General features: G+C 37.1%; 3 protein-coding genes and 1 long non-coding RNA gene across 4 annotated transcripts; 3 read left to right on the top strand and 1 right to left on the bottom strand.

Moving 5' to 3' along the window:
* The first annotated feature begins 8,187 nt into the window (after window positions 1–8,187).
* LOC102804985 (peroxisomal carnitine O-octanoyltransferase-like) lies at window positions 8,188–14,991 on the top strand. Its single transcript, XM_006822760.1, has 12 exons — window positions 8,188–8,275; window positions 8,813–8,937; window positions 10,119–10,300; window positions 10,514–10,641; window positions 11,111–11,222; window positions 11,312–11,405; window positions 11,560–11,673; window positions 11,865–11,966; window positions 12,280–12,363; window positions 13,533–13,640; window positions 13,955–14,082; window positions 14,817–14,991. The coding sequence occupies exons 1-12, from the start codon at window positions 8,188–8,190 to the stop codon at window positions 14,989–14,991; spliced, it is 1,440 nt and encodes a 479-aa protein (XP_006822823.1).
* A 659-nt stretch (window positions 14,992–15,650) lies between these two features.
* On the top strand, window positions 15,651–16,307 carry LOC146731613 (uncharacterized). The gene is made up of 2 exons (XR_014927100.1): window positions 15,651–15,761; window positions 15,954–16,307. It is a non-coding gene; the product is annotated as an uncharacterized LOC146731613 (long non-coding RNA).
* A 14,894-nt stretch (window positions 16,308–31,201) lies between these two features.
* Window positions 31,202–52,519, top strand: LOC144361496 (uncharacterized). Its single transcript, XM_085493093.1, has 4 exons — window positions 31,202–31,291; window positions 47,509–47,568; window positions 50,744–51,589; window positions 51,673–52,519. Exons 3-4 carry the CDS (start codon window positions 50,970–50,972, stop codon window positions 52,121–52,123), a joined length of 1,071 nt encoding a protein of 356 aa, XP_085349219.1. The 5' UTR covers window positions 31,202–31,291; window positions 47,509–47,568; window positions 50,744–50,969; the 3' UTR covers window positions 52,124–52,519.
* Window positions 52,520–54,065: 1,546 nt separating this feature from the next.
* On the bottom strand, window positions 54,066–54,509 carry LOC144361498 (uncharacterized). The gene has a single exon (XM_078013472.1). The coding sequence runs from the start codon at window positions 54,507–54,509 to the stop codon at window positions 54,066–54,068; it is 444 nt and encodes a 147-aa protein (XP_077869598.1).
* Between the last annotated feature and the right edge of the window lie 5,272 nt (window positions 54,510–59,781).

Raw genomic sequence — 59,781 nt, 5'->3', positions numbered from 1 at the left:
CACAAAACGGTAAATTTGTTGTTTGGCATTTCACAGTCACAGGCATGTTCTTTGTAGAAATCATGACTATTAGCATAAATATATAATAAGCAATCTATAACATATTCTACAACAAAATATACTGGTTCCAATAATAAAAAACTAAATAGATGCTAGTGCACAGCTAGCTGATCTTGTTGTAACAATCTTCTATGTGACATTCACATATAATACATGGTAGTTATTTTACTTTATATAATCATGCATTTTTGGTACAGGATACTATCACATGAATAGCTATATGAAATGAAATACTATATTGGAACACGCACCGCTCATCAAGTATTAGTAAGACTTGGTAATTTCATCACACATTCAACAGTGAAGTATAATATCTAGTGTCGGTGTACCATACTTAAATACATGTTTCATCACAAGAGCTTGCAAGTGAAAACGTTTTTTTCAGTTGTGGTGGTAGTAGCGTTTTGTGTTGACATGCTATGTTTGCGAACTTTAACTTAACCTAACCTAACCTAACCTAAAGGACCATATATGGGCATCAGTTTTTGTGAATTAAAGATAGGTAATTTATACATATTCCGCAGTAGATTCATCGAAAATTCTTCCAATATTATACACATAACCACAATTTTTTTATTATTAGATGTAGGTACACCCATGAAGAGATAAGTCATGAAGGAGAAGTGATCCAGCATCAGCATATCTCAACTTCTCATGTAAAGAAATATTAAATCATTACGCAACAAGCAGTGATGAATGTAAAACTAAATAGATGTACATGTATAATGTATCGGCAGTTGATACTTATCATCTGTACTATGTATATATCCATCTCATACTTCACTATTGAGAGCCACATCTTAATGTATAAACTGTAATTGACACCGGAAATACACAACATAGCACAATACCTAAGTGCTGTCCATGTATGCTCTTTGACAAATTTTGGCTGTTATTTTATAATTAAAGAAAGTTCGTCATAAAACACATATAATAAGGCTATTTAATGTCACAACATAGAAATGTCCATGTCTTCCAACCTATCATAGCAACATACTAGGCTACGCAAGTTTGTAAACAGAAATATTAACTGCAACAGAATTGCAAGATCGTGTATGCGAACATGAAACACCAACACTAGATTATGTTATGCAATAGCTTTTTCTTTGTTGCAAATACTATACTCGATAGTGTTACCCTTGCTCCAAGTATTCAATGCGATCTTGTATGAACGAGTCATGAAAATACAAAACTACCATGTGTTATTATTTGGATGCCACACAAGTCGTCTGTAAAAATGAGATAACAGCAATATGAGATATATGATGCAGAAAACTATATATATAAATTACAGTGCATGTATCTACTGATTATTAGAAATGTATCAGTAACATGAACATGTACAGGTATGATAGTAAAACAATATATAGGTTTCATCAATGTATTTGTATTACATGCATTATTAGGAAGAGTATTCAATATCTTATATAATGCTGACCATTATTATAATTTAGTAACTACTGGTGCCACACAGGCATTGTAACTTCGAGTAACGGGTGACATAGATTTTTTATTTTGTTTAATGTGTTATGTTTTCCGTAACTGGAAGTTCAGTTAACAGTTAGCTCGAAGTTTATTAGGTGGTTGTCAAAGAAATTTTGGTCAATAAATGCCATGCGAAACTAATTAATTATTAATGTAAGTCAGTAATTTAATTACGTATATTAATAAGCAATTAGTAGTTGCTCTATATGTATCTCAAGAACCACTTAAGAAGCATGAATAAAAGTTGAAACTCTGGAACTATATATATATGGTACAACGATTTTCCTTATTCTGATGTATCGTATCTTTGGTAGAATTATTAACTTCATTACTGTTGATCACATTTCGAATTGTGCATGTCTGACAGTTTAGAACAGTTTAACACAAGATTGAAAACGCATGGGTTTTGGGACTCATATTTACGCGTAGTGAAAAGATGAACGTGTAATTATAATTTATTCAGAATATCTGGGAGTTATACACAGAGTGGTTTTCGTTTATGACAGTTGAAGTTGCTGTCATGATTTATATTTACATGTATTTAGTTTATATGAGTATATAGCTTCATTACCATCAACTTTTAATAATTTAGGAAACAGCGATATATAATTCATTCTACCACATCAACACCAATGTATGCGGTAAAACATGGGGAAATATATTTTGCTTGAATAAGTTCCTGTAGGAAGATGTAGTTAAAGATGCATTCACACGTCAAATCCAATAGCAAGCTAAATACACAAACAATTTGAATATTATATATTAAAAGAAAAGTCTGACAACATAAGAACATACAATTTACAGTTTTTTCATATCACTTTTCATTCTCTAGATACATGTATTTAACTTTTTAATATTTTACGTAGTCCACCATCTTGATTCTTCAGCAAAGTATTATGGGTAAAGTATGACCTCATATTCTCTGTTGTCAGAAATTGACAAATGATTTCATCTATAACTTCGAACTTCAAATTGGCTGAAAGTGTAGAACGTGGTAGCATGTATGTACCGGCGCCAAACAAGCATATAAAATAGTTGTCAGGACGGAAATGTAAATACTAGTATTCATTTGTGTGTTTTTCTACCAAAAATTGAAATGCTCAAATTTCCTTATATTGTATACAATTTATCAATGTGAATAGGTTATACGGGTGATATATAACCTGTTGGCAACAAACATGAACAAAACAATGTCATTCTACTTTTAATGATTAAAATAATAACTTTACCCACAGTTTTTTGCTGGAGAATCAATATGGCGGACTACATAATAGTGATGAAAAGTTGAATATATAGAGAATGAAAAGTGATATAAAAAACTGTAACTTGCTTTCTACAGTTGAAGAGGTCTTTCTTTAGGGAGCATTATATTGTTTGGCATCACTTCAAAGTACATATCATGTACAAATCATATCTACTATATAACTGGCCCTCTAAGTAAATAAAGCCAACTAAGAGTAATTTAAGAGTGCTGCGTAAAATCACTTTTGAAGTAAATTTCCCGCTACCTAACCACTATATAATAACATGCTACATAGTTATCTACTAAATATATCTAAAGAGCCGCCATCTTATAACATTCCAACATTGTAAACTACTCTAACTCATGTTTTTTATCTGATAAATAGGCATGTTTACTTCAAGCATTAACAATGCGTTTACCATATTCAGTTTATACTTATCAATTTAATCGATAGTTTGTGGAATAACTATAGGTAACGGGATGAGCACATAATACGTGAATATGGCTAATTAAATTATTGAAATGTTAGAAACTGTTTGAATACATTGTATTAAATATATTTAATAGATCCAATATCAATTCAGGTAAATATAGCGACGTTAGATAGAGGGTGGTTTTGGTCACACCGTTCTGTAATTGAATGAAGAGCGACTCGTCTGTAATGGAATGACAATATCGCTTGGCCAATTAAATAATTGAAATGTTCAAAACTGTTTGAATATATTGTATTAAATATATTTAATAGCTCCCATATCAATTCAAGTAAATAGAGCGACGTTAGAGGGTGGTTTTGGTCATACCGTCCTGTAATGGAATGAAGAGCGACTCGTCTGTAATGGAATGACAATATCGTTGGAGCGGTGTTAAAAACGAAACAGCATAACATATTCCGTTAACGGTTACAGCATGGAAGATAGTGGGACCCTACAGCAATTCCGATATGTAATCAATGATTACAACAATATTTGAAGAGCACAATTTAAAAAAAAAAATGTGGTTTGTTAAATCACATTTCGTATGTTTTAGTATGAGACGATCATCGAGTGCTTATGCACTAGACAAACGCAAATATATAAATATACACAAAAAGTGTAAACGTATATTGTATTACAGTAACAGTAAGCTTTGATATTGTCGTGTGATTTTTTACTCAATTTTTTGGAAAATAATATATGTTTTTAAAGGCTCTATATAATGACGTCAAACTAATCATACTCATGATAGTGAAAATATATAGTGTACCACGAAGTGAGATTATAGTAGTGCACTCAGACCTGTGTTACTGACCACCTATATACAGACCACCTGCCCATAGCGACCAGTTCCACATGACATACTATGAGCAACTGTCTTTATGAACATTCTTTCAGAAATATTTTTTCTGGTTTTGTTTTTGTTTGGAAACCTAAATAATAATTATTATGTGTACCAAGCATTGCACGAATATTGAAGTGAATAACGCTCTGTTAACTAATCAGTACCCAACACCCAACACATTGCCATGACCAATCACCCAGTCATTTTAATCCAGTGAGAAACTACGTCATAACAACAAGTGATACTCGATAAAGCCTAGCGTTGAATTTCATGAAAAAAGAGTTATTCGCAGGAAGTGCACAACAACATACATCCCCATCTTACTAATTTGTGCGTGTGATGGTAGACATAATTGAAGGGCTGTTGGAAGATCAACCCGCAGTAAAATTAGCGATTGCCATGAAGAACAACCATCAACATCAAAGTACCAGGAGGATTTTGCTGGCGACGTTTCGGCGTTACCTAGTTACAAATAAAGATTACTAACGCCAAATGAGCAACATTTAAACCGGTAATCAGAATTCATTCGATCCACGGCTAACAAGCAATACCACAAGCGAAGTTGTAGCGTGCAGCTCAGCGACGACCTCTGTCGACGAAAGCCATCCCGTCAGTGGAGTACCGCAGTTGAACGTCATGTTCGCTAATGCACAATTCTGTGAAGGAACTTTTAACTTCAACATAAATTTAAACTACGTATGATTGATTCGAAACGTTCCATCGAGATCGGATTGCGGCCAATCTGCACCCCTCACCATTGTATTCAAATGAATCACGTGGTGTGTCGTTCTCCTTCAAACCCGGGATTCAATCAATAGGGGAGTTTCAGTAAAAAAAACACATCGCAAATCATGCAAATTCAACATTTTCAAACCAATATACTAAACAGAAATGCTCAGCGATGTAAAAGAAGGACAGATGATATTACTTTTCAATATACACATCTCTGTTGATACTATCCCTCACATTTTCTACTCCCAATTATTCCTGCGTAAAATGGAATAGCCTCTTTCCATGTTTCCATTTTGAGTAAAATCACGTGATAGTCAGTCTGGAAAAGTGTTAAATCAGCTTCTCATTCAAGCAACAATGCAATTTTCCCAGTGGGAGTGAAACTAGTTCGACTCTGCCATTAACAAATAAGGGTGTTTTCAGCAAAAAACGAATAACCCTGGAGTGCACAAAACACACTGAATTTCGGAACAAATCTTGCATTAGTTACAGCAGAATACCACAGAAATATCAGACAAAACATGAAAACACTATATATTGTATTTCGGCCTGAACCCTCACTATTGTAATTCCAGGAATTACCCCCCCCCATAAGTGCATCCATTTTCCACCTTGATATAACCCACCCCTGTAAACAAACTCTTAATACCATGCTGAAGCGTTTGGTAATAACGAGACAAGCAAGTATCCATCAAAAAAAGAATCTAGGGGGTCGGTTCTAATGGAATTGGTTCGTCTTGTCGGGTTAGCACCCAACTCTGGGTGTGAGCTATATTGTAGATGATGACAACGATGTGTAGTGACTAGTGTAATTATTGTTACGCTGCTAGAATGTCACCTATGCGTTTCTCAGAATGTATTCTCAAAGGCAATCAACATACTCCAAATTCAGTCTAGACAGTGGCACCCATTCCCCAGACGACAATCCAACGAATTCTAAACCCGATAATATATGTACACTCTACCCCATTTCTACCCTCCGATGAAATATGGTAAAAGATGCACGTTTAAGAACACAAGACAAGCACATTTTCGATGCAATTATTTAGCAGTGAATCAGAATCGGTCAACGACCTGGTAGAAAGCTGCGATTTTCTGAATTTATACCTCCGAAAATCATATTTATACACCGGTTATTCTGCATAAATATCACTGAAGCAGAGCTTTTCGTATAGGTGATTGTACGTCGTGTCCGTCGTCCACCCGCCCGTCATTCGTCAACAATTACACGTTTGACTTATTGAAAAATACCAATCTGTTTGCTTTGATATGTTGGGTGAACCTCTCTCAGATTTGTCGATTTCGTGACGATATTAATAATTCTATATGTTTAGCGAATATTTATTTTTGTTATTTTTGTTTTAAAAAAAAATGATATTATTGACTTCTTGAAAACTGCCTGCCTGATTACTTTGTTATGCTATATGTAGGCGTTATATGTATATTGAGTGGGCATCTACCAGATTTGTTCAGTTCTTAAATATATCATTAATTCAAAGTATTTTAAGCGAATATTCTTGTCATTTTAGGTGAAACATGATATGTTCGACTCATTCTTAAAATCTACAAGTCCAATTGCTTATTTCCACAATGTTCTTGTAATACAGTAGATCTAGTTCGTCAGTCAGCTCGTTTGTTTATTTCAAGTTACAGATTAACTGAATCTACCAAATACAAGGTGGCATATATAGATTACCTCATGAGGCACCCTAAAGTTGAATTATAAAATACAACGTCAGTTGTATATTACACACGAATAAATATAATTATATTATGAAGACAGTTTGATAAATTGTTTATTCCATGTATGTAATTCACAGCTTGTAAAGGAAAAAAAAAATTCCGAACGCATGCTCAGGTAATCGTAAAGCGTCCTGACTCTTTGCATAAAAGATTGACGTGGCCTTGGTCGTGACCGTAGCCTTGGCTTCTTTGCAATCCGTAAAAAATCACCATGTTTGTACATTGGTGAAACAATTTTTTGAGTGCAAACAATTTGAGTTTAGAAGAATTTTAAATGACGCCCTGGCTGTATGCACGCATGGTTTTGGCTGGGATATTTATTTTAAATACTGTGTAAAACTACCAACATAGATAGTACATAGTAGCAGTATTTTGGAATAGTTAGCAGTAGAGGTGAGAGTTCCCCCTGCCTGCATGGTCCAATCAGATTATTGGGATTATTATTACATTGTATAAAGAAATACTATATTATTACACTGCTTCAGTAAACTGAACTGCCATAATGTATGGGATAAATGAATTATCATCCGGGAACCAGATAACAGTCACGTATTGCCGAATGTATATGCTTGCTACATACATCTCTCGACCTTGAGAAACTGGTCGACATGTCAGACTGGCGGCCGTTATGTTCTAACGGGCGCTTTGATGAACCATGCTTGTCCTGATCGAATTCACGTCTTGTTTACGCTTATCATTTTATTTATTTTTCCAATACTATTCAATCATGCCATAACTGCCAGTTGACATGGCGTGACCGGTGGATAGACACAACATGACAATCCATCGCTGATCGACGAGTAACTGTACAAGGTCGACGTTTCATCAGTCAAAAGTGTGTAAACCTCGTCTTAAGTTTGGTAACCCCTGGTGCTTGCAAGTGCCCTTTACCCGATGGATTGTTTATTGGTTCAAAGGTTCAGGTCTATTCAGTACAGCTGTAATTAACACGGGATAATCGGTAAGTAACACGTTTGATGTGTCATGATTTTTGTCATTGACACGCAGATTTAAGGTTGATTTAGGGGTTCAAAATTTTGTATTTATCTTCATATTATGTCGATTACTTTATATTTGTAGAAATGGAATTCTGGGCTGGACTCCATTCATTTATAAATCAAACACTGGTAGAATCAATGCCTGCTAGGCAACACGTCCTTTCAGGGTTTATTTGCGATTGAATTGTGTGTCACTTGTCAGTGTGTACAAGGTTACTGTGCGGGTTTGCAGCATTAAAATTGACCCTGTATAAGTTTATTATCGTATATACGTTGATTGATGTGGTAGATTATAGAAATAACATGTCTGTTGTCATCCTTGATGTTTCTTCGTGCAACAAATTAGGTAGTTTTCAAAACCGATAACAATCAAAGAACCGTATGTCATAGAATTATTTCCGTTATTATATAAGTTATTGTGTTATGAACGTTTCTTAACCTAATATATGCAATGAATCAATATTTTTGCACATATAAATACGAAAGCCTAACAAAATTAAATGACGATTGGCGTGAAATAAGCTTGATTTTGTTGCTGATCTTAATTGCTGGTTAGGTGAAATTTAAACGCATTATCGATCAAGAACCAGCGTGACGACTACATCCGAAATGCAACGCACATTCCAATTTGAAGAAGACCTGCCATCATTACCTGTCCCAACATTACAACATACGCTCACTAGATACCTAGAATCTGGTATGTATTCAAACATCAATATTATATATGAGGTGATACCGAAGGCAGTATCGAATTCGCGTCGACCGACGTGTAGCGTCAGGTATAAACCGAAGGTTCAGGTTACTAGTGATTCAGTATAATCATCCTATGCAATAAAATGAAATTACATTTGATTACAGAAAAGTTACTTGTGATATTGGCGATATATTGGTGATATTGCGTTATATATTAACATTCGTTTAAAAACCGTTACCGCGATACCAATGTAAATTGCCATTTTTAAATGCTAGATAATAAATTCAAAAAGTAACCTGAACCTATAATCAACGGAGGCTTAGCGATGGTCGATGTAACGCCTCACTTTACACTTTGTAGCGTTCTCGTAATTGTCTTATTATTGTATTCGTTGCCTGCTTATAGTTGATAATTTGAAGAGAGACTATAGACTTAAATGGTATCTACACACGTTATGTTGCACTGCCGTATGACACGTCGTAGGATTGGTGGGTACAGTAATGAACTAATCATATTTCTTGTATAATCATATCTTACCAGTTAAGCCTCATGTTTCATTGGCTGAGTTTGAAAGAACTACAAACATTGTCAAAGAATTTGGTAATGGTATTGGAAAAACCCTTCATGAAAATTTACTGAAAAAGGCCTCCACGGAAAAAAACTGGGTAACATTGCTATTAATGTGTAAACATTAAATATACTTTGCTTTATTTTTAAAGTGTACGCTTGGACTGACAACGTCTTAGACACTTCAATGTAAAAGAGCTCAGCACATTTTCAAATTTTAATCATTTTATGTGATCCGTCATATTGACTCTCAAGAAATTGATTACGAGTAAAGTATGAAATCATGGCATCTTTTTTGAAAATTGAGAAAATTACTTTTTCTATGACTTCCTACGTGCGTCTTCAAACTGGTTAGTTTAAAACATGGAACATATAAACTGGTTATCAAGTCGATAGAACGAAATATTCATATTTGCATTTGTATTTTTACATTTGTCTACCAATGATCAATTATTTGAATATTTAACAACATTTATTGATAGAAGTAGCTTAGACAGGTTAATATATAACCCGTTGACCGCAAACAGAGTTCAAAAAGTGTTATTATAAAATGTTAAAATAATGATTTTTATTTCATTTCAACTTTGTTTCTTTTTGTTTCTTTGTAACATTCTAATTTCCATTATCATACATACACGAGTTATATCTACAGTGAGAATTTGCATGTTATTATTTGTTGTTATGAATTTATTTTTTGCAACAACTGTTGTGTTGTCATATTTTACCCATAATTCCTTGCTTTTAAAATCACAACGTTAGATAACGTATAATAATAAACAGATAGACGTTTGTATAAAATGAAACGCTGTAAATTGCATTGCTAGCATTTATGGAACTCGTTCACATGGGAGTACAATGGTGTTAGACAGAGTCAGTTGGTGTAAAAGTGAGAATGAAATAAATGCGATTAATCTATTGACATTTACTATATGGGGCAGTCATTGTGAATACGGATTTAAACTAAATTGACATGTAATGTCAAGCTGAGAACATTTGTTTTGTCAGTTTGCTGAAAATCAATTCACAGCTAATCGATCGTTGCCTTAACCAACCGACAACCAGTAAAACCGCCGCTGATTGGTCATGTTGTCAACATTCAATTAAGTTTAATAGATCAATCACAAAACTCGATCTTTTTTATATATTGCGGACATAGTGAAAATGATTTCACTGTATCATCAAACAGAACAGCAATAATACTCGTGATACCACAACCGATTCTGTCTAACTACCGTATCTTATATTGTAAGTAAACGTTAATCTATGCACTTTTTCATAGCTTGAAAACTGGTGGGAGAATACTGCTTATTTGTCAGCGAGAGGTTCGAAACCTTTTGGTGGCGCAAATGTTGCATATGCGATTCTAGATATGAACGTTTGGCCACCTAAGAAAGGTACACAAGTGGAAAGATGTGCGCTGATATTGTGGAATGTGTTGAAATACTGGCAATCCATCCACGAGTAAGTATAACAATACTCAAATATGTATTTGTTATTTTTTTTGTTAATGTTGGGGCGATATGTATAAGTTATGCATAGTCTTAACAGTCCGTTGAAGGATTTTTTTTAAATTTCAAAGAAAACAAACTGCTAATATAATTCATCCGTCGCATGTAAATTTTCCAATCATTTTTTTTGTTTTTTTTAATTTGCTGAATTCCTTTCACATATTAGGGAGACGCTTCCAGTGGAATCTAGTCGGGATAAATCTAATATTTCCATGCATCAATACCGAAGTATATTCAGTTCCAGCGTAGTTCCCGGCATTGAGAAGGATACCATCACGAGACATTTAAAAACTGGTAGGAAGATATAATGTTCAGTGTATTTAAATTATACCAATTATGAGTTTATTACGATGATGTCACAATGTATGTTTTCGAGCAGTACATGGTCACAGACCTATGCATCATAATCATAATCTCGCTGTACTGTTTTCGTGAATACTTTGTTTTATTTATATAATAACCACCTATTTTGTACATGCAAGGGGTGTGCCCACTAAGTGTGAATGAAAGAAGAAAACATTATTTAAGATATATAAATAAATACATTACTTTAATGCAGTATTTAATGAAGTTATTTCCTGGAATTTAAGAATAAATGTACAAAACATACTATTCATGCAATGTTCTCAAACAGTAACCGCAATTAAAGCTTCATGTAAACATATAGAATTCGGTTTCGTAATAGATGGCACCAAAATAAACACAATACTGTGATGTAATATATTTAAAACAATAGATCAATACTCACAATTTTGTACTTCAGAGAAAGAAGGAAACTGTCCAGACCATATTATTGTTTTGCGTAAAGGTCACTTTTATAGATTCACGGCCACCGACGATGACGGGAATATACTTTCTGCTCCAGAATTACAAAGGTAGTAGCTTTAATCATAGACTCGACATATTAGGGACAGGAAACACACAACAGTGTTAAAACAAAGATTGATTACATTTCTTCATTTAGACAATTACAATATATAAAGAATACATGTGAAAATACACCTACTATACCAAGTGTGGGAATTTTGACAGCATTGGACAGGACACTATGGGCACAGGTAATATTACTTTTTCACAGATGAAATTTTATCATATATCTATTATAAGAAATTCGAATATCGTAATGCATGTTTCCGTGAATATATCGCAATGTGTGAGATAAAGATGAGCGCACATAAGTTATAATTTTAATGTTTTTGATCTTTTCTGAAGGCAAGAACACATTTGTGTAAGCTTAACCCACATAATATATCTATCCTTAATGATATCGAGTCCAGTTTACTAATCATAAGCCTTGAAGAAATTTCAGCAGATACACGACAGGCGGTAAGATAAATTATTCACAGCGTAATGTTGACGCTTCAAAATAACTTGCTTTAGTCAGTTTGTTTTACGTGCGTTACCTATTACATGGTTATTTGGGTGCAGCGAATATACTTATGTGTCTATAGTGTAATCCAGCAGATGCAAGATTAAGGGAATCTGTAAATGATATGTTATTATAAATTGTTGATTAGGTTTGTGAGCAATCTTTATTTGGTAATGGCCATGGTCGATGGTTTGATAAATGCTATACACTTATCAGTTTTGAAAATGGAAGCTTTGGTGCTAACTTTGACGTAGGTATAAGTTTACGCATTCACATCTGACATTGAAAATGAATATTTATTGACGAACTCATTTTTATATGTTGTATAATGCACGAATACACTTATGATATTATTGTGTATTACGAACGACAGCAACTATCAACATAAAGGTTCTGATGATCGGCCAGCTGTACGCCATGTGCTTGAGTATCTATTTCTCGCATTATATCACGTTTCTCAAAGAAGATGTACATTTAATTGTTTATCTAATCGCAATTTTTGTTTTCCTGTGTGAATTTATTTATTGGTGAGCATTACATTTTTATCACCATTTCTATTTCAGCACTCCGTGATGGATGGAATTTGTGTGGTCAATCATGTATCCCATACAACTGAGCAAATTATCTCACAAGATGGCATCTGGAAGGTACATAACTTAAATATTGTTTTCATAGTTACAGCAAAACTGCATAATCGCAGCAAATGTATTATTGTTTTTCTTTTATCTGCATGAAATCTTTAAATATGTCACACGAACACAGGAGCAAAAGTTTCTGTACGAGACAAGTATAGAACCAATGTACAGTATTTTATTATATATTTACCCATTTTAGTAAACAACCCTGAACTTGCCTCGTACCCATGTCCATCGCTATGATACAAAGTGTCTAGTTCATGTTATTTGTCACCCCAAAATCTGGTTATATTTGTGACAGCATTAGTTTGACATACAGCAATTTGCCATTCCATTTTTCAAAGTCCGTTGAAATATGTTTGTGATTGTCAGAACATAATTTTATCTCTTTTTCTTCATTTTAATCATAGATTTTACATGTTTTACAAGTTGTAATGTTCTATTTGCCATAATTTGATTATCAGCAATGTATGTATCCAATGTAAATCTAGAAAATGCCCATAGACGGAATGCGACACTGGTGCAGTAGTAACTACATAAGGTAGTCACTACTTCTGGTATAGTCAGACAATACTGAGCAACTCATAAAAGGTCAAAAGCAAGATATGTCTTTAGAGAACTTATGAAAAGTAGTTAGTGAGAAGCAAATTGTTGCATCAAAAAGGAACTTTAAATATTGTATATTAAGGTATATAATTATTATACAAGTATACGTGACCATGGTTAGTTACATGGATAGAGACCAGTAATCATACAAACCTAATTTTGTAAGCAAATTATGATGTTAGCACATGATTATTCTCAAAGGTCTTATGGGCGCAAAAAAGACTGGACGAATTCCATTTTTGTCTTATGCACAATTTGATCATGCAACATTTCACATTGAGGTATGGCATGTGAGGTATCTGATTTTTTCGGGACATTGTCCTGTTGAGGATTATTGCGTGGTGCATTGAATAACACAGTAAGACTAAAAAAAGAAACAGAATATTATTCTGTTTCGAAACAATTGTATTTCTGGCAGGGAAATATTTTATGTTACAGTATTGATCTTTAATGTTAACATGTGTTCGTAGTTCATGCTTTTATGTTCATGGTGTCCATGTGGAGATGGTATTTTGATAGTTATACATGTATATTCAATTGATATTATATACTAATTCAATGTTGTTTGTGAATAGGGTTCAACAAATGTGCGAGAATTGCCAGATCCACAGGAGTTAAAGTTTACTATGGATGATTACATAACTAAGACAATCTCTAAAGCAGATGAACAGTATAGGAATGAGGTGAGTGTAGTATTTTGTAAATATTACACAACATAACAGCAATTGATTAAAACAATAATATATGCGGTGTGCGAAGCTCAGCCATACATTATCGTCAAGCCTCTAAGAGCTCAAGCATAACAAATATTTCAAAAAATCTGCATTTTGATTAGTAGCTCGTTTGGTCTTATGAAGAGCACATATGCTTTCTTTCCATTATTTCGTACAGTTGGTCAAAATATTTGTCCTGCAAATTAATTTATTTAGGTTGGCCAATCAATGCAACAATGACACGTCGAATGTTTAGTAACATTGATGCTATTTTTATTTTTAAGGCAGATAATGTTGAACTCACCGTCAAAGTAACACCTTTTGATCGGGGTGTGTTGAAATCAAAGCAGATCCATCCAGATGCATTCATGCAATTGGCATTGCATTATACTTATTATAAGATGTACAACAGGTATGATAATACGCAGCCATTAGACACTGAACACAAATACCTAATGTAAATGTTTGCATGTAGAAAACGCCCTACTATGCCCTATTTTATATATACTGTAATGGGCGTACGATTGACAAACTAGCACATAACTTTAAAGTTTAATACATACTACCAGACTTGACAGATGATAGCGTTCAAGCTTTCAGTGAGATGTAAATGTATATTACTTAAAAGTTCATTTTACATAAAAGTTGTACATTGCTCAAATGATACTGTGAGACAATAAAACGTAGATAATTGAACAGAAATACTGCAACTAACAAAAACTCTTGCGACTCTTTCAAGAAGACATTATCAGTATGCCGGAATTGTCGAGTGATAATATGTCCGAGTTTGAAAAGCGTCGGCATTTCAGCTGGAAATAAATGTCGTATGAAGTCGTATGAAGTACATTATATATGAATCAAACATATAAACTCACTGACTTGTCTCAACAATGTATTGTATTATGTATAAATATAGTTCATCGTATTGTTTTAGTAGTTCTGCAAAACATATACGAACCGTCAATTTACTACTTTGCTCAAAATAAAAAATGCTCCAAAGTAGGACACCTGAAATTAAATGATAAAATAAAATAGCGGGACTCGTGTTCAATGTCTTATATTACCTGCCAGTTAATTTAAGCAGTTAGTGTCAGTAGTTTTACAAGCAAACCTAATCATGTGTAACTTTTATTGTAAATGTAACAGACCTGCTCCTACATATGAGACGGCAACAACTCGTAAATTCTATCACGGTAGAACAGAAACAGTGAGAACATGCACTATGGAAGCAATTCAGTGGTACAAGGCTATGCTGGATGACAATATTAAAGTTAGTATATCTGTATTTATTGGACAGTTTATGCAGTTGAATCAGTATTAAGTATTATCCAATTATATAATTAGAGCTAACCATATATGTACATATTTTTCAGCCGTCGGATAGGTTACAATTGTTCAAGAAGGCGATCGATAAGCAAATTCAGCTGATGAATGAATGTGTAAACAACGAGGGGTGTGATCGACATTTATTAGGATTACAATTAATTGCATCAGAGAATAGAATCCCGATTCCAGAATTATATAAGGACCCTTCCTATATTAAAAGGTGCATATAGACTTAACTATATTTTAATACGTTATTTAGTGGGGTTGTGACTAAATTACGCATCTGCAATTCAGTTCAGATAAAACTGTTCTCAGGTTTGATAATTTACATACATTGGCATATAAACATAAAAGCTACAATGCGCCGTTCTAAAAAAGCAGCTTTAAATACTAAATAAATGGACATTCAAAGCTCTGACTTCACAAACTTTTAGAAAATTTCTGCTCACAAAGCCTGGTATTGTTAAGGTCATAACGACATAACCAGTTGTTCTCGTGGGCAGTTGTGTACACCACACAGACACCATCTAGTATTTAAGAGCGCGAGTTAGGGCTTTTGGTATACTTCAGGCATATCATACTAGGGCATCAATCACTAATTATGTTATAGTATAATTAATACAGTCATTATTCTCTATTTGACAGTGGTGGAAATGGCAATTTTATTTTATCAACATCTCTGACTGGATATCAACTAACACTGACGGGTGTGACACCCATGTGCAAAAATGGGTATGGTGTGTTTTACTCTTTACCAAAAAACGGGTGAGTTAATAGCTACAGCCAATACACAAATTGCGTTCAAAGTGATTGTATTAGTTGTAGAATAATGGTCAGTGAATAACTACACATTTTGATATTCATCGTAAACAAGTTTGTTTCTGTAAAAAGAGCAATAACCTGCTGCCTTCTTTCAAACACCAATGGCAACAACCCTGTGATATTATTTCTTTACAGACTAGCACTATTTGTGTCATCCTGGAAGAAAGATGCTGAAACTGACTGCGTTGTTTACAGGGAGAATGTAGAGAAAACTGTGAATGAAATGTTTACTATGGTTATGAATGCCAAGCTTTAAAAAAATGGATATTGTATTATAACAACGCTAACATAAAAGCAATGATTAATCCATGCACGCAGATTGAACTTTTTATATCATGTCTGACAATATTTCAATATCTTGTATATTCACACTGTATTATAGTTAGAATTATAGTAATTTTAGGTAGATTCAAATTTCAGCTAAACGATACATATATTTCAGATGTCATTTAATATTCTGTGGAAGCATGAAAGAAAGCCTGACTGAAACTACGAGGGTTTCTGTAAACATAGGCTATGCAAGTGATAAACATCATCATTAGCATAACCACACCTCCATAAACAATTGCCCCGGGAAACTGAATTGGTGGTTCACTGATAAATAGATAGTATTAATGTCAGTTTGCAGGATATTGTACTATCGATTTTTATTTTATGTCTCGTTACAGGATTCCAAGTGGACTGGCAAAGTCGGGACTTCTTTTTTGTTTTACAACAAGAAATAATTAATTGTTTTTAGTCCTTTTAGCGTGATCGCGAAAACTAACCTGACCGCTAAAGAAATCCCGACTGGACGCATCTGCGGGCATTTGACTGATATTAATTATTCATGATGTCATTGATTATCCATGAATGGGTGTGTGAAAGTAAACGTGACCTTTTAAAGGTTGATTCGAATCGATCGCAGAGATGGATACTTTAACTTATTTAAGTGCAACGGCGATACTTTCATCCACGTTTACTGAAAACAAGTCGATTTAAATGTCCAATGTATATAAGTAGTCTTTCAAATTCGCCGGTACCGCAGAAGTGAAAAGTCACGTACATTAACATAAATAAGAGATGACGTATATAGCTGCACTTTGATTCGTTGTCAATGCCAGTCAACATCTTTTAATTAGCATAATCACCGGAGTGATTCCGCTCCGGTTTTCACTCCAACGCAGGGGGTCGCCTGCAGATGCGTCCAGTCGGAATTTCTTTTGCAGTCACGCTAGTTTTCGCGATAGCGTTAAAAGAGCTAAATTGACAATTAATTACATTTGCCAGTCTAGATTCCAAGGGGTCTTATGAAAATGCAGATATTAGCCATGTTGACGATTTGGCAATGAGTTTAGACTTATTTCCTAACAAACAAGAAGAGTCCTTTTTCATATGTTTACCTTATATGCAACACTTTGAAGCATTTCAGCGCGTGTGCAAGGAGAAGTGTCCTTGATTATTTCTGTTTGGAGGTCCGTCTACTTTTGGAATTTGGATTTTCCAGACGGGGTATATTCTGCCAATTTTGCGGTCGGCAGGGTCGACTTGCCGGCTGACGCATATTTCCTCATCAAAGGTAGAGCGGATAAAGCACTATTTAATGGGAAACGGTTAAGCATCAGGCAAGGTACAATGTATTTTACATTGACGACGGCAGTACGTCGAAAGACGTGGGGGATTTTGCCCGATGTGAGAGGAAGCTGCTCATAAAAAAGTTTTCCAGTGTGAATTAGAGGTTATAAACGGCACGCGACGGTATTTGGTAGCGAGATGATTATTTAACCCAAATATGCTAATTTTGCCCTGAGAAGTCTTATATCCGCTACCAAATACCCTAGCGTACCGTTTATGACCTCATTATAATACGACAACGTTGAATATTTTATGGAAATACGACATCTTTCCGAAACGAAGTGTGGAGAGCGATGAATAACCACGTTCTGGGGCCTCGTCATACACGCTTTCATTATAAATCACTCCGAGACACGTTCGCACAGGCATGTAATTCCAAGAGAAAACGATAAAACAGATTGTTATAAAATTGCAAATACATCGTCAATAAATAGAAAAGATTTATACAAATATAAAACAGAAAAAAATATACACATGAATCAACATTATAAATTTCGCGGATTAATACATTAACATTTGTTAAAAGTGTTAAATTTGAACTTAGGCGAGGGTTCTCCGAACCTGCCTATTCACATAGTTCATACCCACCATAGACTCCGGTCAGTCAAAATGACTATTTTGAACTGTAGGCATTAATCAGCGATTCTGCCGGTGACGGAGAGATAGAATCCAGGTCAGGGGAAGCTCCATGACCTCAAGATTCTTTTACCCCTTACGTCACGAACCCACGTGACCGAGGCCACCTGGCAGCGCCACAGGTAGCCGTCCATCACTCTGGTTCCTTTCTCTCCACCTCGAGGACTTAGATCGACGCGACGGAAAGAGTGGGGAGGTTGTGGGGACCCGGAGTCTATGGTGGGTATGAACTATGTGAATAGGCGGGTTCGGAGAACCCTCACCTAAATTCACTACGTTCAATTACCCACCATAGACTCCGGTCAGTCAAAATGACTATTTTGAACTGTAGGCAGAGTCAGACACCGATAGGTGGCGGGTTTTTCCGAGCAAACAGAAAAAAAAGGAGAAAGATGAAAGACTTTTCCCCGGTCCGGGATGAAAACACACCCAAAAACCTAAGTTAAGACCCAAGAAGGGTGGTGTCTTACCTTGCCTGTGCTGTCCCCGAAGCAAGTAGCCAATGCTGCTGTGGTGACAGGGTTCGGTGTGCTCGAGAAAGCTAGACCCCAGCCGAATTCGGGGGTGATAAGCTTGAAGTAGGACCGAAACAGTTCGCATGAGGGCGTAGGTCGACAGAAGCGAAACCTGGGAGCTTCCAGGAAGTGCTAGTGGAACAGACAATTTGCCCGCAAAAATGCCGAGACTGACTTATCGCCTATGCGCAGAGGCCCCTGTGGTCGTTCGGGCTGGGTCAGCAAACAAGGCCTGACCCGCTACGACGGGGTCTAACCTGAAGAGGCCCTGCTCAATAGATTGGGTGTCTCTTAGGTAGTAGTTGATGAAGAAGTTCTCCAGAAGCCTGCCCTCAGAATGTGTTTGAGGGGGCACCTGTCGCTAGCGCTAGTGAGTTAGCAATCGCACGGACCTCATGTTCTCGTACTTGGTGTCTTAGTCTGTGTTGAGGAGAATAGTGTATTATAGACCTCCAGTACAGTCACAGTAATCCACCTGGAGCTTGAAGTCAGGAAAGCCGGCTTATCCTGTTTGCCAGGGCCGTAACACAAAAACATGTGTTTGGTTCCCCGTCTAGAAAACCTGGTAAAGTTCTCGTGGCAACTCAGCGCTTGGACCTGACAGAGAAGCAATTCCTCCTGATCCTCCGGACTGACAATATTTGCAAGCCGGGGGATGACGATCGGTTGAGGATCGAGTCCTGGGATTTGGTTCTTGACGAGAAACCTGATTCGTGTCTTTAGTACAACTTGATCATCCATAAAAGTGGCACAACCGTCCACAAAGGACAGTGCACGCCTAGCTCTTACCAGCGCCTACCTGAGGCAAGGGCCAGTAGGAAGACTATTTCCCACATCAAAAATTTGAGTGGTGCTGATTGGAGAGCCTCAAAGGGTGGTCTGCTTTGAGCAGACAACACAGCCGACGAGTCCCAGTTGGGTGGCTCCCTTGTATGGGGTCTTGGCGTCTGGAAAGAAGTAAATAGTCTCCTAATAATAGGACAATCGGCTAGTCTTGTTCCCGTACGTTCTGAGAGGTGGGGGACAAGACCGACCTGTAGCCAATGCTCGCTGCGTAGGGGACAAACCCACTTCGTCAAACAGGTGGACGAAGGAGCCTGCTACCTGGCCAATAGAGGGATGGTATGGATCAATCTCCCTTCCGCTACACCAATCGGTGTATGCTTGCGGCCTAGAAATGTAGGCCGCGTAGGTGGAATCCCTGTTCGCCCTGGCCAGGATGTTGGCAGCTCGCTCAGATAAGGCTTTCGTATGTGCGGGTCTACTGAGAGCCTCTATGCGTGTAAGTGATACCTGCTGGGCTTGTTGGTAGTGCGCCGTCTGGTTGGGACGACATGTCCGGTAAGTCCGGAAGCACTGCTGACGCTTCGACTAGCATTTCCAACAGAAGTGGAAACTAGGCCAATTGGGTGCAACCCATGATAATATGCAGGTGTGCCCCTGTCAAAGTGTTCTCCGGTGCCCGTTGAACTAGCGGGAAGGGAGGAAAGGTGTACACAACTAAGTGGGTCCACGGGGCTAGCAAAGCGACCCTGGCCCAGGCTCCTGGAGTCAGCAGGAGTGTTACGTACATCCTGAGCTTTGCGTTCCGGGGTGCGGCAAAACGGTCCAACCTTGGACAGTCCCACGGCCGAAACAGCCTAGAGGCTACCCACTGGGGTATCAGCTACTCTGTGTTCTGGAGACGGAGTCGCCCTGAAAGGGCGTCGCCAGACTGTTCCTCACCCATGGAAGGTGGTGTGTGGCCAGCTACACATTGTATTTCAGGCACCAAAGGAAGATTTTGCTCCGCTAGGACTGACAACGGTGGGGAATGCGTCCCCCCTCCTTCTTGCAGGAGACCACGGCTGCATTGCCTGTGCGGAGCAGGACTCTGTGGTCTCGAACTACGGGTAGAAAGCATGGTAGTGCTAAGTACACTGCTCTCAGTTCGAGCCGGTTGATATGGTAGTCCCGAAACTGATGCGGGGGCCATATCCTTGGGCTTGTTGGCCCAATCGATGTGCTCCTCAACTCTAGGGGGAGGTATCTGTTACCAGAGTCATACCTGCGGCGAGCGAGCCCAAGGGGCTCCCCTGTCCGAGGTTGGCCAGTGACGACCACCAGGGCAGGGTTTCCTTCACTTGGTCCGAGATCGAAACCCGCCTATCTAGTTCCCATAGGAGACCTCGGCATTATAACAAGTGTTACACCGGGAGGCTGCGTAGTGCGGCCTGGGGAACGACCCTTCGAACCGAGGTCATCATTTCGATGATCCGTATTAGTTCACGGAGGGACACCGAGGGAACGCTGACTAGGCATTTGGCTAGGCTGCTTAGCGCTAAGCAATACGCTTGAAATAGCTAAGCCAAGCTTACCTCTGTGTCAAAACTTCATGCCCAGGGACACCAACTGTACGTTGGGTCGAGGTGGGACTTGTCGATTTACTAATGAGCCCAACTGGTGGAGTAAATGCTGTGTTAGCCTGACGCGTTTGGCTATTACCCCTTGCCCGGGTTGTTGGTAACCGGAAGTCTGGGTACGGATTGAGGTGTACCGACATCTGGTGAAGCAGCAGCACTACCTGTTTCATCACTCTGGTGAACATGTAGGGCGCTGTGCCTAACCTGAATAGGGGGCACCCGAAATTCGAATACTTGGCCCAGCTGGGCGATTCAAAGGAGATGGCAACTCACTGGGTGCATGGGTACGTGCAGGTAGGCCCTGCTTAAGTCCAGCGGGGCTAGCCCGTCAAAATGGTGGATGGAGAGAAGAACCCTGAATGGTGTCTCTATGTGGGGCCGATCGAGGAGCACATACTGATTCAGTCTGCCGAGGTCCAAAACTGGACGCCTGCCACTTGTAGATTTGGCACTACAAACACATTTGGGTAGAAGTCTGGCCTTAGTTTCCGCTGATGTACCCTGTGTATGGCGTCTTTCCCCAGCAAACTTCTACTTCCTGTTTGATTGCTTTCGCCTTGCGGGAGTCTCCTGGCAGTGCCCAACAGGGGGGACACTGATGGGGGGAAATGGAGATTTCAGCAGTATCTCATAAACGGATGTCACCACCTGGAAAGGTCCAGGGATTGGTCATCAACCATCTCCAAACCGGACTACACCGGCACAATATGTGTACGACAGGGATATGTGGCCATGTGTTCGGCAGTTGCGAGGGGGGGTTCCTTCCCCCATGAGGTGAGTTCCCCAAGGCCTGAAGTAGTCACTAAGTTGTGACCTGGCCATTCACCGAACACGTGCCTGTCCCCCCCCCCCGGTTGCAGAGGTGAGCGTCAAACATGCCTCCCCTGCTGCCGGGTAGATGTCCGCCCAGGGAGGGTAAGGAGCCACCACCTGGCTCTTACCTCCCTGGGGGCGCGCCACTACCCTCCCCTCCCATGGAAGGGTATAAGCACTTGCCTCCTGGCTGACTCTGGCTAGCGGACGATGCCCTAGGGCGTTGTGTTTTCTGTGCTTGGGGTGCCCTTCGTTTGCCCATGGCAGGACCAACTGGCTAGCGGATTCGATCTGAACCCTCTTATTTATTGCACTCCAAAGCTCCGAGACTGTACCCACCATTCCCTGAACAAAGAGGGTGGAGGATGTCCAGTCTACGTCACTGAGGTGGGGGACATACCCCAGCTCAACTTGTCGGCAAAAATGCGTGCGTCTAAGGCCGCATCCCGTAGCACGGTAGTGGCCCTGGCCAAGAGAGCCAGGCGACACTAGGGGGTGTCGCATGCTAGATGTGCGGTGACCCACCAGTAAAAATGTCGCCTGGTCTAGGAGGCTGGTGCGTTCTGCCTCCAAGGAGTGCTGGTCACGCATAATAATATGCTCAAGCAACTCTGCCCTCAGGGCTGGATGGGTCATCTTTAATTGGCAAAGACACCCATGAAACGCGGCTATCCCCCTTTGCCTGGTTTGCCAAATTCGTGGTACCGGGGTCTGGGGAAGGAGCCTTGGAATCCGGTTGGGGGCGTTTGGTCTCATCCCACGCTATGGGGTCTGATCCCGAAACCACACCGGGTAGCGTTTGATCCAGTGGGGAGTGTTGCCTAATGTTATCCCCACCCGGGGGCCGTTTGCGTGCTCTTTGCCCCACTCCGCACTCAGGCGGACAGGGAGAGACTTGCCGAAGGGGTTGCTTTGGATCCCGACGCGTGTGATCCCATAACCATTGAAGCAACCTTAGGTGGTCGCTCTAGGATCAAGGGTGGGGGTATATACATTGTAACACTGGGATCGATGATACTCCGCCTCACCCCAAAAGTGTGGCTCACCGAGTCATAGATGGAAGACTCTGAGGGACCGCCCGGAGTACCGGCTGTATTCGATGCGAGCGAACTGCATCTCCTTTCACTTTAAATATGTGAGAGGGAGCTTGTTCTACTGTGCGTCTTATGACAGGGTCAGTTGTTCCCTCTGGGCACGCCCGTGGGTCGGGAGAAAGGAGTCAAAACCCACAGCGGGGACCGGACACAAGGAAAAATTCATTACCGTTGTACCGTTATCGCGTGACGAACCCTAGCTGGCTGAAAGTAGGAGGGGTCAATGTGTGCCCTGCCCTGAAAGCCCTGCCCCGAGATCGGATACTTGGCTGCCAGCACCCCGTTGGCATTCAGTGCCCGAGGATCCAGAGAAGGACCGGTGCAACTAACCTGAGCTTTGGCCACCCCCCCCAAAATAGTGGAAGAGCCGTGCCTGGGAACGGGGGTTCCCCCGGAAGAGACGTTTTTGAATGCAAACATCGGTACCTCCGCCATCGGGCCTCTTACTCGACGTCCCGGTACATGAAGTACCGGTAGCCGAGCGTGAGGACTTTCCACTGATGCCAAACACGCAACTCACTTTAACCGATCTGTTTACTGGACGCGCGACCTTGCTGTGACGCGGTCAGTCTCAGCGATTTTGATGGCTCTGAAAGAAAAACTCAGGCCTCAGAACCCCAGTGAAAAAACACGTTTTTACGCAAAAAACCGAAACCCGCACGTAGCTACGACAAAGTATCTCGGATGCGGGTTCTATGCTGGTAAATTCTGAATATAACCACTGCACGGTCGACTCGAAACACGAGGAGACCGGAAAGAAAACGGCAGCGAGCCCTGGTGCTTTCATTACATCTATATATTGCTAAATACATTGAAAATAAAATACGACATGCATGAGGGAAACGAATTACAGTTGTAAAAGGTGCCGCCATGAAAACCAACTGGTTACGTAGTGGCGCCGGATTTTGATTTTTTGCTGTGAAAAATACTACACACATAGGGGGAAAACGACACGAGGGTAAAAATGACAAGGAAAACTTATCCTACCAGATACAATGTCGGATGCAGAGCAGCGGCAACAACCCAAGCCATAAATCCGGACAGGAAAAAAGGCAGGCGATCCAGCAGAGCTCGCTAGATTTCATCTCAACTCGAGGCGGAAAGAAATTAAAAGTGATGGGCGGCTACCTGTGGGTTCGTGACGTACGGGGTAAACGAATCTTGAGGTCATGGGGCTTCCCTTGACCTGGATTCTATCTCTCCGTCACCGGCAGAATCGCTGATTAATGCCTACAGTTCAAAATAGTCATTTTGACTGACCGGAGTCCATGGTGGGTAATTGAACGTAGTGAATATGGCGGTTTGAAATTTTTCAAGTTGTCGTTTTCGGGTGATTTTAGTTTGGTTTTGGAGAAATATAATTGTTAGTATACACATATACAGACCTCCGAAATTGCAGTTTTGAACAGGTTTTCTGTGACGACTGAGCTTGGGCATACCGTTTCACTTGTGGAGATATTTCTCTGACACTGTACTTGAGCCATGGCCGATGTTGACGGCCGAACGACGCTGGAACTGTGGGGCCATCGAAAGGTAATTGTTACCACGCTCATCGACGGTAGGAACACTGACTTTTGACATTAAAATGACGTCACTGCACTGACGTTTTTGTTCGCTAGATCTATCGCGACAGTAACTCCCGATACTCCCTTCCTTTCGATGACCACTTAAATTCATGATTATCCGTGTTGGTATTCCAGCGTCGTTCAATGATTTTATATATAGTGGTTGCTCTCACACTGTGGTGAGTGTACAGCATGCTCAACTCTGCGGCCGCTGATATTTTTTTCATCATTTCCCTCAAAGTATTGTGACCCAACGGAGCTTTTATATACCAAGTTGTTTCCCTTCCTGTAAAGTTACTAATAGGCCGCTGGAAAAAAAATCATTATTGCTTGGGTGAAGTATACTTGTGTCACGAGGTCACTGGGTCAAATATTAACCCAAAATACCAAATAGTATGCAATACGTTTACTACCTCGTGTGCGGGTTCTTAACCAATACAAAATTACACAATTTGTGTAACACAAGTATAATTTAGACTGATGGGCTCCAGTAGAGTTCAATATGACTATATGGACATATAAGCAGCAATAATGCACACCGGCCAATCTTACACATACGACACTACACATGAAATACGTGAAACCATAGTTTATTAGGTACACAAAACATATACTTGCTACAGTTCTCTCCGTCGGTATCGCCCGCCCTTGCAGAGGTACAGCACAACACGCGGCCCTCACCACGCACCAACGCAACTATGTTGTTGGTAAGAGGTGGGAGTTACGATATTTCGCACTGTAGACACCACGGCAAAGTCGGTAACTACCCTACGACCAGGGGAGGAACGGCGTACCCTACTAGTCACGTGTATCAGTGTCATGCACTCTTAAAATGTTACATAAATAAACTGGCCAGGAAAATAACAATTCTAGTAATTAACAAAGTAATATAATAACTTAAAGCCCAAGACTAACTAGTATGTGTGTAGGAATGTTCGGTACCTGACGTTTCCCGACGTGCGTCGAACAGTGTCAGTCGGCAGCGTCGCCCGGTGAATTATAAGAAGCCAGCGACGGTAATTAGCGACTTGAACTTTCCCTTCTCGTCCACAGCGCCAAGGCTTCCTTCCCAGTTAGACTTCAGACTGATGTTCAACGCCGGGTTCGACTATGGTATTATGTGGTGGTACTGCTCGCCGCTTCCAGGGTCGTACAAAGATGTTGGTCAAGATCTCCAGCAGCAACAACCGAGCACCACGCTGTCTCAGTCTTTAAAGTGCCTGTGAAATGGCTGCTATTTTCACGCCTAAAATTATCCATTGATACATAAATATTATTAATTTTTATGTTTCTAAGCATGAATTATTTTTTTAAGTGAAAAAATGTGTTTTAAACTCAATCTACTGCAACTTTATTTTGTGTATTTTAAAACGAGGCTCCTCATTAGCTTCTCATTTGCATACAGAAATTTCCCTTGTGACGTCAGAAGGGGAAGTCGCATGGCAGCTTGCATTGCCGATACGTGTAAATAAGGCAAATTTCTTGTGCAGTTTTCTCGTCTTTGACTAAATTTTCACTTATGTACTTGTTCGTAGAGGAGAAATGGACCATAATGAACACATAGTATCAATTTTTGTTTGAGTTAGATGCGAAATATGTCCGTGCTGGTGTAGCTGGTCACCGTGATCGTCACCGGCGCACGTTTGTACACTGTCGCTGGACAAAATAAAATTTGACGTCGGAATTATCTCGTTATTTAGCAGGTTACTAGGCACGTCACTACACTGTTGTATTTCATTGATCGTCTGAGTAAAACTTTCAAAATTAAAGTAAAAGAGAACATATTTTGACATTCTAAACATTAGACTATAGTGATCACTATAAAATAATTAAAAAAAAAACGACAAATCACAGTTACTAAATAAATGACAGCCGCGTAGAAATAAATTGAAATTTTCTTGAAATAGGTGAACGCGTCGGGTCACGACGAGGGCAAGTGCGTTAAAAGTGGCGTTTAATTGGATAACAAAAATAATCGAGATCGACACACATACCGATAAATTCAGAGTGGATTCGAGTTAGCGTGATCCATGGCGTGATTGTCATAATTATAACATATTAAAACTTTATTTGGTGGAAACACATTGACCAAGCCCGGATTCTTATTTCATAAATTATTACGCAGATCAAGCTGCAAGCATGGAGGTAAAAAAAGAACAGAGGTGTGAATTCGACATTCAACAACAATCACCAAACAATTCAGAAACTTTGAGCCTTCGAAAATAAAAACAATTAGCAGTGTGTAAGGGCTGAGTAATTTCCTGTTTGTCTATAAAACAATAATCAGGATCGCAAAAAAGTCAACTCATTTGAAAAACTTGTCTCTCTCTCTTCTGAAATCCACCTCGGTGATCATGGTCCGGAATCTATTTCTTTCAAAAGTGTTGCGCCAGGTTTATGTTGTCGACGTTGTTTTTTCATGGACGACGACAGTTTCTCCAAAAAAAAAAAAGGAATCTGAGGTTAAGTGGCTTTCGTCCACTGATGTCGCACCTTCGGGTCGATTAGAAACGTGTGAATACTTACACTATGACTATACGTTTCACTGCAACTGCCCACAACACAACATCTAAAAACTCTCTCTCAAAAAATTAAAATAGTCAAAAAAAAAAAAAAAAAAAAACGCCGACCGAAAAATATATATCGTTTAAAAGTGTACTGAATGACCAGTGTTATTACGGCTCAGGGATATGACTTCCTCTCACATATTAGCATTTGGTGGCGCACTTTCGGCGAAAGTCGGAAATCCGGAAACAGTCGACCGTTTCAGGATAGATGGGCGTGGCTACAACACGAGAAATATCCCAAATTTACTTGGATACGAGTAATCATTTTCGGCAAAAAAAATCAATAACTGCCCATTTCAATGGGACACAGATCTAAAATGGGAAACGTGAAGGTGGGCATTGCACAGGCACTTTAAATACCCTGCCATCACATGGCTAATTGTGTCAATCGCTAATTGGTCCGTCACACCTGTTCATTCATCACACGGATACTTGTCCAGCATTGTCCAAGTGCGACCTCGAGGTCACGTAATAGGTACTTTCTGTGCGTGTAGTGACAAATGCGACTACCTACTGGGCTACAAAACCTACCTCTGGGCTGTTATCAATTTATCATACAATAACAATAAATTAATAAATACAAAATTACATAATAACAAGCGTGTCCTTTTAATAATACAGTTTCTGATATGATCCAAACACCTCGTGACAACTTGTATAATTTAGAATGGCCGTAACAGGACAAAAATAGAAGTCTGTTTTGTACATCCGTTTCTCTGATTCAAAGTCATCCTTCAAATCCCCGGGGTGGTTTTTGGTTGCTTCCAAAAAGGCCAAAGTGATATAATCCTGTCCCCTGTCATCTTTCTTTAAGACAAAACTCTCTTTGTGTAAATCCCGAAGACCCTCCTGTCTCTTTTGGCAAAAGAAAAACTCTACATAAAACCACACCAAACGTAAAAGGGACACCGGGTCACGTTTTGACAGTGTCCCGCTGGTAAACATCTTACTCATATCTCCCACCCTGATAACCGTGTTGTTGTGATTTTATCTTTTCCCTCCCGCTTCAAACTTTTTACTTTCTCTATAAATACATTATTGGCAGTTTGGAATTCCCGATCTTTGATAATGTTAATGGGGCGATTGAATGGAACATGGGTTATGTGGCGATGGATTGCTGCTCGAATTCCAGCGTAGCTTCTTATGCTGTATTCTTTCCCGTCTCTAGCCCTGACCTCGGCATAAAAATGCTTCAATATTTTTGCCAGCTTTTTTAAAATAAAAAATGCGAGACAGAGAACAACACAACAGCGTAGTCGGTTAACAATAACAAAATTAGAAGAGTTGTGCATCATAAATACAATAATATTCATGTATAGACAAGCATTCAGTTTGAAAGATTGTGTACAGGTAGTCAAGATGACGACAGACCCCCGACAGACAACAAGAAACGTCTGTGAAAATGACATAATAAGAAGATTCATGCCTCATGAAAACCAAAATATTCGAGTATTTTGTCGAAAACATGGTACAAACTTAGACAAGCCTCCCATTGGAAGCCGTGAAGTAAAAGTCCGTTTGAAAAAAAAATGCGAGGCAGAGAACAATAAAAAATGAGCCTAGTCGGTGAAAAATAACATAATAAAAAGATTCATGCATCATGAAAACAAAAATATCCAAATATTTTGTCGATATCGGGGTACAAACTGAATACAACATTTAGCTAGCACCACATTTAGTGAACATGTACGGAAACATCACTGCCGTCAGAAACTAACTTTTACATTTATTCAATTAAATTAGGAACATATATATTAAAAGTAATATTTACTATTGAACCACGGTCACGAGAAGAATTCGAAAGATGCGTATTCCGAAAAGAAAAACTACTCGCTTATGGAGAGATGGAGTAACAGCGCATCGCAGTAAATATGACGTCATTGTTTACTTGCTCATTAGAATATTCCAGCCCAGCTTGCTTTCGGCATCCGGCGTTTGACTTTGATGTTTGCCAAAGTTGTGCGTCCTTCCTACTAATTTCGATTACAGTATGTTATCAGTGATCCATATCGTCGTTGATGTGATTTAGGCAAACATTACTCTTTCCCCAGTCTGAAAACATTTGGCAGTCTGTCGTCCCAAGGCTGGTTGGGGGTAAATAAACCATTCACACCGTGGACATATAGTCATGAAACTGAACGTATACACTGCAATCCCAAACTGCAAACAAAACTGAATGTATAACGTCGATTTATCAAAATACGAACATCCGAGAAAAAAAACTAATCACATGACCAAAAAGTAAATGTACATATTTATTCACCTGAAAACATATATTATGTTTGAATGCTTTTTTAGTACTGTAGAAGTGGTAAAACCGCTGACAACGCGTCGAGTAAGTTCAGTAAACCAATAACAAAATGGCGCCCGTAAATAAATTCTCATTGGGGCAAAAAATGTCTCCCTACTCCATTCCTGGCAGTGCTAAAGAATTGAATTGATAGTACAAAATGTTATTCTTAGAGACACGATGTCACTAGCATTGTAAACTACATTCCAAATATATGCTTGAAAACAAAAATGATAACACGAAAATTCGAATGGCAATGAATCGGCGAGAGGCCATCTTTATTTTGAACTGAAAAAGTGAATGCATAAATATGGCACGTATAGTGTATATAATATATTATACAAGCACAATAAACTCTTCCACCAACTACAATTAGTTTTAAGCTATCCAATAAATGAAAAAAAAAACATCGATCTGACAGAGTTCCTCAAATTTAAGTGCGATATTCACGAATAATAATGTAAATATGCCACTATACAATAAAGTATCAAAATATATTGTCTTTGTTGGTTGTAAAAACTAGAATGCGCAGGGAACGACTATGATTCGCGGAATGCCATACCTATGGCCGTCCGAGAACTGGGGATAATTCACACTTTGGACAATAGCCGTTTCTAGATCGGGTATAGAGGAACTGTGGTAATAATCGAGGAGTTGTGAATATAAAACAAACACATCAACTAAACTTTGGACAACTTGTCTTAGATAGGTACCAGCTCCGTGATAAGGGCTATAATAGCAATGGGATAGAAAGAAAGATTATATTGCAGATATGCATGGATTATATACTCATAAATGTTTCGACGTTTCAAAATTGTCATTAGTTGGTGCCATTTTCACTCAAATAACATTCCAACAACACCACGAATCACCAGGATTTTCAGATACAGAAGGGGAACTGAAAGTATAGTTTTCGTATAGTACAATATTCAACAATGCTTGTCTGAACCGTGACTACTGTGCAGAACCACAGTTCTTCCAGAAACGGTTTGGAAACGCTATTGTTCAAGGGTGTGAGCGAGTCGAAGTGTAGAAACATGCGATTACGTAATTATTTTTGCCTATAGCGTGGGCTTGCGCTGCTGGCTGTCATAGGTTCGAACGGTATACGAGAATCAAAAGTTTTTTTTTCTTAATTTACTTCAATAATTGGGTTCATATAGTTGTCAAGAATGTCGTTAGAGAAATTTGGGTCGTACATATTGTGTAAAGCGAATGAATTTTTAATCCGAACTTTCAGGGTAATTTCGTCCAGGCGTTCAGTCTTTGTTGGGCAAATTGCTATGTCTGGAAATGTAACCTCTTTTCGGGTAACTTTTTCCAGTCCATGTTGCTAGATTTGCATGTTTTTTCCAATTTGGATATAATATCATTAGGTAAATCTAGTTTATATCGTCGTTTTCCCAGTGATAGTTAAAATGGCGGCCACTTTTGTCAAGATGTCGTAGTTTTTTACTGTATTTTCTAAACTTCGCATTTCCATTGACGGTTGTTCGTATATTTTTACCAAAACTAGTTTATCCTCAGCAATACGAGTTTTGTTTTCACCTTTTTACTGATGTTTGCCACGCCAAGAAATCGTGTATTTTATATATAGAGTTGCATAAACACAATCATCAAGTTTAGGTGCACGTTTTATTGTGATTTTCTCTCATTTGGTGCATTTTTCCGTGGAATTATTTTGGGGTCGATTCACACTCCTGATTCAATATGCTAATGAGAAAACATGCTTATTTACATGATTCAAGATGCCCTTGCCATTTGTGGAGGGACTGTGCCAGAACCAATATGTGATGATCCGAGATACAAAAACATTTAACAAGAGCGCCATCTGTCGGCGATGTCACTGATAATAAAACTGTACATGTGTCACCGTAGAGGGCATTGATTTGAGGTCAATGAGATCACCGCCAATTTGCGATTGAATGTATGAAGAGGACGAGCTTAGGTCAAAATTGAGGAAACCCTCTGAGCAAAGTAAGTAATATATGTCTATGATAATAGTGTACTCGTCAGACATTCATGTTTGTGGAGTTATTGATTCCGTGAAATTACAAATAATACGTATGAACAGATCGCGTGTGGTGTCTCCGCGGCATGTAATCTCAACACACGCGACCATTGTGTTTCTTGTTTTGCACCGGCGTAGGATAAGGGGTAAAAGTCTCACGGTAGAACGTTATTTGTATTGAATCAATAACAATATTACGTTCAATAGTTCAGTTATAATAATATGGCATATTTTTTAATGATGCAAAATCCGTTTACACTGGCTAACATCCCATGCTTAATTCTAGAAACCGTGCATACCTACACCGTACAAATTGGTAACGTCACTGAACACATGACCTTCAATGGGGGTCGTTATATAGGATATGGTTTATACCAATTACAATAAAGGTAAATAACACGACACAAAAACCTTCCGATATGTCGTTTCCAGGTCTGTTGCCTGTGTGTGCTCCCTCTTGTTCATTTTTCCTAGAAAACCTCCTGAAACTAAGTCGTGGCGATGACACGCGTGGAAGACAGCAGACTTCCAACTTGCTGTCGTCTCTTGTAGGCATAAGGTAGGCATCCACAATGAAACGGAGAAGTGATCGCACATTAGTGCGTTGCAAATTCAGGAAATGAGAACCAACCTAATACAATCGCCAAGGGTTCAAATCGAACCAGATAAACACTCATCGAACCAAAACATTCAACTAATCGGGTCATTTGAGAAGTTAGCAAAATGAACACAAGTCAACAACTAACGTTGTGGCGTTGTACACAAGCATATATAAGATAGAACAAAAAGGCAGTAGATTGAAAGCCCGCTCAGAGGTACTGCGAAAAACGAATAAATCAAATAAACTGAAACATATCAAACCATTAAAAGTAAAAGACAAAAAATGTTAAAAAAGAATAATATATCTAACAAAGAGCCACCATACAAAACTTATAAGAATAAATAATAAAGCAACTAACAAACTAAACTGACAGTTTACTGATTGTGACAAAACAGGAACATAAGAACTAGTTATGATAGGCTTTGCTAGATATTAAAGTCTCACAATAGTGTGCCCTGTATTTCAAAAACAATTCAGAAAAATATGAATATCTGTGGTATAGTGGTATTTATACCTTTCATGGAATTGTTGATTAAGGGTTTGAATTACCATTTTCTAGAAAGTCTGACATTTCCAAGGATACCAGTATGTTTATTTCATTATTTTAACAACTTGCAATGGTGGAAATTAATTAAACGAGAGTTGTTTAAACCAAATTTGTCTCAAATATATGTTAATATATTTATTCTATCAATTTAACACCTTGTAATGGTAGAAATTAATTAAACGAGAGTTGTTTAAACCAAATTTGTCTCAAATATAAGTTAATATATTAATTCTATCAATTTAACACCTGGTAATGGTAGAAATTAATTAAACGAGAGTTGTTCAAACCAAAATTGTCTGAAATATAGGTTAATATATTTATTCTCTTATTTTAACAACTTGTAATGGTAGAAATTAATTAAACGAGAGTTGTTGTACCAAAATTAAGTCTGAAATATATGTTAATATATTTATTCTCTCAATTTAACAACTTGTAATGGTAGAAAATAATTAAACGAGAGTTGTTTATACCAAAATTAAGTCTGAAATATATGTTAATATATTTATTCTCTTATTTTAACAACTTGTAATGGTTGAAATTAATTGAACAAGAATTGTTTATACCAAAATTAAGTCTGAAATATATGTTGATATCTTTATTCTCTTATTTTAACAACTTGTAATGGTAGAAATTAATTAAACGAGAGTTGCTAAAACCAAAATTAAGTCTGAAATATATGTTAATATATTTATTCTCTTATTTTAACAACTTGTAATGGTAGAAATTAATTAAACGAGAGTTGTTTATACCAAAATTAAGTCTGAAATATATGTTAATATATTTATTCTCTCATTTTAACTACTTGTAATGGTGGAAATTAATTAAACGAGAGTTGTTTAAACCAAAATTGTCTGAAATATATGTTAATATATTTATTCTTTTATTTTAACAACTTCTAATGGTAGAAATTAATTAAACGAGAGTTGTTTAAAACAAAATTGTCTAAAATATATGTTAATATATTTATTCTCTTATTTTAACAACTTGTAATGGTAGAAATTAATTAAACGAGAGTTGTTATACCAAAATTAAGTCTGAAATATATGTTAATATATTTATTCTCTCAATTTAACAACTTGTAATGGTGGAAAATAATTAAACGAGAGTTGTTTTTACCAAAATTGAGTCTGAAATATATGTTAATATATTTATTCTCTTATTTTAACAACTTGTAATGGTGGAAATTAATTAAACGAGAGTTGTTTATATATCAAAATTAAGTCTGAAATATATGTTAATATATTTATTCTCTTATTTTAACAACTTGTAATGGTAGAAATTAATTAAACGAGAGTTGTTTATACCAAAATTAAGTCTGAAATATATGTTAATATATTTATTCTCTCATTTTAACTACTTGTAATGGTGGAAATTAATTAAACAAGAGTTGTTTATACCAAAATTAAGTCTGAGATATATGTTAATATATTTATTCTATTATTTTAACAACTTGTAATGGTAGAAATTAATTAAACGAGAGTTGTTTAAACCAAAATTGTCTGAAATATATGTTAATATATTTATTCTTTTATTTTAACAACTTGTAATGGTAGAAATTAATTAAACGAGAGTTGTTTAAAACAAAATTGTCTAAAATATATGTTAATATATTTATTCTCTTATTTTAACAACTTGTAATGGTAGAAATTAATTAAACGAGAGTTGTTATACCAAAATTAAGTCTGAAATATATGTTAATATATTTATTCTCTCAATTTAACAACTTGTAATGGTGGAAAATAATTAAACGAGAGTTGTTTTTACCAAAATTAAGTCTGAAATATATGTTAATATATTTATCCTCTTATTTTAACTACTTGTAATGGTGGAAATTAATTAAACGAGAGTTGTTTATATATCAAAATTAAGTCTGAAATATATGTTAATATATTTATTCTCTTGTTTTAACAACTTGTAATGGTAGAATTTAATTAAATGAGAGTTGTTTAAACCAAAGTTAAGTCTGAAATATATGTTAATATATTTATTTTATCAATTTAACAACTTGTAATGGTGGAAATTAATTAAACAAGAGTTGTTTATACCAAAATTAAGTCTGAAATATATGTTAATATATTTATTCTATTAATTTAACAACTTGTAATGGTGGAAATTAAATAAACAAGAGTTGGTGAAACCAAAATGAAGTCTCAAATATTGATGAGACATTTATTCTCTCAATTTAACAACTTGTAATAGTGAAAATTAATTAAACAAGAGGTGTTTACTTCAAAATATGTCTCAAATATATGTTGAGATATTTACTCTCCCAATTTAACAACTTGTAATGGAGAAAATAATTAGACGACAGTTGTTCACATCAAAATAAGTCTCAGATATTTGTCAACACATTCATTCTCTCAATTTAACAACTTGTATAGGTGGAAATTATTTAAACGTAAATTGATTGCACCAAAATAAGTCTCAAATTATTGTTGAGATATTTATTCTTTTAATTTAATAACTTGTAATGGTAGATATTAATTAAACAAGAGTTGTTTAAACCAAAATTAAGTCTGAAATATATGTTAATATATTTATTCTCTTATTTTAACAACTTGTAATTGCAGAAAATAATTAAACGAGGGTTGTTTATACCATAATTAAGTCTGAAATATATGTTAATATATTTATTCTCTTATTTTAACAACTTGTAATTGCAGAAAATAATTAAACGAGGGTTGTTTATACCATAATTAAGTCTGAAATATATGTTAATATATTTATTCTCTTATTTTAACAACTTGTAATGGCAGAAATTAGTTAAATGTGAATTGGTTCATATGTCTTGGCATACTTATGGTTTTGAGCACAGAAAACACCAAATTAGCAGTATCATTGGCAATTGTGAGTAAATAACTTTGATATGTAGTATCTGCTTATCTGTGCATTTGATAATAGTATAGCCAATTCACTACATTCAGTTGCTCACCAAAGACTCTGGTCAGTTAAAATGACCATTTTAAACTGTAGGCATTAATCTGCAATCCAGTCAATGATTGTGAGAGGAATCCAGGTGAAGGGAAGCCCCATGACCTTATCGATTCTTCCACGTCACCTAACATGTGACCAAGGTCAAGAGGTCAGTGCCATCTTGCCTTATCTTCACTGTCTAATTTCTCCATACTGAGTGTGCATCGTAGCAAAACAGTGTAGTGAGTTTTCTGAGGTACTTCTCCTGTGACATTTGATAACAGTGAGACGTTGGGTCTGCTAGGATAAACTTGTTCTTATTAGGGGCTTTGTTCGTTTTTGTACTAAACAAAAAAAAACTCGAGACATTTGACTAGTTTTTAGGGCTACATTGTGTCAGTTTCAACTGTAATTTTGTCCCACTCATGCGTGCTTTGTTCATTTCTTAGTGTAGCTAAAATGGCTGACTAGAAGAAAGAAAGCAGTCCTAGAAGAGCACCCACCTCCTGTGTTTTCACCCCAAAAGTCAACTCAGTCTTACTGTAATCTCATTCCAATGCACCCAGCGAGTCATTGACTCTTTTCATTTGCTCATTTTGGCCAAGTATGCAAATTCAGGATGCACCTGTTCGGGTTGTGCTTGGCTCCATACATGTTCAACACAGTGTAGAAACAGGAGGTGCTGCTGCTGCAACAGTCGTCAGTACATATCAAGCCATACCTATACTGGTTGCAAAACAAGGGGTTGTTGGCCAAGCAGGTAAGACTAACACAGGATTTACTACACCAATTAGGCTAGAAACTGTAAATAGTAAATCTAAAAAAGTCCCATCCACACCCGACACGTCAGCTGGTGTTTCTGAGCATGTAGTTGACACAGAGGCATGCTTGGTGCTTTTATCACAGGCTCGTTGCCTAGCAATAGAGTCTATTCGTACATCATTCCCTCTGTGTTCCTCTGAATACTGATGCACATCACTGGGATGACAACGTCAGTTCACAGGGTAGTTCCCCGACCTGCAATGTGCAGTCGCCTACTGCAACACACTTTGTTGCAATACCAGTCTCACTTAGAGGAACTGAAGAGGCGAGTAACTCTCATGGACCAAGCAAGGAATGCTTTGCCCTAGTGAATGGACCCACTCGCCATGGCTATGCCTCTGGTAATGGATGTCTCCCACACAGCCAATTGTTCTATTATTAGGAGACTGGTTACTGTTTTTCACAATCAGAGGCCTAGAGCCCAATCTAGGGAACCACCCAATTGAGATTTGTCGGTTGTGTTGTCACCTCTAAGTGTGTCAAGAGATCACTGCATTAGTTTGCATAAACTAGCCAGAGCATTGCGATGAGACTAGTGTGAACCAATTAATGCCAAATAATGCAGATATTCCATCTTGTGTGGGTTTTCGAAACCAAGCCAGAAACTATAATAATAGTATCTCGTAGTTGTAGAACGCAGTATTAGTGTGGTGTGAATACATGAAACAGACAATAGAATACTTTTCACGGTCAAAATAACCGCATTTATTGGGGTAATAATACATACAAGGGCATGAAGTGACTAGTGGCCTATCTCTGTTGTAAATACGCTACTTAAAATTAATTACGATTCACAAAGACTACATGCGTTTGGACCAAGATCGAAATATGCGAAACAAACATACTGAACAACTATGTGCCTATTCTAATGTGTTTGTAGGACCTGTTACTAACCAGTCTCATGACGCAAAGTCTGACGTTCCAATATGTAGTCACACAGAGTGTTACTCTTCACTGTAGTTTCTGTCATCGGCAATCCCAGTTCATGTAGTCGTCTGACACCAAGGCAGATGTTTCAAACTGTGAAGAGTCAATTTTCAATGTAGTCTTCGTCTTTACCAGCAAACAACCAACATCCAATAGCACCCACTTCGTCACGTTCTTCCCTGAAACCCTGTGCTGCATGGAGGCAACCCCAGTTGTAAACGACAGCTACGAGGCTTGATTTAGACCCCTTTTTATAGATCCGTGCACCAGGCTAGATTATTCCATCACCTTTGATTGGTGGACCACCGAGCATTCTCCCAGATTCTACTGTACAACTGTATCTTAACCAAAGGATATAGTTATGCCAAACAATGACTCGCTGAATTATCCATGCATACAAGGTGTCGTCCTCTTAGTGCCGTTGTTAAGGTGATTTCGTTGTTCCTGAACAGTTAATGTGCACAGACATTCACCAAGCTGTGTTAAATAAAAATTGAGATCGAAAGTGTAGCATTATCACTATGGTAACCAGATTATGCTCACTCCAAACTGCAACGGTCCAACGTGCCAGCCGACACAATGTAGACATACAAGGTTTGGTACATTGGCTATTACCAGTCCCAGTGCGTGCGAATATATGTATTTAACACTAAGCTAAATTGAATAGCACAAAGTCTCCGAATAAAATCTAATTACATGTGTATTTAGACTATCTAGGATATATTCACGTTCGTACCACACAATTAAACCATACACAGAAATGCACACTTTGAACTCCTGGAATTAGCACCACTGAAATATATGGCATTGAAAATAGTTTTCCTACCAGCTCTTGTCTCTGCCAGGCATCGCTCTGAGTTAGAGACCTTGTCAGACATTTGTGCCACCCTTATGGACAATCAAGCTGTGCTGAAGACATGAATTGGGTTTCTTGCCAAGAACCAAATCTTAAAGCATGATCCACAGTCGAACATCTTTTCTGTTTTGCCAATATTGTCGACCCGGATGAGTTGCTTCTATGCCCAGTTTGAGCTTTTGAGTTGCTATGAGAGACGTACTAGGAAGTCAAGAAAAAACAGCAGCCACATGTTTATGTGTTATGGTCAGGGTGAGCAGGATAGACCAGTCTCCCTGACTTCCATTTCTTGGTGGTTCATTTCGACAGTGTTTGAGGTTTATGACTGGCTGGTGTCCTCAGCACAGCATCTACAGAGACACCAAGTATGTGTGCATGAAGTTTGTGTAATCGTCAACTCATTTGCTCTTGCATCAGGTGCCTCCTTCAACACATACTTAGGGTACGCTTCTGAAGAACACAAAACGTCTTTATGAATGATTACCTAGAGAAACACAGTTTCAGCTACAGATTTGTGTGAAGTTTCTCCCGTCAGCGCTCTTTAGACATTCCCAGGTCTTGATTTAAGTCTATGCCCTCATGTTTCAGCCTCTTTATTTTGGAATGATATTTACCCCGAGAATTGGGTTTGGGTCTAGCATCCTCGAACAATGCCAACCCTGTCACTATATCAGTCATATGCCCATAGTGACCAGCTTTATATAAATACCAGGTGCCCATAGTGGCCAACTTTATATAAATACCTCCGGCCCATAGAGAAGTTTCTCCCGTCAGCGCTTCTTAGACATTCTCAGGTCTTAATTTAAGTCTATGCCCTCATGAAGAACCGTTTAAGCCTCTTTTTTTTTGGAATGCTAGTTACCCCGAGAATCGGGTTTGGGTCTAGCATTCTCGAGCAATACCTCCGGCCCATAGAGGCCACTTTTATAATGACCACACCCTGAAAGTGACAATAATGTTTATAGTGAACATTGTTGTCAGCCTATAGTAACCGACTAGTTCAAGTTCCCCAGTGACAATCATTTTGACAGTATACTTGTCAAATTAAAACTGTGTATGAAGGCTTCTTTAGTGTTTTACATGTTAGCCAATTACTATTTTGCTTTAATGCATGCAGGTCCAAAGCAAAAGTGTGATACTGCTGAAGAATTGCAGTGTTCTCCGTAAAGCGTTTAAGGTAGAGATACAGTTTCGTAGGCACTTGGGAGTGATTTTTTTTGGCTATTTATTATCCAAATATAGACTGTTGAAATTCTATAGAATTGTGAATAGTGGAACATACTCAAAAAGCGATTTTAAAATATAGATAAGAGGTGCAAACATTCTGTCTTTTGAATGCTTAGCAAGATTTAGCAAGGCTGTACATAAATAATAAAAAAGAAACATGGTGAAAAAAAGAAATGACGGGATCTTCATATTATGCACTATATTTAACTTTTAACAGAACGATCATACATTTAAATTTGGAACTGTTACAGCCATTTATATGAGCATTATCAAACTTCTTACTGAGTGAATTGTTATGCAAATTAGCAATTATCTCAGCTTCTTTTTAGTGCACATCCCAGAACTTTAAAAAAATAGCTCCTAGACGCTTTGACCTTTTATTTTGAAATTTCCACAAATGACTGACAATTTGTTAATCTCCAAAACGCCGTCGGGTATTGTTTTTGGCTGAACAGTGTTACAATAATCGTACAGACAACTAGCCTGGGTGTTAATTTATGCATAAACTTGAAGTAGTGAGATTTGAGCTGCTGCCCTGCAAAATTGACAACTTGTAGACAGTTTTCAAGACGGCACTTTCTTCATAGTGAACAGATATACCCATAAACCGATTTTGACAGGAAACAGAATTATGGTTTAGAAGCTAATTTTTTTAAATCACTTTTGACCCAAAAAGCACATTTCTGTGCATATTTCAAATTAAAGTGTCCATAAAAAAATACTAACAAAAATTAAAAAATTATACAATAAGCTTTCCGAAAATATATAGTTTTGTGGACAAGGGAGGTCATGTTGGTTTCCTAATTAACTAATTAAAATACCTGTCAGGTAAACTGCATCTCTACCTTAAGTGTAGCCAGGGTGATACTCGGGCCACTATTCTGACAGCTTGCCCACAAAGCTGATGTGGTGCCCGCAATGCTGAAGACATTCTACCTCGACTGATCTAATCTTTGAAGTTTTATTGTCAACCTGTTTTGCACATTTACTATTTCTGGTGTTCATCAGTTAACAAAGAAAACAAAACAAAACAGATATTACACTTGCTAGCTGACTGAAAGGAAGTGTAAAACATGGTTTCTGTTGCACTGAAAACGTGGAAATAAAATAAACATAGCACACTAGCCTAAAATTATTGGAAATATACAAGTCAAGTTCGACCAACCAATACTGCTTGAAGGCAATGACGAAGGTTAGAAGTAATTAACAATCAATGAATCTACCATCTCTTTTGAATTAGCTTTGAATTAAAAACAGTACCAGGGAGTGTCAGAGAAACAATACATTTTGTGTCACCAGGGACACCTTTGTTCCAATCAGCTATTTAATTCCTTGCTGATTGAGTAAAGATAACAATGACTCGTTTTGATGATTAATGATAAACAGTGGTTTCCCAAGGTTACACACAGTGTGGTGACACTGTCATATTTCATTACGGGAACAACCCATTAAAAAAATGTACCACACTACCCCACTTGGTTATCAGTTTATGATCAGGACATTAGTCGCATTTAATCAGTTATTCCTCAGCTCCTGAGAGCGAGGTTATTTGTAGATATGCTGGCGATCGCCTCTGTGTTTCCGGAAGTACTATGGGGGATTGCATGATGGGAGTGGAAAGTCTTTTGATCAGTAAAATAATTTTAGAAAAGTGAAAACTAAAGTGACTGTGAAATAAAGGTGGGTTTTAAATATTAAATATCATGACATTTGGATGTAATAATGAAAAGAAATTGAACTGGTATGAAAGGGCAGTACATGTAGCCGGAACGCAAGGTCAGAATCCTGGGTCAAAATACGTCACAATACATCCATCAAGGCGGTTGCAAAGTGTCAACAACTATGGATGAGGTAAAAGACTTGGAAATACATTAACCATGGTCAATAATCATACACAAAAAAATACAATAACACGAAATACAGATATATATATATATAAAAAAACTGATAACACTAACAACTATAAGGTAAAATTTTGTTGATAAACTTTCCTAGACTGTTGGCAATGAATCTTTTATTCCCATAATATGCTCAAACATATCTTCTTTTGGTAATTTAAAATATTATCATTGTACAATGATAGAGTATTCCAAAAGTTGCTATGTGCCTTTACAATTTCATCCAGTTTGCAGTCAAAAAGAGCATGCATTTCATCACCAACAGACTGATGAGAACACAGTGTGCAAAACCTTTGCTCTGAGGGTATTTTTTGGTAACATAATTTTTCAATTGGTAATATATATATTTAGTTTATATACTGATCGCGTCAATCATAAATTGTCTTATATTGTTTACGTCATTTGTTATTGTTCTGAGTAATCAGATGAGTAATATAAGATGGGAGTGTGTAAAGAGAGCGTGTACATTTCTGAAATGAACATATAACCGATAATAAAAAACAAGCACTACTTATGCGTGACTCTGATTTCTCAGCTCCTGAGAGGGAGGTTATTTGTAGATATGTTGGGAGATTGCATGATGGGAGTGAAAAGTCCTTTGATCAGTAAAATAATTTTAGAAAAGTGAAAACTAAAGTGACTGTGAAATAAAGGTTGGTTTTAAATATAAAATATCATGACATTTGGATGTAATAATGAAAGGAAATTGAACTGGTATGAAAGGGCAGTACATGTAGCCGGAATGCAAAGTCAGAATCCGGGGTCAAAATACGTCACAATACATCCATCAAGGCGGTTGCAAAGTGACAACAACTATGGATGAGGTAATAGACTTCGTTTGCAGTTTGCGTGAATGGCCGGGGAGAAAAATTCATGCAAATTCTGTGCTTCAGTAACAGTATTTGCTTCTTCTTTTTTTGTGCAATGGAAATTAATACAAAAAATGCTGCCAATAAACATGTCTTTCTAGTACAGAAAACAACCCTGGGACTTTTATCTTGAGAAATTGGGAAGACGAAAATCCCCTGGGACAGTCGTTGTGAAACAATAGACATGCTTCGCCAGGGTATCAAGTTTATTTTGATTTGTTGTATTTTATTAGTGTACGTGTTTATTTTTGTCCATTTATTAACACCGAATATTTTTCAGAGTATCCATTGTTTATGTTATGTTATTACTTTTGAATACTTAATTAGGGTCCAAAGAAAAGGACGTGCTATTGTCAAAATAATAGTAGTTAAGATCATTCAGTATTACAATACGGTATATCAGGTAATTTCCAAACTGGAAATATATTATGGCTAGTTATAAAATATGTAGCATGAATGTACGAGGTCTCATGGATACTAAAAAAAGAAAAGATGTATTTAATTGGTTATGTGACAAGAACTGTGATATTTATTGTTTGCAAGAAACCCATTGCTCAGAAGGAGTAGTAAACAGATGGCAATGTGAGTGGTCGGGAATGTCTTTCTTTACTGCATACTCCAGTAACAGTGTAGGCGTGGCAGTTTTATTCAGGCAAAATTTTGAATACTGTAAAATGACTAATTTTCACTGGGTTTAAATTTCACTGATTTACCATGTCAGGCATATTCAGTGGGTTTTAAATTCACGGTTTCGTCATTTAGATAATGTGTTCTATGCTAAATTTTACATATTCACTGTGTTTTAATTTAGCGCATTTTTCCAGTCAGCGAAATAAGCTAAATTAAAACCCAGTGAATAATTACCCCCTTTACAGTATACTGTGAATAAAACAATAACAGATCCACGTGGTCGTTACATCATTATTGATTTGACCATTCAAGAAAAGCCTATATGCCTAGTAAATCTGTATGCACCCAATGATGACACACCCGACTTTTTTGACAATGTGACCTCGTACTTAGATGACTTTGCTATACCAACATGTATATTTTGTGGTGATTGGAATGTGGTAAGAGATTACAAAAAAGACTCGATGGGTTATTCAATGAAAAACAACCCATTAGCAAAAGAAAAAGTTGATAAAATAGCAGACGAATATTTTCTTTTGGATATTTGGAGAGAACTGCACCCAAATGATAGAGCATTTACATGGAGAAAAAAGAATCCGCCTAAACAAAGTAGACTAGATTATTTTCTTACCGCATCCGACATTGCATCTAATATTACAAATGCAGATATAAAACCAGGCTACAAGACTGATCATAGTTTAATTTCGGTTACTATTAACCAGAATGGGGAAGAACGAGGAAAGGGTTTCTGGAAATTTAATGAAGACATTCTTAAGGATAAAGAATACATTAATATTGTCAAAAAAACTATAGAGGAAACGGTAAATGATTATAAGGTGAATAACAGTCCAATTGATGAAAGCGCAGAAGTTCCAGATACGGAGGAGTTTTCTATTTCCAGCCAGTTATTTTTCGAGGTTTTAAAACTAAATATCAGAGGCAAAACTATAATGTATTCCAGTCATAGGAAACGAGAAAATAATAAAAAACAATATTTATTGGAACAGGAAATTGACCTTAAAATACAACAAATTAATAAAAACATTCAAAAAAGGAACAACTGATAGAACTGCAAAATAAACAGTCCGAACTGGAACAAATGCGCTCTCAAGTGTTGAAGGGCGCTATGATAAGGTCAAAGGTAAATGACTCTCTTTATGGAGAGAAACCATCTAAATATTTTTGTACACTGGAAAAAAGACAGTATGTAAATAAAACGATTGGAAAACTTGTTAAAGAAGATGGTTCTGAAATTTTAGATCAAGGAAAAATTTTGAAAGAAATGAAACAATTTTACAAAAACTTGTATAAATCTGCCAATCAAACGGTCGGGGATATTTCTGATCAAAATTGTTCATTTCTAAAAACAAATATACCAAAATTATCAACGGACGAAAGAAATTCGTTAGAGGGAAAGCTTACAATACAAAAATGTGCCAATGCTTTGAACAATATGGTCAATGGAAAAACACCTGGTTCAGACGGTTTCCCCAATGAATTTTACAAATTCTTTTGGAGAGATATTTCACCTTACCTTTTAATGAGTCTAAATTAATCTTATGAAAAGGGAGAATTAAGTACAACACAGAAACAGGTCATTATAACTTGTCTGCCTAAACCAAACAAGAACAGATTCTTTTTGAAAAACTGGCGTCCGATATCTTTACTGAACACGAATTGTAAGATTGGCTCAGCGTGTTTGGCAAATAGAATGAAATTAATATTACCATCAATTATTAATGAGAACCAAAAGGGATTTATGGAGGGCAGAAGCATCAGTGATAATACCAGACTAATTTATGATGTGCTGTTTCTTGCAAACCAACAAAACATTCCCGGCATGTTACTTCTCTTAGACTTTGAAAAGGCTTTTGATAGTCTAGAATGGGATTTTATTCAAAAGGCAATGATCAGTTTTAATTTCGGGCCAACTTTCCGTAAATGGGTATCAACTATATATGCTAATGTTACCAGCTGTGTAATTAATAATGGACACTTTACTGACTTTTTTCAAGTTCATGGGGGAGTCAGACAAGGTGACCCATTGTCACCATACCTATTTATTCTTGCCATTGAAACTTTAGCAATCTACCTTAGAAATAACGAAAAAGTAAAAGGCAATATGCAGATGATGCCTTTTTATTTTTAGATGGAACTGAATGATCCCTGAGGGAAGTGCTCAATACCTTAGATAAGTTCTCTATCTGTTCAGGACTTCGCCCTAATTATGAAAAAACTAGTGTTATTTGGATAGGGATTAAACGACATTGCCTCGATAAGTTTTTAACAGACAGAGGTTTAAATTGGACGAACAATCCATTTCAAGTACTGGGGGTCACATTTGATGTGAATCTAAATCTACTGTGTGACCTTAATTATATTCCTGCTATCAATGATATTAAAAGGTTGTTTAAGTCGTGGGAAAAGAGGCACTTGACACTCATAGGAAAAGTTACAGTGGTAAAAACATTAGCAATTTCAAAACTGGTTCATTTGTTGACAGTTCTTCCAAACATGCAGGCTAATATCATCAAAGACCTGAAAAAAATAATTTACAATTTTATTTGGAACTCTAATTATGATAAAATTAATAGAAAAAGAATGTGGCTTGAAATTGACCCATTTATTATCATTTATGAAATCTATGAAATCATCCTGGATTTATAAACTATTCAGTGATGACTTTTATACATGGAAACAACTATTTAATAGTCAACTAAAATTTAAACATCATTTGCCTAAGCGTATGGGGGAAGAACAAATACGTTATATTAGACATACAGTATTGAGTGATAATCAATTTTGGAAAGATGTATTTACTGTATGGGAAGAAATTTGTATTACCAAAACAGAAGCAGATTATATTGTAAATCAACCACTTTGGTATAACCCAGCAATATTGGTAGGAAATAACACTGTAATGTATAAGAATTGGCATCACAAAGGAATTGATGTAATTGGGGATTTATTGGATGAAAGTAAAAATATTATGTCATTGAATGTATTTGGCCAAAAATGGAATATTACACCAAAGTTTCTTCAATATCAATATTTAATTGCTGCAATCCCGAAAAATTGGAAAACAAAACTAAAAAAAAAATAAACAGACAACATGCAAGACGAATGTCTGTTATATTCCCAATGGCAATAAGAAAATATCTAAAACTATTTATAGTTACTACATTCGTCAATTAGGACTAAAAAAAAAAACACTTACTGCTGTAAAAAAGTGGAGCGAGTTCTTTTCTTTGCAAAATGAAGAATTTCAAGATATTTTCATTCTGCCATATAAAACTACGGACGATGCATCAATGAGAAATGTTCAATTTCGGTTATTACATAGAATTACACCAACTAACAGATTCTTGCATTTAAGAAATTTGGTAGAGGATGAAAGATGTTCTTTTTGTTGTCTGTTTGTAGAAAGATGTCATCATTTGTTTTTTGAATGCCCCCATGTGCTTGAGCTTTGGACACAGGTAGAAAATTATTTAGAGGTAAACGGCAATATTTACATAAAATTTTCTCAGAAAGATATCATTTTGGGCATACCTTTAAATTCAAACAGAAATCATCTCTGCCTTTTAAATTTTCTGATACTTTTTACGAAATTGTATATTATGCGGTGTAAATGGAAACAGGTGCAGCCAAGTATACAGGCATGATTATTTTGATTATTTGAAGATGGAAACTGCTGCTTTATGGAAGAGCAAAGTTCAATGTCATTGGCACTGTAATGACGTTTTAGAGGGGTGACTCGCTAGTTTTATTCGCCGTGATTCCAGACTTCTCATTTGGGTTCTGTCACCAAACTGTACGTTTTGACGACTCGTATGCACTTCTGGGACTTGTAATAATTTTCTGGAAACTGCATAGCAAATCACATATTTTACTTATTTAATTGTTCATATTTTTTATTTTCAGTTTTATTGTTCATAATTATTTACAGTAATAACATATTTTTCCGATTGTGTGCATGACAGCTTTGCCCACACACAATAAGACAGGATGATATGTACGGATATGTGTCAGTATGTTTCATGGATTAATAGGTCACTCCTTTGCTTCAATTCCAACTACATGTACATCTCTGGAATATCACTTGCTGTTTATCATCCATATTTTGATATCTCACAATGTGTAGATTGCGTATCTGGAAATTCCAACTACTATTTCGCAGAATTTGACCAGCCTTGCTTTTACCAGTCATTTAAGTCAACTCCCATATTTTCCTTCACAGTGAAGGTTAATCCAGATATATTGTAAATTACACAGAGGCAACATTACAATACATATCCCTTTACATTCTCCTGTATTACATAAAAATGTTTGAGCTGAAGCAGTTATGGTTCTACAACCATCACCAGTTCTCTTGTATAGATTGTTATCTTATGCCACATAACAATGTGTGAACAAATGTGTACTGACTGGAACTACTTTTAGACATCGATTGACCTGCCAGTTTAGAAAATCACGTGGAGTGCACGTTTTTGTTACTATAGCACGATCGTACCGAAATCATACACATTTTTTGTGATCATTTAAAATAAGTCATTAGTTTGTTCTGTAAATCACTGATCGTGTCAAAGACGATGTTGAATAGAAGATTATCAATGTCAATAATTATTCGCAAATGAAAAATCGAAAATTGATGTACATGTACAACATGCTCACAGTACTTCATGAGCGACATCTCATTTGAAAAAAAATCGTTTAAAGTAATACTGATTCTGATGTTGAATATAAAGTGCTGCTCGTACTGAGGAATAAAATTGCTTGATCAATATGAGACAAATTATCTGCTACCCTTGACAACAACACTGGTGTTTGCTACATTGTATATTTACTTAAAATGCTTTAATAACAACATTTTGTTTAACTTTTTTAACACAGATACATATTTTTGTGAGAATTAGTTTGTACGGTGTACTGGTTTTCCCATGCCGTTTTTAGGTAAGTGTATTTCATTTCGGTAATTTTAAAGGGGAGCAGAGGTGTGGCTTTTGACACTCTGTACATGAAATTTGAGATCTATGAATGAATTTTGTCGATAAAAACAACTTGTATGTGCTGCGTAATGCCCTAAATATCGGGTATAAAACGGGCTGTGAAGCAGACGACAAACGCCCGCTTTGCCTGGCGTCATTTCGCCTCTAGAGGGCCAGACAAATGATGTCATCAGTGAACATTGATATTTGAACCCATTCATTCTAGTGCGTCAATCCCATAGAAATGCTACCTTGTTAACTGACAACTTAAAAGTTGAAACATGGCGAGGTATTATGAATGCCATAACGATTCATGTTAAGTTTCTCGAAATCTCAAATACAATATCACGTTGTTGGTTGCGAGAAATCGGCAGAAGAACTAATCTGAAAGTGAAGACACGTACAGCGTTCTGAGTGAGTGAATAAATATTGTACGAGTTAAAACTAAACAAGAAATATGCTAATATCACTTGAACTACAGTACTCATTTTGCCCAACTTCCCACTTTTTAAACGATCGCTTAATTTCCGACCGTACAACGACCGCATTTTTAGCGTTTTTTTTCTCTCGCTCGCTTATTGAAAACACCGACAGCTCGCCCAAACACTGGTCACCGGCACAGGAGTAGCCAAAATGTTTGGGGATATACAACGAGTGTTAACTATTATAAATTCTCAACGGGTCTTCAAATCTATACCACTCTGTATCGTTCGCGAGCGCAACTTCATCTGTGTCCAGTACTAGAGCCGGTACAATATTGTAAACAAATGCCATGATATCTCAGTCATATCGCTACTGTATACACTACCTTTTTTATTCTGATTTGCACAAACGTCAAAAATCAAAAATTCAAATATATTTAGTTTTTAACTATCTATAATTATATGCACGCAATTTGACCCTTTGACCTAGATTTTATTGGGGATGGAATATTTTATTTTAAACAATATTCTGACATTACTTACTGCCCCAGAATGTTTCAACACAATTGCGGTATGACTGTCCGATTTACAAGTACATCGGGTAATATATTAATAACCATTCTCACCAATCGCTAGCTTTGGAGAGAGTAGGAAATCAAACAGCCGCAGGTCGTCCGCCTTTTATGCATAGATTTCATGACGCCGTCTGACCGCGGTTGCCAGGGTACGAAAGGCTCGCACAGCAGTTCACACTTATTGTCAAGACCATGAATGAACAGAAAAGACTGGGAAATTAAAAAAGATTATATTGCCACAAAGTTAAATAAATCTGGCTGCATCAAAAGCTTGGAAACTAGTTATAATATTTTGCAAACGACTGAGTGATCAAGGCATCATTTTGGGATGCAATTGAACTGCAAGTACTTCGTTGCGTAACTTATTACGCGGCGATACTGACATCAAGTGTGTGTTGACCGAAGTTTGACCCCCACTTGAAGTCACGCACTGAACAAGCGCGTCACCTTAGCAATCTTTTTCTTTGATGCGCCGCGCGTCGATTTTGTAAAATTTTTATTAGTTCTGGATGTGCTGTACACAAACTTGTATATTTTGAGGTCGTTTACTTAGTGCGCTGCTTTTCTAATTACGCAAATTTGTTTACAATGTTGTACCGGCTCCAAAAAAATCAACATTGTAATATATCGCTTCCATAACAATTACGCAAAGTCATTTATTTATTATTGGACACAGGTGAAGTTTCGTCCGCGAACGATACAATGTGGTATAGATTTGAAGAGTAGTTCGGAATTTAATAATAGTTAGTACCCGTTGTATCCCCAAACTGTATCACTCAAAACCACTATTTCGATCACTTCTGTGCCAGTCAGTGACCAGTGTTTGGGCGACCGGTCGGCGTTTTCAATGAGTCGGTGAGAGAAAAAAATACGATAAAAATTCGGTCGTTTTCCGGTCGGAAAATACAGTGCGTCGGAAATTAAGCGATAAGCGGTCGATTAAAAGTGGGAAGTTGGGCGAAATGAGTACTGTAGTTCAAGTGATATTAGCGTATTTCTAATTTAGTTTTTAACTCGTACAATATTTATTTACTCACCGTTTACTCTAGCTAGAGCGCTGTACGTGTCTTCATTTTCAGGTTAGTTCTTCTGCAGATTTCTCGCAACCAACAACGTGATTTTTTATTTGGGATTTCGAGAAACTTAACATGAATCGTCATGGCATTCATACGCACAACACCTCGCCATGTTTCAACTTTTAAGTAGTGAGTTAACAAGGTCTTTCATAGAAGCATTTCAATGGGATTGACGTACTAGAATGAAGTGTTCACTGATGACATCATTTGACTGGCCCTCTAGAGGCGAAATGACGCCAGGAAAAGCGGACGTTTGTCGTCTGCTTCACAGCCCGTTTCATACCCGATATTTAGGGCATTTCGCAGCACATACAAGTTGTTTTTATCGACAAAATTCATTCATACATCTCAAATTTCATGTACAAAGTGTCAAAAGCCACACCTCTGCTCCCCTTTAAATTACACATATAGGAGGTTATGTCTTATTCTACTTTCATACATTCCAGCAATATTCTATCTACCTAAAGCTATTATGCTAGGTTTCGTGGACACATAGAAAATTAGCACTCTAGAAGCTGCTTCATTATTACACTATACTTTTATGCATTCCGCTTACATGAAGGTATAATCCTCATTTTTTTAGAGACGCATAGGAAACTAGCATTCTCACTAGATAGGCTGATCTAACATCACACCTTACGTTCATACATTACACCTACATTGCATCTGTGTGTAGCTAATATGATTGTCTCTGTAGAGACACATATTCAACTAACACATACACACACTCTAGATAGATTGGCTGATTTTACACCATACGTTTTCTTCATTATTCATTAGAATCTACACGTATTCGTATGTGTTATCTTAAACTCTGTTAGACTGTGCTCTGTAGACACACAGTAAACTAGCATTCTGGCTAGACATCCTGCTCTGATAGCACACCATACTTCAACTTTGATACATTGTATCTATTGAAGCACATAAAAAGCTGGTATAATATAGCTAGATATTTATCATTTTAGCTAGGTTAATGTGATGTCACACCCTAAATATATTTTGCTATATTGTATTATGCCTTTCAACTTTTCATTAAGTACACAAAAATGTGTTTTGTTATTTTGTAGGTGAAAACTGAAATTGCTTCCAATGTATAGATGAAGAACACTTCACGCAATGAAGCCTTGGAATTGTACATTTCATTTCACAATTTTTTCACATTTTCCAGAGAAGTTTTGTTGTTTTGTTTAAAGCTAGTACATTGCAAACTGATGTCCACAAGCAATAAGCTTACATTCATACTTCATTCATCTATACTATATATAACCTCATAATAGAAGTAAATAGTGTAAAATGCTTTCACAACCAGATATCAGTAGAGATGGTGTTGAAATCAACAGAGCGCTTGAATGTGTGCAGTCTACGAAAAAACTGTTTCACTGCATGCAATGTGAGAAGTATTTTTCTCATTCTAGCTACCTAAAAAAGCATATGATTACACATACAGGATTGAAGCCATTTCATTGCAAGCAATGCGAGAAATGCTTCACTCGGTCCGACAATCTAAACGTTCACATGCTTACACATACAGGCCTGAAACCATTTCAGTGCAAACAATGTGATAAGTGTTTTACTCTTTCTCATCATCTAAAAGTTCACATGCGTACACATACAGGATTGAAACCATTTCAGTGCAAACTATGTGAGAAATTTTTCTCTCGGTCTGACATTCTAAAAGTTCACATGCATACACATACAGGCCTGAAACCATTTCAGTGCAAACAGTGCGAGAAATGCTTCACTCGGTCTGGTAGTCTAAAACGGCACATGCTTACTCATACAGTGTTTAAGCCATTTCAGTGCAAACATTGTGAGAAATGCTTCTCTAGGTCTCGCACTCTAAAAGAACACGTGCTTACACATACATGCCTGAAACCATTTCAGTGCAAACATTGTGAGAAATGCTTCACTAGGTCTCACACTCTAAAAAACACATACTTACTTATACAGGCCTGAAACCATTTCAGTGCAAACATTGTGAGCAATGCTTCACTAGGTCTCACACTCTAAAAGAACACATGCTTACACATACAGGACTGAAACAGTTTCAGTGCAAACAATGCGAGAAGTGTTTTACCCGATCTTGCCATCTAAAACAGCACATGCTTACACATACAGTGTTGAAGCCATTTCGGTGTGAGCAATGTGGCAATTGCTTTACTAGGTTCAATTCTCTAAAACGGCACATGAATAAACATGAAGGGGTGAAGCCATGTCATTACAAAGACAGTGACAAGCGTGTTGCTTATTCAATCGACGTTGGAGAACAAATACACGGGATTAGTAAAGTGAGTCAGGAAATAGAAAAATTCAGAATGTATTTTGTTTCAGTAAATGAAGCATTAAAAAGGCTTGGGATTGAGTTGAATTATAAAGTCGACAAGCAAGACCAAACAATTGTAAACAGCGAGGGCACAGAAACATTTAGACATGTGCTACTTTTCTAACTCGTTATGATGTATGTAAAAGTTTATACGAGTGTTCGTGGATAGCTATTTGTGTGTGTTTGCAATACAGTGCTGTCACCAGCTAGTGGGTTTAGTGATGATGATTATTAGTTGTGTGTCATTGAAAACAAGTTTCATTTTATTTTATATTGTTACATTTACTATGCGGTATTCCAGTTTATTAGTACACACATCCCAATCTAGATACATTTATGCAACACTTGACAACAATAAACAGGGATCCGAGTGTGAGTTAAATTTGTATTTTGAAAATATACACATACTGTAATTATAATATTTCTCATTTTTTTGCTTTAGTTTGTTTGTTACCCAGTATGTAAGTTTATTGTTAGAGGCATTTTATACTCTGTCAATAAATTACTATTATTATTATTATTATTATGTGCAATAAATTATTATCAAAATTAATTAAAGATGGTTAAAATATTACTTCATTATATGGCTGATATTTTTGTGTGCCATTGTTATCGATTTCTATAATTACCATAGAATACTTACTAATAATAATTGTAATACGACTTTAAATGGCTGATACGTATCTTATATGGACACAGAACACTGTAGTACAACTGTATTTCTATAGTCTATTCAAGAGCTGCTGAGCTGCTCACTTGTGTCATATCATTTTACAAAGTGTATTATTAATAATGTATTTGTGAATAGGGATGAAAAGAAGTTGTTCTTGGCAATAATATCACAAATTTCCTTTAGAATTTTTGAAATGTACAAATATTCTTTTCTCTATTCATCTTGTGGGCTGATAAAGCCCAGTACAGATCCTTTCTCTTATTATTACACAGCAAGACAATTTCAGTGTACGAAGTCAGTCCAAAATGAAGGACTACTCTGTTTATTAAGAAACAGGATGAACGTTGTGTACAAGAGAACTAACGAGACTGAACAAAGTGATACGTGCTTATGGCCGGACGCGTATTTTTGCGTCTATAGCGCGTGATCGTTGAGGTCACTTCTCCGACGTTCGCATTGGGTCCGTCTTTTGAATTGGCCAATCAGGCAAAATTTGTGTTTGTTTCTAAACTTGCAATGTTTATAACTTAGCGACTAAAAGTAGGATCGTAATCAGAGTGACATGTATAAGTAACTATAAACACGAGCTAGAATATGCATTGCATTGCCTAAAACATCGATCAATAGGTGCACAATAAATGGGAATATTGCAGGGCCGACAAAAGAGCCTCAATTATTGACAATTTCACAGCAAAAGTAAAGTCTGTAATAAAAACATCGATTGCTCAGAATTAATGAATATCATGTCAATGAAATGAACATCAACGTAATACTATAGCTAATAGTATGGAAAGATTCAAACATAATAACATCAAACTGAGATCAATTTCCTCGTATTTGTAATTGGAAAATGAATTAATGTCAGTTCGTCTATTATTGTACGTCAGACCAGGTAGACGACTTCAAATGCTTCACTCCGTGGTCGCTATGACTGCGTTGTGTTTGAATTCTTGGCGGAGGACATTTGGTCACCAATCTCATTCGAGGGTTTCCCGGTGACTGGTGATGTCATAGTTGAATTACCCTCAGTCAGCTGTTCGTTGTTGACATCCAGGACGATTGATGGCAACTGTGTGGCGCCAGCCTGTTGTTTTCACACTTGGCCCGTCTCCAATAAATACAACTTATTAACGGGACGATTTGTTTTACTAAGTTTGGTACCAGTCCGTCTTTGCCGGGTAGTAAGCGGGTAACGTTTGCCATGTGCGAATTTACTCCTTTTCTCTACGTCGCTATGAACGAGTACAATGACGCCCACCGGCGGTGTGAGTGTGACCTTCTCGAAGCGCGGTGAGATACTCGGCTGACCACCTTTTCCCAAATTGGCGTTGTAGTTTTGCCAAATGTTCAAAGCGAAGATTAACATTATGATGAGTTAGAGCGATATGATCACTCAGGCGGTTTGACGCGTCATACGATAGACTGTATACATTCTCCCGATCATAAGGTGAGATGGGGTAAGTGGTACCAAGTCGTATGCGTTGCTAGCGATGTGCGTCAACGGGCGGTCATTTATGACGGATTCTACCTCTGTTAATATAGTTTGTAGTTCGTCAAATGTCACGCATGCTTTTCCCAGTACTTTCTTTAAAGTTGATTTGGTTATTTCAATCATACGCTCGTAGAAGCCCCCTACCCTTGGCGCGCGTTTTGGAATAAACTTCCACGTTGTACGGTGATGCGCTAACAATGCTTGAACTTCGGTGTCGTTCATTTGTCGTCTCAGTTCGTGAGCTGCGGAAATAAATGTAGTAGCATTGTCCGATATTAACATTGATGGAGTTGAGCGGCGGGCAGCGAATCGGCGAAAAGCTAGTAAAAAAGATCGGGTAGACATGTCCGGTACGAGTTCAAGGTGAACTGCCCTTGTAGCCGCGCATGTAAACAGACAAACATACGCTTTAGTTACTGTTTTGTTGGGTGCGCTTCTCACGTATAAGGCGCCAGTATAATCAATACCGCTAATTCGAAATGGGAGGTGTCGCGGTTACCCGACATTCTGGGAGCGGAGTAGATATTGGTTTTGCATAAGCTGGTCCGCTGACTTTCCGGCAGACTACACGTGATTTACAACGCTGCATTTAGAATTTATCCAATAACGATCTCGCAAGTCGTTAACCGTAGACTGGGATCCGCGGTGCATGATACTATTATGTGTAGCTTGTACGATAAGTCGGGTTAACTGATGATCACGTGGTAACAATATCGGGTGTTTCGTATCATACGGTAGATCTGCGCATTGAAGACGACCGCCTAGGCGTAGTAATTAATCCTCGGCGATATATAGCTTCAGTTGGCTACTAAGATGCCCGTATTTCTTATTGTTACATGACTAAAATTAATCATACTGTACCAATACACCATTATCTGTTGACCAGTAAAACACAAGATAGCTATCCACCATATTTTAAGTTATACATATAGATGTATACCATCATCTATACACCTTCATTCAATAAAAACGTAGTCTGTTTTACCACGTTCAAACCAAAATATCATGATCTGAACTTCAAAGTACCTTTACATAAATAACAATCAGAAAAGTACAACATGTCTGAAGGTTACTGTTCCCTCACTTCTTGCAATTGTTTGGTGTAGTTTATCGATTTCATAGCTCAACTTAATCTCATGTGTTTTTAATGCTTTCTCATATCTAGAAAGCACATTATGTCTCTGTTCTCTGATGAACTTTAGTAATCGCACTTGTATTATCTTCCTGTTGACTTTTCAAACATTCTAACGCAGCCAATAATCCATGATTAGCGTCATTTATGTAGTGGACATTTGGCATGTATATGTGTTTTTCTAGATTGCTTGAATAAGCGAAACGTTTGTCTGGTTGTCTGCACTGGAATGGCTTCCACCCTGTATGTGTAACTATGTGCTGTTTTAAGCTACCAGATTGAGTAAAATTCTTGTCGCATTGTTAAAATAGTTTCAAGCCTGTATGTGTAAGAATGTGCTTTTTTGACTACAGGATTGAGTAAAGCACTTCTCGCATTGTTTGGACTGGAATGGCTTCACTCCTGTATGTGTATGCATGTGCTCATTTAGATGGCGAGACGTGGTTAAACACTCACATTGTCTGCGCATGTGCCGTGTTAGTGAATTATACCAAGTAAAGCATTTGTCACATTTCTTACACCGAAATGGCTTTAAAACTGTATGTGTAAGCATGTGATCTTTTAGATGGCTAGGCAGAGTAAAACACTTTTCACACTGCACTGAAATGGCTTCAATCCTGTATGTGTACCCATATGCTGTTTTAGATGGCAAGATGTAGTAAAACACTTCTTACATTGTTTGCACTGAAATGGCTTCAAACCAAGATGTCTGTCAATGTGCCGCTTTAGAGAAGTGGGCCAAGAAAAGCATTTGTCACAATGCTTACACCGAAATGGTTTCCCCCTGTATGTGTATGCATGTGTAATTTTAGATGATTGGACCGAGTAAAACACTTCTCACATTGTTTGCACTGAAATTTCTTCAAACCTGTATGTGTAATCATACCAAATCTTCCAAATTGTTATCATGAAGCACTTCCTAAAACAAACACACGATGTGTAATGTGCAAGGTAAAACACTCGACTGTGCATGTTTTTAAATGTTTATGTATATGACATATACACATCATCATCAGTGTAACTAAAACACTTTTCATTCAATAAAAGTGTTTTCATAATATACACTTGTCGCAATTATGAACATTATAAACACTTTTTTAAAGTTGGGACAAACTTGTAAATACTTGAAATGTTTTATCATAAAACAGTAAAAATGTTTTATTTTAAAACAGTAGTGTTGTAAAATAACTCATTGCGATTTTAAGGAAAAATATGTTTAATTATAAATTACTTAAAGTGATTTCAAAGTCGGACAAAAATGTGTTACATTTTAAAACATCTAGCTATGTTCAAATATTTTAACAAGACTCCGTCTACATGTCTCCTGTTTTAGCATCATGTGAGATTTAGATTGTATATATATCGCGATATACAGAGGAATAGAATGTCCAATTATTTATAACAAGACTCCGGCCACCTGTTATAGCTCTGCGTGATATTTAGACTGTCTAATAATATGATATATACCGAAAATAGCGTGTCCAAATATTTGTAACATGACCCCGTCCACATGTCGCTGCCTGTTCTAGCTCTACATGATATTTACATTTTCTAAATTTCCTAAAATATATATATGTGTTTATCAAACTTAGAAAGACGCAATCTTGCACTTTCTTGTACCCCTTTTATTGTAGGTTTAATACGTTTCAACTCGAACTCTGTAGATGGTTCCCGACGTACAGATACTATTCCGCGGCTACACAACTCCGTTAACTCCTCCAACCAGATAACATAGCTCATTGTACTGGAGTCCAGACGATGTGTTGTCTGGAATTTATATAAATAAAACCATTACACCTATAAAATCTATTTAGTTTACACTATCTAAGTTCAGACCACACATTGTTCATGAACATCATAGAAACAAACACATATATATTTTCCATGATTCGACGTCTATAAAACCAAAATGGGTACCTTATCGCATCGAGTTGCAACCCTTCCCGGCATCTCACCGTAACTTGCATATGTCTTGTAAATAAAAAGTGCATACAATTGTTGGCAACATATTTAATGAACAATGGAATATTATGTATTGTTTTATTGATGCAGATTGGGTGAAGCCTATTTTGGTGTACATGCTGTAGCTTTAGAACTCTTTTGAGTCGTGGAGCAGAGATCATAAATTAATTCACCTAAGTGTTATCAATTTCAAGCTCGTCTTGCGATATTTTCGATATTTTCCTAAAAACTGATTGTATGAAGACTCTCACTCTGCACCTTATGCTCAAGAAGACGGCGATGGTCAGTATGAAATTAATATCCCATTTGGACGCAAGGCAAAATCGCTGGAAAGTACTGTCTTGAACATGGATGGCGAAATCAGTGGCAATAATTATATTTGTTCACGACCAGTTTCGTTATATTATTCACTGGTTTACTTGAATCACAAACAGATGGCACATACAAACATTCAACTAAAAAATAAAAATAGATACAAAGTCGAAAATAAACGAAATGGAGAAATCCATAAAATCCCCTTCCTGTATTTTTTGTTTAGTGTAAAATGCATAGATTATATTGAATATTCAACGTTATGTCAAACTCTTTTGTGTAATTTATCATCAATTGGTGCCATTTTCATTTATTAGCGATCCAAAAACACCATGGTTTTCAGATACGCAATGTGTAATGGTTTTCATACAGTGCACTATTTAACAATACTTATCTACAGCGTGACTCCTATGCAGAATCAACCTATGATGATCTGCGACACACAAACGTTTAACAAGAGCGCGACCTGGAGGCGATGTCACTGTTAATAAAATGGTGTCACCGTAGAGGTAATTGCTTTGAGGTCAACATGATTTCCGACAATGTGCGATTGACTGCATGAAACACATCTAACAGGACGGGCTTATGTGAAAATCGAGGAATACCTCTGAGCAAGGTAAGTGATATGTGTGTATGATAATAGTGTACTCGTCAGACATTCATGTTCGTGCAGTTATTGATCTCGTGATACTACAAATAATACGTATAAACCGTACACGTATGAACAGATCACGTGTGTTGTCTCAGTGGCGTGTACTCTGAACAAAAGCGATCATTGCGTTTCGTGCTTTGCACTTGTGCAGGATAAGGGGTGTAATAGTCTTAAGGTAGAACGTTATTATGATTAAATTAACACAGTTATTACGTTCACTATTTCAGTTAAAATAATATGATTTGCTTTTTAATAATGCAATATCCGTTTACACTCGTTAAAACCCCCAGGCACAATTCGAGAATTCTTATCCACGTCATAAAATACATGCCCTTCAATGGGGGTCGTTATATGTGAATTGTTATATTCAAATAACAAAAATCACGTGACAATATAGTGATAATAACGGTTCTTAATCTTGGCTTGGTAAGCACAACGACCACACAGTCAGTCAGTCGTGTCAGGCCAAAGGTCGTTGCAACCTGGCTGTGAGGTTAAAACTAGGTCATAGCATGACAAGCGAGAAAGATATCATTCAACACTCCCAATAAAATGAAGTGGTCGCATATCTCGGGGTAGCAAACATTTGAAATAAAAAAAAAACGCCTAATACACACGCCAAGGGTTTGAATCACACTAGATACACACCAGAATCTAAGCATTCAAGCGTTTTGGCTTTCCCGGTCAACTAATGAGGACATCAAATCAGATAACAAAATGAACACCAGTAAACGAACAACGTCGTGGCATGGTCTAGAAGCACTGAAATAACACAACACTAACTTAAAAATCAAATAAACTGAAATATAGCAAACAAATCAAAGTAAATGAAGGATGTTGAAACAGAATAATAAACCTCACAAAACGCCACCATGCAAAACTAAAAGAATAAGTAAGAAAACAACGTATTAACTTATTAAACTGGCAGTTACCTGATTGAATCAAGAAAACAAACAGTAGACTAAGTGAAAGTAAGGTCACAATTAAAGCAAATATCGAAGGATACCAGTATATTATTAATAATTTATAATGGTGGAAATTAATTAAACGTATTTACGCAAAAATGAGTCTCAAATATTCGTTGAGTTATTTATTCTCTCAATTCAACAACTTGTAATGGTATTAATTAATTAAACGTGACTTCTTTACACCAAAATAGTCTAAAATTTTTGTTTGGAAATTTATTAAACCTGATGTTTTTACACAAAACAAGCCTCAAATATTTGTCCACACATATTTTCTCAAGTTAACCATTTCTAATGGTGAAAATTGTTCAAACACCAGTCCTTTGCTACTGTATAGGTCCCAAATATTTGTTGAGACATTTTTTTCTCAACTTGGTAATTGGCTGTCACACAAGGTTTTTTTTGTTTATCATAATACGTAAAACAAAACAAAATAACATAATTAGCACTTGCTATAGCTGACTATAGTTTCTAACAGGCGACCACGTTGTTTTTCTGTTGACATGTGGTATGCAAATTACCAACACATGCGAAAAGCAGTAAAACAAAGAATTAGGGAGGAAAGGGGTCAATTGCATTTAACTCGCACCTCAA

Source organism: Saccoglossus kowalevskii, chromosome 18, assembly GCF_978046115.1.
Source record: "Saccoglossus kowalevskii chromosome 18, keSacKowa6.1, whole genome shotgun sequence".
NCBI classification, from domain to species: domain Eukaryota; kingdom Metazoa; phylum Hemichordata; class Enteropneusta; family Harrimaniidae; genus Saccoglossus; species Saccoglossus kowalevskii.
This window is presented reverse-complemented; position numbering and strand designations above follow the sequence as displayed.

What these genes read in the sequence shown, in the direction of transcription:
- LOC144361498 (XM_078013472.1), bottom strand. Translation starts at nt 54,509, where the DNA reads ATGTCTACCCGATCTTTTTTACTAGCTTTTCGCCGATTCGCTGCCCGC.
- LOC144361496 (XM_085493093.1), top strand. Translation starts at nt 50,970, where the DNA reads ATGCTTTCACAACCAGATATCAGTAGAGATGGTGTTGAAATCAACAGA. An exon ending in TGTGAGAAATGCTTCACTAG is followed by an intron (nt 51,590 to 51,672) that starts GTCTCACACTCT and finishes ATGCTTCACTAG; the next exon opens with GTCTCACACTCTAAAAGAAC.
- LOC102804985 (XM_006822760.1), top strand. Translation starts at nt 8,188, where the DNA reads ATGCAACGCACATTCCAATTTGAAGAAGACCTGCCATCATTACCTGTC. An exon ending in CAGCAGATACACGACAGGCG is followed by an intron (nt 11,674 to 11,864) that starts GTAAGATAAATT and finishes ATTGTTGATTAG; the next exon opens with GTTTGTGAGCAATCTTTATT. An exon ending in CACAAGATGGCATCTGGAAG is followed by an intron (nt 12,364 to 13,532) that starts GTACATAACTTA and finishes GTTTGTGAATAG; the next exon opens with GGTTCAACAAATGTGCGAGA.